Source organism: Salvelinus sp. IW2-2015, linkage group LG4q.2 (genome assembly GCF_002910315.2).
Source record: "Salvelinus sp. IW2-2015 linkage group LG4q.2, ASM291031v2, whole genome shotgun sequence".
Classification (NCBI taxonomy): Eukaryota; Metazoa; Chordata; class Actinopteri; order Salmoniformes; family Salmonidae; genus Salvelinus; species Salvelinus sp. IW2-2015.
The window spans coordinates 10,780,369-10,851,480 of record NC_036843.1 but is presented as its reverse complement, the minus strand read 5'-3'; the positions used below and the strand labels follow the sequence as shown (position 1 = coordinate 10,851,480).

At 42.6% G+C, this 71,112-nt stretch overlaps 5 protein-coding genes across 5 annotated transcripts in view; 2 read left to right on the top strand and 3 right to left on the bottom strand.

The window, feature by feature from the left end:
* Positions 1–9,673, top strand: part of tmem63c (transmembrane protein 63C) — a 50,563-nt gene extending 40,890 nt beyond the window's left edge. The window contains exons 8-23 of the mRNA XM_023986639.1: positions 1–16; positions 144–217; positions 326–406; positions 497–617; positions 832–965; positions 1,169–1,291; positions 5,303–5,456; positions 5,594–5,700; positions 6,381–6,467; positions 6,617–6,682; positions 6,792–6,954; positions 7,051–7,156; positions 7,973–8,140; positions 8,287–8,399; positions 9,187–9,264; positions 9,384–9,673. The exon at positions 1–16 is cut by the window's left edge and continues 93 nt beyond it. Of these exons, the coding sequence (XP_023842407.1) occupies positions 1–16; positions 144–217; positions 326–406; positions 497–617; positions 832–965; positions 1,169–1,291; positions 5,303–5,456; positions 5,594–5,700; positions 6,381–6,467; positions 6,617–6,682; positions 6,792–6,954; positions 7,051–7,156; positions 7,973–8,140; positions 8,287–8,399; positions 9,187–9,264; positions 9,384–9,599 (1,807 nt within the window). The 3' untranslated portion in view covers positions 9,600–9,673. The remainder of the gene's footprint in view (positions 17–143; positions 218–325; positions 407–496; positions 618–831; positions 966–1,168; positions 1,292–5,302; positions 5,457–5,593; positions 5,701–6,380; positions 6,468–6,616; positions 6,683–6,791; positions 6,955–7,050; positions 7,157–7,972; positions 8,141–8,286; positions 8,400–9,186; positions 9,265–9,383) is intronic.
* Positions 9,674–23,553: 13,880 nt separating this feature from the next.
* Positions 23,554–30,891, bottom strand: ngb (neuroglobin). The gene is made up of 5 exons (XM_023986251.2): positions 30,661–30,891; positions 30,334–30,557; positions 29,083–29,191; positions 28,778–28,897; positions 23,554–27,898 (listed from the first exon to the last, which is right to left on the bottom strand). Exons 2-5 carry the CDS (start codon positions 30,429–30,431, stop codon positions 27,746–27,748), a joined length of 480 nt encoding a protein of 159 aa, XP_023842019.1. The 5' UTR covers positions 30,432–30,557; positions 30,661–30,891; the 3' UTR covers positions 23,554–27,745.
* Positions 30,892–36,639: 5,748 nt separating this feature from the next.
* fam161b (FAM161 centrosomal protein B) lies at positions 36,640–39,633 on the bottom strand. The gene is given in 18 exon segments (XM_023986250.3): positions 36,640–37,079; positions 37,347–37,519; positions 37,662–37,761; positions 37,861–37,946; positions 37,949–37,992; positions 37,995–38,038; positions 38,140–38,239; positions 38,343–38,387; positions 38,390–38,430; positions 38,432–38,492; positions 38,495–38,638; positions 38,641–38,670; positions 38,792–39,016; positions 39,019–39,069; positions 39,072–39,219; positions 39,221–39,296; positions 39,394–39,533; positions 39,535–39,633. Coding segments are annotated over 18 exon segments (1,680 nt in total). The 3' UTR covers positions 36,640–37,006.
* Positions 39,634–40,530: 897 nt separating this feature from the next.
* coq6 (coenzyme Q6 monooxygenase) lies at positions 40,531–50,816 on the top strand. The gene is made up of 12 exons (XM_023986638.2): positions 40,531–40,901; positions 41,281–41,415; positions 44,322–44,380; positions 46,034–46,160; positions 47,396–47,526; positions 47,637–47,744; positions 47,825–47,887; positions 47,984–48,091; positions 48,863–49,065; positions 49,375–49,490; positions 49,825–49,991; positions 50,678–50,816. The coding sequence occupies exons 1-12, from the start codon at positions 40,703–40,705 to the stop codon at positions 50,705–50,707; spliced, it is 1,446 nt and encodes a 481-aa protein (XP_023842406.1). The 5' UTR covers positions 40,531–40,702; the 3' UTR covers positions 50,708–50,816.
* Positions 50,817–51,615: 799 nt separating this feature from the next.
* LOC111963027 (ectonucleoside triphosphate diphosphohydrolase 5-like) lies at positions 51,616–63,228 on the bottom strand. The gene is made up of 13 exons (XM_023986248.2): positions 62,675–63,228; positions 62,121–62,200; positions 61,668–61,811; positions 61,211–61,286; positions 60,573–60,608; positions 57,099–57,187; positions 56,921–57,000; positions 56,066–56,127; positions 55,776–55,877; positions 54,846–54,989; positions 54,587–54,643; positions 53,384–53,499; positions 51,616–53,282 (listed from the first exon to the last, which is right to left on the bottom strand). Exons 1-13 carry the CDS (start codon positions 62,967–62,969, stop codon positions 53,199–53,201), a joined length of 1,365 nt encoding a protein of 454 aa, XP_023842016.1. The 5' UTR covers positions 62,970–63,228; the 3' UTR covers positions 51,616–53,198.
* Between the last annotated feature and the right edge of the window lie 7,884 nt (positions 63,229–71,112).

Sequence of the window (71,112 nt, the reverse complement as noted above, 5' to 3'; positions counted from 1 at the left end):
CAGAGAGGACGAGAAGGTGTGTGTGTGACAGCTCCTCAAACCTAGCCAAATGTATAATGATTACAGCATGGTCAGGTTACTGTCTCTGAAAACTGAAAGAGACACCCTTTGGTGTCTGTAATTTATTGTTACCATCTTGTCAGGTGGCCAGGACTCTCATGATCACCAGCATCCCCAGAGAGATCTCAGACCCAGGCCTCATCACCAAACACTTCCAGTAATCTTAAATGTTCCCACTTTCCTTACTCTTTCAAGATACAGCTGATACTAATACACCTGATGTGGATAGGTGGTTTAACTCTGTTCCCTCTTCCCTCCACTCTAGTGAGGCCTACCCCAGCTGTACTGTCACTGACCTCCGCTTCTGCTTCAACGTACACAAACTGATGAGGCTTGACTCTGAGAGGTACAGTAACGATGACAATATGGAGAAATTAGTTACATTATTATTTAGTATTTTTTTGGCCTTGTGCAGATTTGAGTTGTTGTGTTTCAGACGAAAGGCGATGAAAGGAAGGCTGTATTTTGCTACTAAGGCCCAGAAGGAGGGGAAGATCATGATTAAGACCCACCCCTGTGCTACCATCTTCTGCTGTGATGTGTGCGGCTTTGAGCAGGTGCATTTGTAACAGAAATGTTACAGTGAATCTTGGTCATAGTAATTATGTTGCGTTGATTGCATTTTGCCACTGGATGGCACTAAAAAACTACATTAGATTTGAGCAGCAACGGGATTCCTCGTCTGTCTGAATTGAAATACAATAAGGGATACAACAAGACTTGATTAATAGTACCGGTATGTAGCTAATCTATATTTTCAACTCTTTGCAGGTGGATGCAGAGCAGTACTATAGTGAGTTAGAGGAGAAACTGACTGATGAGTTTAATGCAGAGAAGCATCGCATCTCGCTCATGAGGCTGGGCATCGCCTTTGTGACCTTTCGGGACGAAAGGATGACTGCTGTGTGAGTAAACTATGACCCCTGACCTCTGACTGGCCATGGTAATGCACTGTACTGCAGTTTCCCGCAGTGCATGCCTGGAGTGCCAAATTATATGTTTTACTTTCCCCCAAATTCCTGTTACAGGGTTTGATTGAATATGTTCATGAGTGTGTGTCTGCCTGTTTTGTGTGATGACTTTGTGTGTGTGTTGTTTCTCTCCACAGTATTGTCAAGGACTATAGCAGGGTCCGTTGCCGTCAGAAACCCCAGCAGTCAAGCATCACCACGGTAGTTCAGTCTCACAGGTGGGGTGTAGACTACGCCCCGGCACCAAGCGACATCATCTGGTGAGTGAGGTTATCTAAAGCAGATAATGACTAGAAATTCCCTCCCATTGGTTAAGTTATCTAACTATTTAGTAGCGTTATCTTACCTGATAGGTGAGTTAAAATATACCATACGGGATTTGAAACTGACGCATATTAACGAGCGGTACCCTGCATTTTTACATTTAGATTTGTCATTTAGAAGACGCTATTATCCAGAGCGACTTAGTTAGTGCATTAGCAATTAGTTTTACAGTTAGTAGCAAAGAGAGACAACGGCGTATCCCAGTCATAGTAAGCAATTTTTTTCCTCAATAAGTAGCTATCGGTAAGGTCAGCGCTAGTAACAGGCTTCCAAAGACGTTTGCACAGATTGAGTTCACCGTTTGACGGCTCAAGCATACTGTAAATCACCTTTGAAAATCAATTGCAGTGTGCAGGTCGTTAATCTGTGTTACTTTACTTACTCTTACAAGAGGGCCATTCAACAATTTAACCAATTAAATTAGATGGATTTTAGAATGATAGTTGTGTGGGATGTCTTAGAACGTGTTTTAAAGTCCATTTGAGATATAAAATGAAGTGATAACCATCAGCCCCTATGAGGTTACATACAGTTGAAGTTGGAAGTTTACATACACTTAGGTTGGAGTCGTTAATACTCATTTTTCAACTACTCCACAAATTTCTTGTTAACAAACTATAGTTTTGGCAAGTCGGTTAGGACATCTACTTTGTGCATGACACAAGTGATTTTTTCCCAACAACTGTTTACAGACAGATTATTGGTGACCTCCACAAGCGTGGTTCATCCTTGGGAGCAATTTCCAAACGCCTGAAGGTACCACATTTATCTGTACAAACAATAGTACGCAAGTATAAATACCATGGGACCACGCAGCCGTCATACCGCTCAGGAAGGAGACGCGTTCTGTCTCCTAGAGATGAACATACTTTGGTGCAAAAAGTGCAAATCAATCCCAGAACAACATCAAAGGACCTTGTGAAGATGCTGGAGGAAACAGGTACAAAAGTATCTATATCCACAGTAAAACGAGTCCTATATCGACATAACCTTCTAAGGTCTTCGAAAGCCAAGTTAACAAACTGATTACCGACCATTTATAATCCCACCGTACCTTCTCCGCGATGCAATCTGGTTTCAGAGCTGGTGGGTGCACCTCAGCCACGCTCAAGGTCCTAAATGATATCATAACTGCCATCGATAAGAGCCATTACTGTGCAGCCGTATTCATCGACCTGGCCAAGGCTTTCGACTCTGTCAATCACCACATTCTTATTGGCAGACTCAACAGCCTTGGTTTCTCAAATGATTGCCTGGCCTGGTTTACCAACAACTTCTCTGATAGAGTTCAGTGTGTCAAATCGGAGGGCCTGTTCTCCGGACCTCTGGCAGTCTCTATGGGGGTGCCATAGGGTTTGATTCTTGGGCTGACTCTCTTCTCTGTATACATCAATGATGTCGCTCTTGCTGCTGGTGATTCTCTGATCCACCTCTACGCAGATGACACCATTCTGTATACTTCTGTCCCTTCGTTGGACACTGTGTTAACTAACCTCCAGATGAGCTTCAATGCCATACAACTCTTCTTCCGTGGCCTCCAACTGCTCTTAAATGCAAGTTAAACTAAATGCATGCTCTTCAACCGATCACTGCCCTGCCCGCACCTGCCCGCCCGTCCAGCATCACTACTCTGGACGGCTCTTACTTAGAATATGTGGATAACTACAAATACCTAGGTGTCTGGTTAGACTGTAAACTCTGCTTCCAGACTCATATTAAGCATCTCCAATCCAAAATTAAATCTAGAATCGGCTTCCTATTTCGCAACAAAGCATCCTTCACTCATGCTGCCAAACATACCCTCGTAAAACTGACCATCCTACCGATCCTCGACTTCGGCAATGTTATTTACAAAATAGCCTCCAACACTCTACTCAACAAATTGGATGCAGTCTATCACAGTATCATCCGTTTTGTCACCAAAGCCCCATATACTACCCACCACTGCAACCTGTACGCTCTTTTGTTGGCTGGCCCTCGCTTCACTCTTGTCGCTAAACCCACTGGCGCGGGATCATCTACAAGTCTTTGCTAGGTAAAGCCCCACCTTATCTCAGCTCACTGGTCACCATAGCAGCACCCACTCGTAGCACGCGCTCCAGCAGGTATATCTCACTGGTCACCCCCAAAGCCAATTCATCCTTTGGCCGCCTTTCCTTACAGTTCTCTGCTGCCAATGACTGGAACAAACTGCAAAAATCATTGAAGCTGGAGACTCATATCTCCCTCACTAGCTTTAAGCACCAGCTGTCAGAGCAGCTCACAGATCACTGCACCTGTACATTGCCAATCTGTAAAAAGCCCATCCAACTACCTCATCCCCATACTGTATTTATTTATTTATCTTGCTCTTTTGCACTCCAGTATCTCTACTTGCACATTCCTCTTCTGCACATCTACCATTCTAGTGTTTAATTGCTATATGGTAATTACTTCGCCACCATGGCCTATTTACTGCCTTAACTCCCTAATCTTATCTCATTTGCATTCACTGTATATAGACTTTCTTTTTTTCCCTACTGTATTATTGACTATGTTTTGTTTATTCCATGTGTAACTCTGTGTTGTTGTATATGTCGAACTGCTATGCTTTATCTTGGACAGGTCGCAGTTGCAAATGAGAACCTGTTCTCAACTAGCCTACCTGGTTAAATAAAGGTGACATAAAAAAACCTGAAAGGCCGCTCGGCAAGGAAYAAGCCACTGCTCCAAAACCGCCATAAAAAAGCCAGACTACGGTTTGCAACTGCACATGGGGACAAAGATRGTACTTTTTGGAGAAATGTCCTCTGGTCTGATGAAACAAAAATACAACTGTTTGGCCATAATGATCATCGTTATGTTTGGAGGAAAAAGGGGGAGGCTTGCAAGCCGAAGAACACCATTCCAACCGTGAAGCATGGGGGTGGCAGCATCATGTTGTGGGGTGCTTTGTTGCAGGAGGGACTGATGCACTTCACAAAATAGATGGCATCATGAGGAAGGGAAATTATATGGCTATATTGAAGCAACATCTCAAGACATCAGTCAGGAAGTTAAAGCTTGGTCGCAAATGGGTCTTCTAAATGGACGATGACTCCAAGCATACTTCCAAAGTTGTGGCAAAATGGCTTAAGGACAACAAAGTCGAGGTGTTGGAGTGGCCATCACAAAGCCCTGACCTCAGTCCTATAGAACATTTGTGGGCAGAACTGAAAAAGCGTGTGCGAGCAAGGAGGCTTACAAACCTGATTCAGTTACACCAGCTCTGTCAGGAGGAATGGGCTAAAATTCACCCAACTTATTGTGGGACGTTTGACCAAATTTAAACAATTTAAAGGCAATGCTATCAAATACTAATTGAGTGCATGTGAACTTCTGACCCACTGGGAATGTGATGAAAGAAATTAAAGCTGAAATATATCATTCTCTCTACTATTTTTCTGACATTTCACATTCTTAAAATAAAGTGGTGTTCCTAACTGATCTAAGACAGGGAATTTGTACTAAGATTAAATGTCAAGAATTGTGAAAATCTGAGTTTAAATGTATTTCTGCTAAGGTGTATGTAAACTTCCGACTTCAACTGTATCCCCCATTAGCCAATGAGACAGCCCCGCCAAGCGGTGCTCACTGTTTTCCATGCCGCATTGGCTGTGTGTGTTTGTGCGGAGGGAGTGCTCCCTGGTGGTGCCACAGGCTCTGGGGTCGACCAGTGATTGACTGACTAACTAACACATCATTAAAACGGAACACTCGAGTGTGCTGTATCCAACTTGTTATCCACTCCAGTGTGGACGGAGGTTTGTTATTCCCTCCCACGTTAACGGTTGTTTTTGTTGTATTCATACTTTGTGGATATAAACAGTAGTACCGATTAGCAGAGACATGATGTGGAGAGGTCTGTCATGTCAGCCGTCCAACAGGATAGATCAGTGACCTCCATGTTTTTACCTTTGTGTCTCCAGGGAGAACCTCTCAGTGTGTGGCTCCCGCTGGTGGCTCCGCTGCGTCCTGCTCAACATCCTCCTCTTCCTCATCCTCTTCTTCCTCACCACTCCCGCCATCATCGTCAACACCATGGACAAGTTCAACGTCACCCGGCCTGTGGACAGCCTGAGGGTCAGAGTTAATTACTGAATTACAGTGCTTGAATGGTCCTAATGGGGTGGTGGTGCTGTACAAAAGCAAATAAACTCAGTATTTCCAGAATGAACTATAGCATGATGAACTCATGAGGTTTTGGTTTCTCCCCATAGAGCCCGATCATCACTCAGTTCTTCCCTACTCTATTGCTCTGGGCGTTCTCTGTCCTGCTGCCCTTCATAGTCTATTACTCTGCCTTCTTCGAGTCTCACTGGACCAGGTAGAGTATTGCACTGTTGCAGGCCCCAGCAGATACTGCTCAACCCAAGGCCCACTTCTGTCCCTGAAAAGACAAAACACTGTATTCATCTTCCTCAGACCCTCTTCACGTGTTTTTGTCTGTGTCTTCTCGACACAATTACACACCTCTCACTGTTCTCTCTCTGTCTCTGTCACTCTCACTGTCGCTCTCTCTGTCTCACTGTGTGTGCTCTGTTTGCCTGCATTACTTCTCTAGTCAGGTTGTCATAATGATTTTCTGTGGAGATAATGACATGCAAAGTGGTCACGATGCACTGAGGAGCAGAATAGCTCTGCATCCGGAGGAGACAACCTCACACTGCACCTATGAGCACCGTCTCTTTACATAACCACCACACACCCATATATTGTGAAGGACTTAATGCAAATCAAATGTTTACTGTTATTGTGAAAGGCGCTGCTTGCTGTAATGAGCCCACTAAGTTGTTTGCATTTGAAACGGAATCATTAAATATGTGAGATGATGCTTTTTGAATGTCGCGTGTGAGTGAGTGCGATTGTGTTTGTGTGAGCTTCTGTCATTAGTGTTCTGTCTCCTGAAATGATTTCATATTCTAACATGTACTACATGTCCAAAACATGTGCTTTGTAACTGCATGTCCTCTGTTGTGATGTGGTCCATGTTGTGGTGTCCTTTAGATCCAGTGAGAACCAGATCACGATGCACAAGTGCTTTGTACTGTTGGTGTTCATGGTGATCATCCTGCCCTCGCTGGGTCTCTCCAGGTATGAATATAGGAACACGCATGCTGACGTGTAACAGACCACTTATCGCTCACTGCTATGATCATTACAGAGATTGCGTATGATCCAGGATCCTGTGCTTCTGCTCTAAAGTACCTGTGCTTCTTTCCTCTCTTTTTGCCCTACTCTAGTCTGGATCTGTTCTTCAGGTGGCTGTTTGATGTCAACTTCCTGGAAGACAAGGATGTTAAATTGGAGTAAGTGTTATTGTCCAGCCCTCTCCTGTTATGGTACCATCTGCTTCGCTAACTCTGACAGAACTGCCATGGCAATCACACTTCTAAGATATGTCTCCTCTGTGTACAGGTGTGTGTTCCTGCCTGATAACGGCGCGTTCTTTGTAAACTACGTGATCACGTCCAGCCTGATCGGCACGGCCATGGAGCTGCTGCGCATCCCAGCTCTGATGGTGTATGCTCTGCGTCTCTGTTTGGCCAAGCCCGGGGCCGAGCGCATCCACGTCAAACGGGTGACAGGAGCAGTATTTGACTGTGTTATTTGTGTGCATCTTTGATTTATCAAATAACATTTTTTTTTTTATATATATATATTTTTATAACTCCAGAGCCAGGCCTATGAGTTCCAGTTTGGTCTGGAGTACGCCTGGACCATGTGCATCTATGCTGTTAGCATGACTTACAGTATCACCTGTCCCATCATCATGCCCTTTGGTGAGTGCGTGTGTGGAGGCTAAAGAAGCATGCTTGTCTTTGCTTCTCACCTCCTTCCTATGTGTGTGTCTCCTTCCTTCCTATGTGTGTGTGTGTGTCCTCTCTCCTGCTACTGTAACCTTGGTCACCTCTGCTGCCAGCCTGGTGCAGACTGTGAAGTGTATGTGCTGTAGTTCGAGATGCTCAGGCACAGCGAGTTGTGAGCCAGACGCCCACTCCACTTCTGTCTCTGCCCTGAGCCGCTACTCGCCTTTATTTATTTAGTGTCTGTACAGAACTTTGAGATATCAGCTGATGTAAGAAGGGCTATATAAATAAATTTGATTTGATTTACTGCTGCTACTCTCCTTTGTTTACTGCTACTACTCTCCTTTGTTTACTGCTGCTACTCTCCTTTGTTTACTGCTGCTACTCTCCTTTGTTTACTGCTGCTACTCTCCTTTGTTTACTTGCTGCTACTCCCTTTTTTTTTTTGGGTTACTGCCTGCTACTCTCCTTTGTTTACTGCTGCTACTCTCCTTTGTTTACTGCTGCTACTCTCCTTTGTTTACTGCTGCTACTCTCCAGGCCTTGACACCTGCCTTCCACATTGTACCAGGCCTGGGCTCCGCTGCATGCTGTCTTTAACCTGTTATTCACTCTGTAGCCCAGAGTTGGGGTCAATTCCATCTAAATTCTAGTAAATTCCGAAGTCAGCCGACAGGAATGGGAGTTTAATTGACCTCAACTATGCTTTAGACTGAAGTTAGCACTTTACAATAGATGATAGGCTGCATATGTCCTCATCAGTCAGCTCTGTGTATGTCTGTCTCTCAGGGCTGCTCTACCTGATCCTGAAACACATGGTGGACCGTTACAACATCTACTATGCCTACGTGCCCACCAAGCTCAACCAGCGCATCCACACTGCAGCCATCAGCCAGGTCATCGTGGCGCCCATCCTCTGCATGTTCTGGCTCCTGTTCTTCTCTGTGCTCAGGCTGGGTACTTCCTGGTTCCTGTTACCATAGCCTATCAAACAGACCGATATATGTGGGTTACCCACTGTTAGTCAGACATAGCTTAGTGGCTGCTAGAGTCGTCATATATGGTGATATGGTCTTGATTGTGGTTCTTCTCTTGTGCTCCAGGCCCAATGTGTCCCATCACCCTCTTCACCTTTGTGTCGCTGCTCTCCTGCCTTGTCTTTTCCCTCTTCGGCCTATGCCTTAGGAAACAGCCTGACAAGTCATCAAGCTACCAGGTCAGCGATAGTATGAACAATGGGACATAGTGCTGTACTTGTGTTAGGGCTAGCACAGCCTTAGTTTTTGACAAACTGTTAAAGGAATTTTAATTCCTGTTTATCAACCAATTCAATTAAAACACTCTGCCCATAAATAAGAATTTGTAAGATAATTATCAGCATAAAATGGACAGATACCAGTCTTAAAATCAATCAATCAATAGCGTTTATTCTCGAGAGTACTGAATCATAGTACAATTTACATCAGGTTATATAATAAAGATGATGTCATAGGTTTTAATGTCCATCCTCCTCTAGAATACAATGGCAATACAGTTCACAGCCTCATTACTGTCTGCCACCTGTTAAACTATCTGCAACCAACCCAAGGTCTTTCCCCTCCCTGGGTAGAGACATCATTCTAGCCTGTCTGAAGATAAACCCATTCTTTCTAACAAGGAACACATAACATTCAACATTATGATTATAATAAGATTCATTCTTACAGTAATATAGTAGTATTCTGTTTAGTATAATTCTAAGTCAAATGTATACATATTTTAGTCATTAAACACAAAAATCCCGTAACACAAACTCTATGTAATTTATTAAGCCTAAGTACCTCGACCATGGGCTATGTCATTATGAGATGTGGTATTTAAGCATCTGCTGTCGCAGTGCAGCTATGCTCTTGAGATAAATCCCTATCATTTCACAGTGCGAGATTATTATTGACCCCTCCCCCTGGTGGGTGTAGAGCACCTGCCCTCAATGGCTTAATTATCACTGTCCCAATGTGTTTCAGATGTTTGACCAGATGTCTGCTGACCAGCCAGCAGAAGGGGCCTTCACTGATGCAGAGAGAAGCTCCACCCCCTCCAATGTACCTGCCTTTCTTTATTCACACCACTCTCAATCCCTGTACAATAAGCTCATAACTAGTAGATATGTAGGAGTCATTTTAGTAATTAGTAACTCCTTTCTCTGTGTCTCTCCCCTCAGCTGTTTGTGGCATCTGTGTTGCTGGAGCCAGAGCTAGGCCTGACCCCCATGCCCTCTCCAGCTCACCAGAGCTACGGGACCATGGCCAGCTCCCAGGACAGAGAGGAGCAAGAGGAGGAAGACGACCAGGTTGAGACTGTCGAGACCAAGCTCCAGGACCCTCCAAACCCCTATTACTCCAGCCCCCTCATGGATAGCCCAGTGGGCTACCAGTGACTCAGACCCCTATTACTCCAGCCCCCTCATGGACAGCCCAGTGGGCTACCAGTGACTCAGACCCCTATTACTCCAGCCCCTCATGCGAACCCACCAAACCCAGATGGCTCCAGTGACTCAGACCCCTATTACTCCAGCCCCCTCATGGACAGCCCAGTGGGCTACCAGTGACTCAGACCCCTATTACTCCAGCCCCCTCATGAACAGCCCAGTGAGCTACCAGTGACTCAGACCCCTATTACTCCAGCCCCCTCATGGACAGCCCAGTGGGCTGCCAGTGACTCACCCCCCTCCCTAACCTCCATACCTTCTCTTATTTACAAGAGAGAAATAAGTAGTTTTTTTTAAACCCTTGTTTTACCCTCTTCCACATCCAAGCCCCTCTGACTGTACAATGTTTGTGAGGGGCCCTTTTGGATTTTGTCTTTGGAGGTTCTTTGGAACCAAAGGCTGAAATAGGTTCTTCCCCAGCCCAGTGGGGGCTTCATCTTAAAGCTGTCAGCATAAATAAACAATACGGAGGATACTTCAAACAAATGTGCATCTGTAGTTTTCTGACTACTTCATGTCTCCCTTTTTTCCCCTCTATAAGTGAATGAACTTTACCATACTGTATGTGACCTGACTGGGAATGACTGTGTAGTGAAGAAGGACACTATCTTTGTGTACCACTGGGAAAGGAGTAGGGATGAATTCCACCAGTTCAGTGGGTTTTAACCCAATGACCCTACTAGACAGAGTGGTCTTGGCTCTGGGGGATCTGGCTCTGGTGTGGTAGAGCTCTGCGAGGCAGGGTTGCGGGTCGGGATCAAGCCATCTGCAGTGGGAGAACAGGACAGACGGAGGGAAGGCAGAGTGGAACTCCAAGCTCTAAAACCCTATGGAGGAGAAGGGACAACGGGTCTGATACTATTGCATTTATTGTCAAGGTTCTTGTTTTTGCTCTTCTGTACTGTCAGTTGTATGTGATATTATTGAGCTGAGGGGCGGGTTGTGTGTATTGTTTAATAATTTATGTATAATGCCATCCCTTTTATTAATGTTTATCAATGACTGTTATTATGAGAACATCATAGTTGTGTTCAGTAGGAGGAAATGGGAGAAAAGATTTCAAAACAGAAAACAAAAAGGAGTACTCTTATTGGACAAGTTCAGGTAGCACCTGAAGTCCTCCATTTTAGAACATTATCTCCAATTTACTTGGGTTTTAAAACATTGTGCGTAAGGGTCCGGCCGCAGAAATAGTCTTGAAAAGATACTAGTAGTACCCTATTGCATCATGGTTTCAGTAGTCCAAACCAGTCGTCCGCTCCACTGCATGTTGCGAACGTATACCTTGTTATACTCCATGTCCACCCATCAAACTAAAGACTCGGCTGATCTCACTGTTTGACTCAATCATACAGTAACCTTTGCTAGTTTTGTATTGCGAGTGTTTTGCTGCTCGAGGGAGAGCAGGTTTCCATGCCAAACTGAATGGAAACTGATATTGGTTTGTAATTGTGCTCTCTTGCTGTGCCTTGAAGAAAAACTCACTATGTTGCATGGACTGAACTGAAGAGCAGGGAAAAGCGGGAGACCGATTCAAACAAACACGCATATGTACACATTCTGGCCATAGTTCTATCCAATGCATAGCTATTATCCTTGATAGCTATTATCCTACTCCCTACTTTGTGTGAGCAGCCATCTTCCTATGTATTGTGTGTCATACAGTTCCTTCAACCAATAGACAAGCAGCAGACCTGGGTTCAATACAGTACATGCATATAAGTATTTAGTAAAAGTTTTATTTTCTGTGTATTTGAGTATTTTCTAATGTAGCAGAATTTAACTACTTATATTTGAAGTATTAGAAAGTATATTCTAATAGTTTCCTATAAATAGCCTACTATTTTGAAATGCTTATTTCCAAATACATTTATTTCTAATATTTTTTTAAACCTACAGGACAAGGTTCGAATGCATGGAGTATTTAAATGCACTTGTCTGTGTATTTGAGGATTTTCAAGTACATGCCAATACTTCCAAATACATTCCAATATTGAACTACTTATTTTCAAGGAAAACACATCGACATACTTGCTTCAAAATGTCTTTGAAAGTAGTTGAAATAGTATTTGAACCCAGGTCTGACGAGCAGTGTGCTCCACAGACCACTGAGCTAATGATGTTGACTCATTATGTGCAGACTGTATTTGCTAGTCTGATGGGGTTTTTCAATGGAAGCATTTGGATTGTGGCTTAAGGTGCCTTGTTGTCGGTGTCTTTGCAGTTTCTAACTGCTGTATTCTGTGGTCATATATTCAAGCTCTTTGTCGATGATATAATGGGATTTGAAAGTTGATTCTCTGGTGTCTTTTCCCTTCCTATGATTTGATTATAAGCTGTAGTTACAGTACCAGTCAAAAGTTTGGACACACCTACTCATTCAAGGGTTTTTCTTTGTTTTTACTATTTTCTACATTGTAGATTAATAGTGAAGACAAAAACTATGGAATCATGTAGTAACCATAAAAGTGTTAAACAAATTCTTCAAAGTAGCCACCCTTTGCCTTGATGACAGCTTTGCACACTCTTGGCATTCTCTCAACCAGCTTCATGAGGAATGCTTTTCCAACAGTCTTGAAGGAGTTCCCATATATGCTGAGCACTTATTGTGTGCTTTTCCTTCACTCTGTGGTCCAACTCATCCCAAACCATCTCACTTGGGTTGAGGTCTGGTGATTGTGGAAGCCAGGTCATCTGATGCAGCACTCCATCACTCTCCTTCTTGGTCAAATAGCCCTTACACAAACTGGAGGTGTGTTAGGTCATTGTCCTGTTAAAAAACAAATGATAGTCCCACTAAGTGCAAACCAGATGGGATGGCGTATCGCTGCAGAATGCTGTGGTAGCCATGCTGGTATAAGTGTGCCTTAAATTCTAAATAAATCAGTGTGACCAGCAAAGCACCCCCACACCATCACACCACCACCTCCATGCGTCACGGTGGGAACCACATGACATCAAGGCAAAGGGTGGCTACTTTGAAGAATCTCAAATATAAAATATATTTGGATTTGTTTAACACTTTTTTTGGTTACTACATGATTCCATTTGTGTTATTTCACAGTCTTGATGTCTTCACTATTATTCTACAATTAATAACCCTTGAATGAGTAGGTGTGTCCAACCTTTTGACTGGTACTGTATGTTTGTCATTTTGTCATCATTCATATATTGTGGTTTTTGGTTTTTCCTGAGCCCAAAGGAAGCTACAGAATGTATATAATAGTACTCCAAAATTCAAACGGTATAATTGTCAACCTAAGAAATGTCACCCAAAGTTACATGACTTTAGTGCAGCCCTGTGAAGGTTGTCATTTTATAGTCCTTGAAGTATATTCTTGATATACCCTGTCTTTTTGAAATAGTGTTTGTCAGAAGTGATTTTGAGAAACGGAGGGAATATTATAGGATAAATGTACTGTGTCTCATAAAATCAAAGTTATTTGTTTGATTTGAGGGGGGAATAGAATTGTGTTTTATGAACAAATGTTCAGCATAACAAGAAACCAACCTTTTGGCCACACACAAACTGTGTAGGCCTAGGTTACCATCTGAGATGTTCATAGTGGAGAGCACCACAGTAAAATCAGTTTGAAAAGAGAAACCCCAACCCAGAAATCCCCTAAGCTCACCAAACGTGTGCTCTGGATTTCAGCTTCAGCATGTTTCACAGGTCATACAGTTCTTTAACATGTACTTATAGGAAAATAATCATCTTTTTTTTAATGATGGTCACAACGGTTGATTCCATTTCATTTCAGGTAATCATGTGCAAACATCAAAAAGTTAAAGAACCAAACTTTCTTCATGTCCCAATAACCATGCGAGGAGGAAATGTACTTGTAAAACCCACAGATTTGATGCTAAATGAGCTCTATTGTTCCTCTGTCATTTGTGCTCATACATCAGATGCTCTTCACATGGTCGCTCCGGCTCTGTTTTGGGAATACAGTGGTTTTCCAGACTTTGCTCAAGCTCTTATTTTCATCCTTTACAGGAAACTGGTGTGTCCTTTCTGAAATACTACTTATAGATTTCTCTGAAGCATTTACTTTCGGGGGGAAATAAAGTAAAACTAACATTATGTCATCTTGATGTAAATGTGTGGCTTGTTTTTTTTATTGAGACCTGAGGTTGAGGAACAGCGGGAGAGTGTGTGTGTGTGTGTAGTAGTGACCTCCAACCGACCGACAGGCCTGAGCTGTTCTCTGTGTCAAAAGTCTTTTGAAGTGCTGTGAGTTCAATTAAAACTGAATCTGTTGCTGCCACGCATCTTGTGCTACAGGCTCCTTATTCCCTCTCAGTCTGCTGTGGTCTGTAGGGAAGGGCACGGAGTCACAAGTTCAGCAGAAGGCACAGAGGTTCTGGTCAAAGAAAAATCAAAGGGGTGACTGCAGAGAGCTAACCAAGCTTTTATAGTGGATTTTTACAGTCTGGTTTCTCTTGTTGTCCGTGAGAAAATGTAGCCTACAAGTGACCAAGGCTCATTGTCCAAGCACATTTGGATATTCAGCAATGCGTGCAAGTTTCTCACACATGGTCCAAGAGAAGAAAAAATATCTCACACTGAGCATACAAAACATTAAGAACACCTGTTCTTTCCATGACAGACTGATCAGGTGAACGTTAGGATCCCTTATCGATTAAGTGGTTTTAACAAGTGACAATCAGTATTCGGGTATTTGAACCACCTTGTCGGCTCAGGTATTGTTCTCAATCTGTTGTCCTCAAAGGTACTGATTTGTAAGATTTTGATGTATGTGCCATACTTAACATTTTGGCATCTTTTCTAAATCACCAGTTTTGTCAAAATGCATTTGTCAGCCTGTCGCTGCTGAATCAAGGCCGTGTGGGGAATGAATTCCACTATGGCTCTCTGCTGATCAGATTTGCTCCCCAATGGCCATGAATTTGCCTGGCCAGAGAGTTTAATATGGCAGACAGAGCTACAGAGACTGGGTTAATGCATGCAGGTGCTCACCTCCATGATGGCCCATTTTCTGGAGCAGTACCGCATACAAACTAGCCCGGGGACAAGCATGTGTGTATACTGGAGACCTCACTGGTCCCTTAAACTTCATGTGGGGATTGTAGTTCGAATGGGGGCAATTAGTTGCATGAGGCTCCCTGTCGCCAGATCAGGGTAGAGGAGGAGGATGCCAGTGAAAAACATCGATCTTAGTGCTGTGTAGAACTTGCCTCAGCCTCCCTAAGATCTACGCTATCAATTATAATTAATTTACAGAGACTTTAAAGATAAAAACCTATTATTCTGATTTATATATTTCAGCTTTTATGTGGGATAAATGTAGTGTTTTATTAGAATCCCCATTAGGTAATGCTAAAGCAGCAGCTGCTCTTCCTGGGGTCCACACAAAACATAAAACATGACAATACAGAACATTAATAGACAAAAACAGCTCAAGGACAGAACTACATACATTTAAAATAAAAATATACACTTTCATACATTCATACCTTGGCATTCCATGCATCATGTACTCATTATAATGGTAATACTGCAGCCATTCATTTTCCCATACATTGCGATCATTTGCTCTACTGTTACAATTGCTTTGTCTAAGCAGGTCCTGATATCCTAATCTCACAGCTTCCTTGAATCTTGATATCCTCACAGCATCAGTTGTTCGTAAACACCAGAGAGAATCTCACAGCAGGAGCCATCCTTGTCCTCGGTTCTTCCGTTTGACGTCAATACTATGCATAATCATGTGGTTCATAGATGCTGCACACCACGTCTTTTCAACGTGGATAATTGGGTCATATTAGGTAGATATGTTCCAACCTATGTTCACCCATTTAAAAAAGACAGCCAAAAGTTTGCTGAATTCCCAATGCTATGCTTTCAACCATCTAAAAGCACAACTAAATTCCAATGTAAAATCAATGTCAGATTTTTGGGTTAGTTGTCTCCTAAATGTGTTACCACTGCACTTTCAGCCATTTAAAAGCACAACAAAGTTCAAATAGGAATACAATGTCAGATATTTTGTTTATTTATACAACAACTTAATGTGTCACTGTGCTTCATCTAATAGCACAACCAAATTACCTGGGTTGCAGTTGTCATTACATTAAAGTAGGCCTACATGGCACGTGATCAATGCCGTTTGAGATTCTGTGCAGATTATTATAGCAATTGTAAAAATTTCCACAGACCTTGTGACCTGCAATGCTTTCTACGATTGCAAAGAACATTTATTGTTACAGTAACCTCAAAATGTGGCAATGGATGTCTTTGTAAGATGGCCTTAACAACAGGGTATTTACCATAGAGATCCTATTAAATTACTTTAATTTCTATTTCTATGCTATTTACTGTCTTAAAGTAATATTGAATTGTGTTTTTTTGACACATCTCCTTTAAATGTTGACATTTTGTTGTATCTACTGGTTGGATAGTTCCATCTTAGCCACTGGTGAAGAAGGCACAACAGTGACTCTTTAACCTCAGGAGGCTGAAGAAATGTGGCCTGTCCCCGAGGGACCTCACAGTGTTCTACAGGAGCACCATCGAGAGCATACAGCCTGGTATGGCAACTCCACCGCCGCTGACCGCAAGGCACTACAGAGGGTGTAACGCTCAGCCGAAAGACCCATTTGGGAGCACACTGTCCCTTCAGGACACCTACAAGACCAGGTGTCGTAGGAAAGCCAAGAAGATCATCAGGGACCCCAGCCACCCGAGCCATGGCCTGTTCTACCTGCTTCCATCACTCAGACGCGGGCAGTACAAGAGCATCGTGGCTAAAACTGACAGACTGGCCAATAGCTTCTACCCCCAGACCATCAGACTGCTGAATAGCCACCACCATTCAGCTACCTGCTCCCCTTGTCCCCCTCCTGCCCTCCCGGACATTCATTTTTGGGGGGGATGAGAGGGAGATGTGAATCCAACATATCACTTGTAAAGTTGTAGACAATGTAATAGGCTATTTACCATATTGCAAAAGGGATATTGAATGTTGCTTGGATAGATCCATCAGTGCCACCTGAGTCTGGCTTTAATTCCAGTTTGTCTACAAATTCATAATTTTATATGTTGAATTCACATCTCCATTTCAACCAAAAACCTAAGTTAAAGAATAGGACTAAATCAAATCAAATCAAACTTTAAATGCACTTAATATAGAGTTTGATTTCATCCTATTCTTTAACTGTTGGTTGAGATGGAGATGTGAATCCAACATACAGTACATATTATTAACTTGTATATTCCATTTGTTTCAAAGGTACAAATTCAAGATTTTTAGTCAAATTTTGTCTATGTTGAAAATTAGTTACCATGATGACATAATCCTGAGCGAGAGAGAGAAAAAAAAATATGCCTGACATTTTCCCCTGTCACCACAGGCAACTGCTTGGAGCACGCTTCTTAGTGAAAGGTGAATTCCTTTAGGTGTGTGGCACAGAACCTTTTCCCTCTTATCTCCAGATGCTCAGAATAGATTATTATTATTCCCCCACAGCTTATGCAGCCTCCTTATTTTCACATGCAAATTCAGCTTAATCAGTTGCTGTTGTTTTATATTTACATATCTTTAGTTCAAAAATGTCATGTAATGAAAATATAAGTTACAGTTGTCATTTCACTCTCACTTTTTATTCCACCCCAGATTGCATAAGTTTACACAAGACTTGTAGAAGCAGGCTATAGTTGAGTGGCTATAGTTGATCATTGTGTTCCAGGTCAGCCAGGGCTTTGAAGGCCAGACAGGGGGGACAGTGTCTTGCCCTCAGATCTTGGAGGAGATCGATGTGAGGTCCAGCGTGGCGCTGTAAAGGTCTTGGCAGGCAGCGTGTCACAAAAGGTTGAGCTCATTAGAGGAACGTTGTCGGCATGAAATGCCACTGTCTCCATCTCCCAGAAAAGGTGTCAAGATCTGTTATCTAATGCAGGAGAACAGGGCCATTAGAAGGTGGCTTCTTCTGTTACCATGGCTTCATACTTCAATTAGAATGTAACCTTTCTGGGCCTCCCGAGTGGTGCAGCAGTCTAAGGCACTGCATCACAATGCTAGATGTGTCACTACAGACCCGGGTTCAATCCCGGGCTGTATCACAACCGGCTGTGATCGGGAGTCCTATAGGGCAGTGCACAAATGGCCCAGCGTCGTTTGGGCCCAGCATCGTCTGTATCCTCTGACACACTGGTGCGGCTGATGGGCGGGTGTTAAGATGCATGGTTTGGCGGGTCATTTTTGACCTTTGCCTCCCAAGCCCGTTGGGGAGTTGCAGCAATGAGACAAGATCAAAATTGGGGAGAAAAAGGGGGTAAAGAAATAAAGAATGTAACTTTCTAATGTTTAGACTGCAAGCCAGTCAAGAGAGAGAGAAAGAGAGAGGGACTACGTTACTTGAATGATGTTCTGTATCACTGCCTGTACTTTTTAGTGGCACAGTCTGTACCAACATAGAGGAAAATATAACAAACACTCTTTGCCAATTGAGACACCTCAAGTTAACTGGGAAGTCAGTTGTAAACTCTGTAAGATTTCAACTAAAAATCTTCACCTGTTTATGACATTTTAACACTGTCATCAAACTGTCATGAAAGAGCACAAAAAGATAAGTGCTTCTCCTCTTGTTGCTAAGGCAATGGTGGTTGCCATGCTGCAGTGGTTGAGCTGAGGCGAAGCGAGATGGCAGACTCACTCATTAGTATTCAGCTGCCTCCAGGCTGGATGATCTTAGAGTGTTAACCTGATCAGCCCCAGTCTGCTAGCCCCCTCCACCTCCCTACAGCCCCCCTCTCCTCTATATCATACATCAGTCACCCTACCCTGCCCGTCAGCCAGCTCCACTGAAGAGTGTCTGTATGCCTCCAAAAACAAATACCTCTCTGGGCCCTTGCTTAGCAGTTTCCATGACAACATCCAATCCCCCTTCATTCCAAAGCACATTGCAGACTTTCTAAAAAATAATGTGTCTGTTGTCTTTTCTAACAGGCTTGTCTCCCCCAGAAAGCCCCAGGTTTGATCCCCCAGCAGCCATCAGGTATGGCACAATATCTCCAGTTGGCGTCAAGGGACAACATTTGATTACTCTGCAGTACAGATAGTTTCAAGTTTCAAGTGTTATTATTCATATGTGCGGGATGCACAAGGTGAACACCGTCCAACGAAATGCATACTTGCAGGTTCCTTCTCAACAATGCAACAATAATAAGAAATCATAAAAGAAAACCCAGTGGGTACAGACGTCAGTTCAATGTGCAATTTTAATTTACATTTGGTTGAATTGTCAACTAACGTGAATTCAACAAAACATTTCACCATGTCATTGGATTTAGGTAAAAAGTTGGGTGAAAAAAAGAATAAATTCCCTTATGTTGATGACTTTTTGCGATACCAATCAGTTTGCATGTTGATTCAACATCACCACATTGATTTTTGGGGTTGAAGTGACATGGAAACAACGATGGCTGAACCAGTTTTTGCCCATTGGGAAGGATACGAGCATGAAGTAAATGGCTCAGTAGAATAGAATATACATTTTAGCAAAAGTATAATACAAGAAGGCACAATTTACAATCCGATATTTACATGTGTTTTTGGGAAGAGGGGATTGAGGGCAAGTGTTTAAATTGTTCCGTATTTAGCAATTATAATAAGAGTCTGGTAGCTGCAGTTGCACAGTGTGTGTGTGTTGTGTTGTGTGTGTTGTGTGTGTGTGTGTGTGGTGTGTGTGGTGTGTGTGTGTGTGTGTTTGTGTGTGTTGTGTGTGTGTGTGTGTGTGTGTGTGTGTGTGTGTGTGTGTGTGTGTGTGTGTGTGTGTGTGTGTGTGTGTGTGTGTGTGTGTGTGTGTGTGTGTGTGCGTGCGTGGCAGCCAGGTCACCGGTGATACAAGTCAGTATTTAACGTCCATCCATGTCTGAGGACGTTGGGAGATGACGTGTAAACCAGCCACTAGGGGCAACAGTGAGCATTCAAGTAGGTTTCCGTTTTGCTACAGCATTGTGGACGGGATGTTTGATGAGCGTAAGCATCTGCCTCAGGTTGCATGTTTGAATCCAGCGATAGATAGTTGTTTTAATTTTTTTTGTTTTAAGCCTATCACAAACCTTAACCCTTACCTTAACCATTCAGAGTAATGCTTAACCTTAACCTTAACCCTTACCTTAACCATTCAGATTAATGCTTAACCTTAAGATTTTGGAGTTAATGCCTGAACTTAACCTTAAACACGATGAAATTGTACAATTGGAACAACTTTGAAATGTGATGTTTGAGAAACATGGATGAACATCTAATTCTGACATGAGACTGTGAGAGCTGGTAGGCGTGCGTGAGTACATTATGTGCTAAGTTGCGGAGAGTCTGGTAGCAGCAGGTGAGTACATTATGTGCTAAGTTGCGGAGAGTCTGGTAGCAGCAGGTGAGTACATTATGTGCTAAGTTGCGGAGAGTCTGGTAGCAGCAGGTGAGTACATTATGTGCTAAGTTGCGGAGATCTGGTAGCAGCAGGTGAGTACATTAGTGCTAAGTTGCGAGAGTCTGGTAGCAGCAGGTGAGTACATTATTGCTAATTTGCGAGAGTCTGGTAGCAGCAGGTGAGTACATTATGTGCTAAGTTGTGGAGAGTCTGGTAGCAGCAGGTGAGTACATTATGTGTAAGTGTGGAGAGTCTGTACAGGCAGTGAGTACAGTTATGTGTTAAGTTGTGGAGAGTCTGGTAGCAGCAGGTGAGTACATTATGTGTTAAGTTGTGGAGAGTCTGGTAGCAGCAGGTGAGTACATTATGTGTTAAAAACTTCTTGCCGCACGGATCCCTTTTACGGGATCATTTTCGTAAACAACCGCTGAATTGGCAGTGCGCCAAACTCAAAAATAATACTAAAAATATTTATAATCATGGAATCACAAGTGAAATATACCAAAACACAGCTTAGCTTGTTGTTAATCCACCTATCATGTCAGATTTAGAAAATATGCTTTACAGCAAAAGCAATCCAAGCGTTTGAGAGTGTATCAATCACTGCTAGAAAAGCTAGCCTTAAATTAGCTTGGTCACGAAAGTCAGAAAAGCAATAAAATGAATCGCTTACCTTTGATAATCTTCGGATGTTTGTACTCAAGAGACTCCCAGTTACACAATAAATGTTATTTTTGTTCGATAAAGATTAGTTTTATAACCAAAATCCGCCATTTCGTTTGCGCGTTATGTTCAGAAAACCACAAGCTCGTTCCGGCCCTGAAAGGCAGACACAAATTCCAAAAAGTAGCAAATTCAAAAATATTACTAAAAATATTTATAATCATGAAATCACAAGTGAAATATACCAAAACACAGCTTAGCTTGTTGTTAATCCACCTATGGTGTCAGATTTTGAAAATATGCTTTACAGCMAAAGCAATCCAAGCYTTTGTGAGTTTATCAWTCACTAGACAAAGAACAAAAGAATAGCTAGAACAGRTAGCCTTAAATTAGCTTGGTCACGAAAGTCAGAAAAGCAATAKAATTAATRGCTTACCTTTGATAATCTTCGGATGTTTGTACTCACGAGACTCCCAGTTACACAATAAATGTTATTTTTGTTCGATAAAGATTAGTTTTATAACCAAAAATCGCCATTTGGTTTGCGCGTTATGTTCAGAAAACCACAAGCTCGTTCCGGTACTGAAGGGCAGACGAAAATTCCAAAAAGTATCCGTAATGTTCGTAGAAYCYTGTCAAKGMTTTTTTATAATCAATCCTCYGGTTGTTTTTAACATACATAATKGATCATATTTCAACCAGACGGTAAACTGTTCAATTCTACAGAGCTAGAAAATGTCGAGCCAAATCTCTCCATCGCAGGAACCAATCAAAGGACACCTGGTCATCCACTGACGCGTTTTGATAAATCTCGCTAATTTTTCAAAATAAAAGCCTGAAACTATGTCTAAAGCCTGGTCACAGCCTGAGGAAGCCATTGGAAAATAAATCTGGTTGATACGCCTTTAAATGGAGGAGGGGCAAGCAATGGAACAAGTTTTTTAAATTTTTTAAAAGCACTTCTGGGTTGGAGTTCCTCAGGTTTTCGCCAGCAAAATGAGTTCTGTTATACTCACAGACAATATTTTGACAGTTTTGGAAACTTTAGAGTGTTTTCTATCCTAATCTGTCAATTATATGCATATTGTAATATCTGAGCCTGAGAAATAGTCCGTTTACCTTGGGAACGTTTTTTTTCCAAATATAAAAATTCTGCCCCCTAGCTTCAAGAGGTGTTAAGTTGTGGAGAGTCTGGTAGCAGCAGATGAGTACATTATGTGTTAAGTTGTGGAGAGTATGGTAGCAGCAGGTGAGTACATTATGTGTTAAGTTGTGGAGAGTATGGTAGCAGCAGGTGAGTACATTATGTGCTAAGTTGTGGAGAGTCTGTGCAGGTGATCAGTCCAGTTAGTGTTCATCAGTCTGATGGCTTGTAGACAGAAACTGTCTCTGAGACTTTCTGATGGTAAGGGAGTGAACGGCTTGTGGCTGGGGTGTGTGGGGTCCTTAATGATGCTGCGGGCCTTCCTCAGGCACCGTTCTGAGTAGATGTCCTGGATGGGTGGGAGCACGGTACCAGTGATGTACTGGGCCATCTTCACCTCCGGTTGGAGGGTCTTGTGGTCGTGGATGGAGCAATTCCCGTAGCAGGCTGTGATGCACCCGGTCAGGACGCTCTCGATGGTGCAGTGGGTAGATTTTGGCGAGGACTCGGGGTGGCTTGCTGAATTTGTGCAGACGCCTTAGGTAGTAGAAACCCTGTTGCACCCTCTTGACAAGAGTGGTGGTGTTCTTGGTCCATGTCAAGTCCTTGGTGATGTGAACACTGAGGAATTTAAAAGTGCTGACTCTGCTGCAGTTCTGTTGATGTGCATCACCTCAGTGCTGCTGTATCCACCTTTCTCATCTCTATATCCCCTACATATGCCAATGACCGGGTTATACAGCTGCGGCTTCACTAGACCTTTATACCTGACCTGTAGTGGTGGTATAGTGGAGGTGACCGCGCTATAGCAATCCTCAGGACAGCAGATAATCTCCATGTTATGGGATGAATCATGTGTTCAACTAATGGAGGCCACACCACACCACTGCTTTTCTCAACCTAATCCCCTGAACTCACACCCCAGCCTCAGTGTTACTCTGTGGGTCACAGTAGGACAGCCAGCGACTTACTAGCATCAATAAACCAACATTTCAGATAGAGGGGAAGATGAAGAGCACCGCAGACAGACAGATTTGGGACACGTCAGTTACTGCTTTCTCACCAGGGCAGACAGCCAGCCCATGGATGTGACTTTTACAATGACGCAAGCAAATGTAATATGTGAATGCTTTGTAGGATAGATTAACCCAATGTGTTGAATGGAGTTCAGGCAATCTGGGACATAACAACTTAGCCGCCATCTCTCTGTCTTTCTCTGTTTCTTTCTCTCTTATTTCTCCCACACACACGCACGCACGCATGCACGCACGCACACACACAGCTTTAGAGCTTATCTTAATACTTACAAAATAGAGCTGTCTGCATTTTAAGGTCAAGAAAGCACATTAGCTGTGTAGTGGCTAAGAGTTCTTGGTATCCTGGAGATGCGATGAATGTGGCATTTGCATGATTAAGTAGGATGATATTCACTCAGCTCTCTGGTTTTCAGATGAAGTCTCTATACCCCCAGGGAAGGAGCCAGCCAGTACACTGATGTTACATAATCCCAAGGAATAAACAAGCGGAGCGAGAACAATCGGGCACACTGTAACTGATTACAAACCCTGAACTCAACATTAGTACCATCACACAAACAAACAAACCATCAAAGTGGAAGAAAAACAATAAACATTGTCCTCTTTTTTCAGTTGTATGTCCACAGAAGATCACCTTTATTTAGTCTTAATTGAGTAAGCACACAACACATTACATAGGTGAAATCATTGCTGTTCAATAGCAGCTGAGTTTCATGAGGTAGACATGGAGACACTCATAATCAAAATATCATGTTATTTACATGTACCAATGCAATCCACACATACACATTAAACAGACTTACTCTCAGATAATTGAAAATAAAGACATTACCCACAACAATCTGCATAGTGCATTATATAGATATTACAAAATGTGTTTAATTCATAGGGCTGGTTTCCTAGACTCAGATGAAGCTTATTCCTGGAATAAAAAGCACTTTTGATGTGTATTCTCTATTTATAATGCTTTTTGGTCCAGGAGAAGGATTCATCTGGTAAGGGAAACCCACTATGCTAGTTGGAAAGTGGGAGAGACGAACCCCCTGAAGTAGAAAAGTGCTGTGATGGCCCGAAAAGAAAGCTCACAGGTAATTGAACAATAAAGTGAGCTCTCATATTGAAATAGTAATGAAATGGTTCTGTATCCAATGCCAACGGTAACATTCCTTTTAGGGTTGACAAATTGATAATATGGCAAATATGTTTACTGATTGAGGAGAAATTGCGCTCTTGTTTGTAGCACAAGGCTCTCGGGCAATTTAACCACATTGAGTGGTTGTTATATCTTAAGTCATGATACATGTTCAAGGGAACATCATGTATTTTACATATATGTTTTGGGTAATTTAACATGTTAGGAAAAATTGTGTTCACAATGGTATATAGTCATTTACACATATAAAACACTTAAAACACAAAAATAAACTTTATAAAAGTAATCTCGGACTATAGCAATATTCACCACATATCAGCAGCTTGGATATACAGTAGTGTAGTGTTGTTATCAAATAATTTACGTATTATAGCTAACTTGGAATTTTGTCTTTCATGCCACTGATACACACTGTATAGAACATATAGGTAAATATGTTCATAGCGGCAAAAAGGATGTACACATCTCTAACTATCATCTCTAATTACTATCTGAGCAGGCTCAGGTAGGATGTAATGAAACTTGTTTATTATTAAATGTTTTAGGGTTGTCCACAGAAAGACACTCAGAGCTCTAAAAGTACTTAACTTTGCAGTATTATGAAAACACTAGGGAAGTAAAAAATAAAGAATAAATCCTGGCTTTGTCAATGACTATGATTGTCTAATGGGTCCAAAAAGTCAAAGTACTTCTGTAATTGTGGCTTGTTCATAACGTATCATCACAATATTGATACATTATGTGGTTCAACACCACTTCACATTTACAGTTAGTGAAAACTAATTGCCCAAAGACACTCAAGCCAATAATCTACTGTTGGGTTCCATCATTTAGCTAGAACTCAAGAGAGGAGAATAACAGTCTATTTAGAGTAACAGTCAGTTGAAGTCTATTGAAATATGATAATACTCATTTGGCAACGTGATCTTTACAACCTCTACTGTCAGAGGAGAGTGCCACTTACACTCTAAGAAAAAAAGGTGCTCTCTAGAACCTACAAGGGATGTTCGGCTGTCCCCATTAAATAACCCTTTGAAGAACTCCTTTTGGTTACAGGTAGAACCCTTTTTGGTTCCATGTAGAACCCTTTCCCCAGAGGGAACATGGAACTAGAAAGAGTTCTACCTCGAACCCAAAAGGGTTCTACCTGGAACTACAAATGGTTCTCCTATGGGGACAGCCACATAACTCTTTTGGAACCCTTTTTTTCTAAGAGTGTACACCTTTCAGACAAAGGTGCCATTACAGTCATAGAGATCCCATAGAAAAACCTTTGAACTTTCTATTGAGCATTGTCCAAAAAATCGGTTTACTTAATAATATCAATGTCTTTAAGAATCATGTTCACCCCTAAGGGTTGTTACACCCCAGGTCATGAACACACACAGAAAGGAAAGCATTAGRATGTGCCATTATCAGATCCCTAGCCTAACTCAAAGACATAGAAATAGATTTGTGATAATCACTCGAAACAATAATCTTGTATATACTTTTGTGATCAATGTTTCTTTATCATTGGTTTGATTTGGCAAAGGGCCCATCTCATAGCTGCCCATTCCAGCTACAGTAATGATCACAGTAGAGGTAGTGATGCCAAGTAATACAGCCAATGTTTTGGCAATTGTGTGATTCTTTAAGATACATCACGAAGAACCCCACAATCATTGCTATTAGAGTAGATACAGTGCCTTGCAAAAGTATTCATCCCCCTTGCAGTTTTTCCTATTTTGTTGCATTACAACCTGTAATTGATTTTGGGGGGATTTCATGTAATGGGCATACACAAAATAGTCCAAATTGGTGAAGTGAAAAAAATTACTTATTTATTATTTAAAAAATAAAAAATAAAACGGAAAAGTGGTGCGTGCATATGTATTCACCCCCTTTGCTATGAAGCCCCTAAATAAGATCTGGTGCAACCAATTACCTTCATAAGTCACATAATTAGTTAAATAAAGTCCACCTGTGTGCAAACTAAGTGTCACATGATTTGTCACATGATCTCAGTATATATACACCTGTTCTGAAAGGCCCCAGAGTCTGCAACACCACTAAGCAAGCGGCACCACCAAGCAAGCGGCACCATGAAGACCAAGGTGCTCGCCAAACAGGTCAGGGACAAAGTTGTGGAGAAGTACAGATCAGGGTCGGGTTATAAAAATATATCAGAAACTTTGAATATCCCACAAAGCACCATTAAATCCATTATTAAAAAATGGAAAGAATATGGCACCACAACAAACCTGCCAAGAGAGGGCCGCCCACCAAAACTCACGGACCAGGCAAGGAGGGCATTAATCAGAGAGGCAACAAAGACACCAAAGATAACCCTGAAGGAGCTGCAAAGCTCCACAGCGGAAATTGGAGTATCTGTCCATAGAACCACTTTAAGCCATACACTCCACGGAGCTGGGCTTTACGGAAGAGTGGCCAGAAAAACGCCATTGCTTAAAGGAAAAAAATAAGCAAACACGTTTGGGGTTTGCCAAAAGGTATGTGGGAGACTCCCCAAACATATGGAAGAAGGTACTCTGGTTAGATGAGACTAAAATTTAGCTTTTTGGCCATCAAGGAAAACGCTATGTCTGGCACAAACCCAACCCCTCTCATCACCCCGAGAACACCATCCCCACATTGAAGCATGGTGGTGGCAGCATCATGCTGTGGGGATGTTTTTCATCAGCAGGGACTGGGAAACTGGTCAGAATTGAAGGAATGATGGATGACAATAAATACAGGGAAATTCTTGAGGGAAACCTGTTTCAGTCTTCCAGAGATTTGAGACTGGGACAGAGGTTCACCTTCCAGCAGGAAAATGACCCTAAGCATACTGCTAAAACAACACTCGAGTGGTTTAAGGGGAAACAGTTAAATGTCTTGGAATGACCTAGTCAAAGCCCAGACCTCAATCCAATTGAGAATCTGTGGTATGACTTAAAGATTGCTGTACACCAGCAGCACCCATCCAACTTGAAGGAGCTGGAGCAATTTTGCCTTGAAGAACGGGCAAAAATCCCAGTGGCTCGATGTGCCAAGCGTATAGAGATACACCCCAAGAGACTTGCAGCTGTAATTGCTGCAAAAGGTGGCTCTACAAAGTATTGAATTTGGGGGGGGGGGGTTATGCAAGCTCAAGTTTTCAGTTTTTTAGCCTTATTTCTTGTTTGTTTCATAATAAAAAATATTTTGCATCTTCAAAGTGGTAGGCATGTTGTGTAAATCAAATGATACAACCCCCCCGAAAAAGTTTTTTTAATTCCAGGTTGTAAGGCAACAAAATAGGAAAAATGCCAAGGGTGGTGAGTACTTTCACAAGCCACTGTATATCAACAACAAAAAAATTACAAAGCAAATTCAGTCATTACATTAATTTAACCAATTCTCTAATTTGAGGAACTCAAACTGAAGACTTAGAGCACGTGCAAAGCTGGTTGACACATAACATCCCCACAACGTTATAGCAGCATTTTCTACAGCTACAACATCCCCAGCAAAAACAGTTAACTCTGTGAACATCAGGTGATTCAACCATCGTTTGTGGTGTCAAGTGTCATAACATTATTCGTTCCCTCTACTGTAACCCTTGACCCACTGAGGAAAAATACAGCAATCAAAACCTTCAGGCTGTGAGCTATACAACCTTACTCCGTAGCAACCATGAAGGTGATTAGACAGAGACTGGTAGCAGACCCCAGCAAATGTTTCAGTCAGTCTTGTGTTCCCCGTTCTTGGCCCATCCTCTGCTCATGGCCGCCACTACAATGGTGTACATGTTGAGCCAGGCCTGACGCAGTGGGCCAGTGTACCCATGACCCAGACTACACTGCAACATGTAGAGAAGGGACTCCCCCACCACCTGCAACATACACATGCACACACGGATGCACGCAAGCAAATATTATGAATATTGGCCTACAATTATAAATTGTTGCAAGTTTTGTTCCTTAAAAGTACACTGTAAAATAATGTGTTGATTTCAATGTACAATTGTAAGGCAAATGCCTTCAATAGGATTGTGAGTTTGCTCAACAACATTTTTGTTGAGCAAACTCACAATCTTATTGCAGCTGGTTGTCTTACAATTAGGGTTGGGGTTAATTCCACTTCCTCTAATTCAATTTCCTCTCCCTGTATATTCAATTTAATTCAAATCAAATTCCAGGTCAGTCTTTGAATTCAGAGAGAACTTAATTCCTCTCAATTCCAATCTTAAGTCAATTCCAATAATTAAATTCCTAATTCAATATTATCCCCAACATTTCCACAAATTCCAATTGAATTCAATTCTCTCAGACTTTCAGGCTGATCATATCACTGTCCTGACAGCCTGGTTATACTGGAAATATAGAGATAGAACTTGATATGATTTAGAACAAATCCTGCAGCACATTTTTATACTAAGTGCAATAATTCCAATAACTGGGAAATTTACAAATATTGATTTCCAATTCAATACCAAATATTAAATGTTTTTTACAATTCAGTCCAAATTCCAATTAAATTCCAAAACTTGAAGATTATTGAAATTTGAATTGAATTCAACATGAATTCTCCACTTCATGAGTTAATTCAATATTTTAATTGGAATTTCAAATTAAATTGGAATTGACTTGCAATTGTACGTAAAATCAACTTTTCTTTTTTTTGTTTTACAGTGTAGTATAGTATAGTGTACAGTACACTCAGTATGACAGCAGTGTATTACAGTGAGTGATCAGAGTGACAATATTCTTACAGCAAAAGACTGGGTGTTAACCCCAACTGTCTGGTGCTTCTTCCCCAGATTGAGCAGAAAATCCTCCAAGGTATGGAGGTCGTCCAGGTGACTGACTGCTGCATCGATCACCAGCATTACCTGGACACATACGAACACACACACATACACAAACACGCACAATCATTTACGCACATACACACACACATACACAAAGGAATGTGCACATACACCAACACACAGCAAGAGGTTATTGCCGTGGATTTGTTTCCAAGAATCAACCATTTAGATGTCCGTTTTAATGGTGATGGGCTACGCAGGATTACCTTTGTGACATGGTCCAGGAACTCAGGGCTGGAGAGGCAGTCTTGTGTGGGGCTACAGTTTGTGTTGTAGTGGAAGAGGTTGAGGAGCGCAGGCTCTAGTTCAAACAGTCTGCACAGACACAAAACACAATGCAGGTGTAGACAGATACATGTAGTCGTAAGTCCCTCGAATGCCACAATAGCTACGATTTTAATGTCTGGTTAAAGAAAATAGGACAGTCAGCAACAGTTCTTCTCGAGAGTCTGTTTTAGCAGAAGCTGTTTCAAAATAAAGACTATTGCAGCCTGTCGCCAAGCAACAAGTCAAGCCTCCAGTCCCAGTATAGGGAGTGTGTGATGCAGTATCTATGTAGGTGAAGTGTATTTTTCTCTCTCAGTACACAAGTACTGTTTACTATGACAACTACATTATTTACAGTATCTTTGCACTATACTGACATATTTGTATTGTATACAACTGCAAATTGTAGTCAATGGTTAGGTTTCAGTAAACTTTCTTACAAAAAAATGCTGCAGATATCAACCAACACTGTGTTTTGGTACACAAACAGTAAAGGCTGATATACTAATCACCATGAAATCTTCATGGAGGAACACATGCATGGTATAGTTCTCAGTGTTTCCCATTGAATTTTTTTCAGCAGCGGTAGCAGAGTCGAATATAGGGCAAACACTGGTTATGAAGTATAGTGTTGTATACCGGTACCCCCTGTATATAGTCTCGTTATTGTTATGTACATTTATTGTGCTACTTTTTGATTGATTAGATTTGTTATACTTGAGTTTATTTAGTAAATATTTCATCAACTCTATTTCTTGAACTGCATTGTTGGTTAAGGGCTTGTAAGTAAGCATTTCACGGCAAAGGCTAATATTGTTGTATTCGGCGAGTGTGACAAATACATTTTGATTTGATCTGAATAGATAATACAGTATGACAAGCAATATCACAACTTCTCCTAACTCCTTAATTTCCTCCATACCCAACTCCTTAATTTCCTCCATACCCAACTCCTTCATTTCCTCCATACCCAACTCCTTCATTTCCTCCATACCCAACTCCTTCATTTCCTCCATACCCAACTCCTTATTCCTCATACCACTCTTCATTTCTCATACCACTCTTCATTTCCTCCATACCCAACTCCTTCATTTCCTCCATACCCAACTCCTTCATTTCCTCCATACCCAACTCCTTCATTTCCTCCATACCCAACTCTTCAAATAAAAAGCTTTAGATCATGACTGTACCTGGAGAACATGACGACTCCGTGTGAAACTTTGTTCTTGCCAAGACTCTCCCAGCTGCCTCGGATCAGCTCCTTGTCTTTCTCCGTCAGCTTCTCCATGAGCGGGGGTCGCTCAGTGTGAGGACTAGCTCTCTTTGCAGGATCAGAGGAAAAGTCTCTGATCTGGGCAACCCATTACACTTTGATAGACTCCGCTTGGGAAACCTTTGATGACCCACCTGGAAACTAAGTGTAAGTGCAAGAGCTAAAACATAACATATTAAAACCAAAACAATAGAAAGAGGAATTCATGATAGTTGTACATGTGAAAATCTATATCCCAGCCTACCTTAGTTGTGACACTCTTCTCTCTTCACACGCTCCCTGTCTGTACCAGGCTGTGGAATCTGTGTGTGTGTTTGTGCATCTGGAGAACTGCCTTGGCTGGTACTCTTGGTACTTACTTGCTCTCCTGCTCACGGTACATTCAGAGAGAGACAAGTCATCCGCCGTGCTTATCTGTCAAACTGACTACTGTTTCTCTCTCTCTCCCACTATACTCTCTCTCCAGCGCTGTGGATCTGTTCACACCACTGAAGAAGGAAAAGAGGGATCGCTCTCTTTCTCTCCTTTGAGGATGTGACGAGCTATAGCTCCTCCTACAGGTGAACCAAGGGCTGTCAAAAACATCAACCTCCCTCCAGATACACTGAACAAAAATACAAACAACATGTAAAGTGTTGGTCCCATGTTTCATGAGCTGAAATAAAAGACCCCAGAAATGTTCCACACACACAAGAAATGTGTTTACATCCCTGTTAGTGAGCATTTCACCTTTGCCAAGATAAACATCTACCTTACAGGTGTGGCATATCAAGAGGCTGATTAAAAAGCATGATCATTACCCAGGTGCACCATGTGCTGGGGACAATAAAAGGCCACTCTAAAATGTGCAATTTTGCCACACAACACAATGTCACAAGTTTTGAGGGAGCGTGCAATTGGCATGCTGACTGCAGGGTCACGTGTATTGCGTTGTGTGGGTGAGCGGTTTGCTGATGTCAACGTTGTGAACAGAGTGCCCCTAGGTGGCAGTAGGGTTATGGTATGGGCAGGCATAAGCTACGGACAACGAAAACAATTGCATTTTATTAATGGCAATTTGAATGCACAGAAATAACGTGACGAGATCCTGAGGCCCACCTCATGTTTCAGCATGATAATGCAAAGCCTCATGTCGCAAGGATCTGTACACAATTCCTGGAAGCTGAAAATGTCCAGGATCTACATGGATTGCATACTTACCATACATGTCACCCATTGAGCATGTTTGGGATGTTCTGGATCGACCTGTATGACAGCATGTTCCAGTTCCCACCAATATCCAGCAACTTCGCAAAGCCATTGAAGAGGAGTGGGACAACATTCCACAGGCCACAATCAACAGCCTGATCAACTCTATGAGAAGATGTGTCGCCATGCATGAGGCCAGAGACACTTGATTTGGAGCACTTGAAGCAATTTCATAATGCAATGTGTGGGAATGTTAATATTGTAGCTGAAGTAATAACAGACCTGAGGGCTCCACTTTTGTAAAATGGTACATGGTAATTGTTTAACTGCTTGGAGAGGCGTATTCTCAGACACCAGATAACCAAGTCTGATGGCCAAATTTAGAGGATGTCATTACCCCACATAAGAGATGTTTTTCTCAACCATGTTATTACTTGCATCATTTAAATGCTTGATCAAATTTTTCATTACATACAGTACCAGTCAAAAGTTTGGACACCTACTCATTCAAGGGATTTTCTTTATTTTTACTATTTTCTACATTGTAAAAAAATGGTGAAGACATCAACACTATGAAATAACACATATGGAATCATGTAGTAACCAAAAAAGTGTTATATTTAAGAAATAAGGCACAAGGGGATGTGGTATATGGCCAATTTACCATGGCTAAGGGCTGTTCTTAGGCACACGCATCACGGAGTACCTGGACACAGCCACTAGCCGTGGAATATTGGCCATATACCAACAACCCCCGAGGTGCCTTATTGCTATTATAAACTGGTTACCAACGTAATTAGAGCAGTAATAATAACTGTTTTGTCATACAGTCTGATATACCATGGCTATCAGGCAATCGGCATTCAGGGCTCGAACCACCCAGTTTATCATTTATATTTGAGATTGTTCAAAGTCGCCACCCTTTGCCTTGATGACAGCTTTGCACACTCTTGGCATTCTCTCAACCAGCTTCATGAGGTAGTCACTTGGAATGCATTTCAATTAACAGGTATGCCTTGTTAATTTGTGGAATGTCTTTCCTTAATGCGTTTGAGCCAATCAGTTGTGTTGTGACAAGGTTGGGGTGGTATACAGAAGCCCTATTTGCCCTATTTGGTAAAAGACCAAGTCCATATTATGGCAAGAATAGCTCAAATAAGAGAAATGACAGTCCATCATTACTTTAAGACATGAAGGTCAGTCAATCCAGAAAATGTAAAGAACTTTGAATATGCAGTCGCAAAAACCATCAAGCGTTAGGATGAAACTGGCTCTCACGAGGACCTCCACAGGAAGGAAAACTCAGAGGTACCTCTGCTGCAGAGCATAAGTTCATTAGAGTTACCAGCCTCAGAAATTGCAGCCCAAATAAATGCTTCACAGAGTTCAAGTAACAGACACATTTCAACATCAACTGTTCAGAGGAGACTGAGTGAATCAGGCCTTCGTGGTCGAATTGCTGCAAAGAAATCACTATTATAGGACACCAATAAGAAGAGACTTGCTTGGGCCAAGAAACACGAGCAATGGACATTATACCGGTGGAAATCTGTCCTTTGGTCTGATGAGTCCAAATTTGAGATTTTTGATTCCAACCGCCGTGTCTTTGTGAGACGCAGAGTAGGCGAACGGATGATCTCCGCATGTGTGGCTCCTACCATGAAGCATGGAGGAGAAGGTGTGATGGTGCTTTGCTGGTGACACTGTCGTGATTTATTCGAATTTAACACTTAACCAGCATGGCTACCACAGTATTCTGCAGCGATACGCCATCCCATCTGGTTTGCGCTTAGTGGAACTATCATTTGTTTTTCAACAGAACAATGACCCAACACACCTCCAGGCTGTGTAAGGGGTATTTGACCAAGGAGAGTGATGGAGTGCTGCATCAGATGACCTGACCTCCACAATCACCATACCTCAACCCAATTGAGATGGTTTGGGATGAGTTGGACCGCAAAGTGAAGGAAAAGCAGCCAACAAGTGCTCAGCATATGTGGGAACTCCTTCAAGACTGTTGAAAAAGCATTCCTCATGAAGTTGGTTGAGAGAATGCCAAGAGTGTGCAAAGCTGTCATCAAGGCGAAGGTTGGGTACTTTGATATGTTTAATACTTTTTTGGTTACTACATGATTCCATATGTGTTATTTCATAGTTTTGATGTCTTCACTGTTATTCTACCATGTAGAAAATAGTAAACATATAGAAAAACCCTTGAATGAGTAGGTGTGTCCAAACTTTTGACTGATACTGTAGGTTTTTGCCACCACATTTAAAGTAAGCATGCTATTGAACAGCATTTCTCTACTATTCTCTGGGTCAGAGGGGTGATAGTGTTGCATTTCTTATGATCTTATGCTGTTAGCCATGGCATTCTTTGTATGTATAGTAACTGCTGTGTGGAATGCCATAGATGGTGCACAGCAGTCTCCTGCTGGACCACTGGATGGTGTAAGGAGGGAAAACATGGTTTCCATGACAACCTCACTGGAGCCCTTGAACCTCTGACATGTGATTTTTGAGCTCTCATGGAGGTGACTGCATCTATCATTCAAGAGTCTCCTACCGATGTGAACCCCACAGCTGGTTTGATTGTTTGGCTTTTATTGTTGGTCCACTGTAGAGTGAGCTCAGTTAGGGGAAAGACCATAAGCTGTCAATGACTCCCATACTCCCGTCTTCATCTGAACTCATCCAAACATTTTGAGCGGGGACTTAAACACATCATGTGTCTCTGATGGTACCCCCCAAATGACCATCTGAGCTGGTCTCCATGGAGACAGCAAGGTATGGCTCTGGAATGATGTTCTGCTGCCAGCTACAGTGTGCAGGGATCCGCTATAATAATGGCTGCTGTCAGCTTCTTTGAGTGTTTTTCAGCAGCCAACTCCAAAATGATATCCAGTTATGTACATATTCAGATGTTTCCATCTGGTTAGCAAAATCCCATCAATTCTTTGCAGTAAGCTGCTTCAGCTCACAGTGGAGACCAGTACAAAACCCCATTTGATGTGGGACTGGGCAGAGAGCAGTGCACTGACATGCCCTTTGTGATGGCAGATGACTGGCTAGGCCTATTTACTTAACTGGCACTGTAGTTTCTGAAATAGCCAGATACTTTAACCAAAGCATCCGAGAAAGTACAATTTCAGATGATTCCTGTCCTTATACAGTGCCTTGCAAAAGTATTCATCCCCCTTGCCGTTTTTCCTATTTTGTTGCATTACAACCTGTAATTTAAATCGATTTTTGGGGGATTTCATGTAATGGACATACACAAAATAGTCCAAATTGGTGAAGTGAAATGAAAAAAATTACTTGTTTCAAAAAATGAGTTAAAAATAATTCCTGAAAAGTTGTTTGTGCATATGTATTCACCCCCTTTGCTATGAAGCCCCTAAATAAGATCTGGTGCAACCAATTACCTTCATAAGTCACATAATTAGTTAAATAAAGTCCACCTGTGTGCAATCTATGTGTCACATGATCAGTCACATGATCTCAGTATATATACACCTGTTCTGAAAGGCCCCAGAGTCTGCAACACCACCAAGCAAGCGGCACCATGAAGACCAAGGTGCTCTCCAAACAGGTCAAGGACAAAGTTGTGGAGAAGTACAGATCAGGGTTGGGTTATAAAAATATATCAGAAACTTTGAATATCCCACAAAGCACCATTAAATCCATTATTAAAAACTGGAAAGAATATGGCACCACAACAAACCTGCCAAGAGAGGGCCGCCCACCAAAACTCACGGACCAGGCAAGGAGGGCATTAATCAGAGCGGCAACAAAGAGACCAAAGATAACCCTGAAGGAGCTGCAAAGCTCCACAGCAGAGATTGGAGTATCTGTCCATAGGACCACTTTAAGCTGTACGCTCCACGGAGTTGGGCTTTACGGAAGAGTGGCCAGAAAAACGCCATTGCTTTTGGTGTTTGCCAAAAGGCATGTGGGAGACTCCCCAAACATATGGAAGAAGGTACTCTGGTCAGATGAGACTAAAAAATGTTTTGGGGCCATCAAGGGAAACGCTATGTCTGGCTCAAACCCAACCCCTCTCATCACCCCGAGAACACCATCCAGCATCATGCTGTGGGGATGTTTTTCATCAGCATGGACTGGGAAACTGGTCAGAATTGAAGGAATGATGGATGGTGCTAAATACAGGGAAATTCTTGAGGGAAACCTCTTTCAGTCTTCCAGAGATTTGAGACTGGGATGGAGGTTCACCTTCCAGCAGGACAATGACCCTAAGCATACTGCTAAAGCAACACTCGAGTGGATTAAGGGGAAATTTAAATGTCTTGGAATGGCCTAGTCAAAGCCCAGACCTCAATCCATTTGAGAATCTGTGGTATGACTTAAAGATTGCTGTACACCAGCGGAACCCATCCAACTTGAAGGAGCTGGAGCAGTTTTGCCTTGAAGAACGGGCAAAAATCCCAGTGGCTAGATATGCCAAGCGTATAGAGACATACCCCAAGAGACTTGCAGCTGTAATTTCTGCAAAAGGTGGCTCACAAAGTATTGACTTTTTGGGGGGGGGGGTGAATAGTTATGCACGCTCAAGTTTTCAGTTTGTCTTATTTCTTGTTTGTTTCACAATAAAAAATATTTTGCATCTTCAAAGTGGTAGGCATGTTGTGTAATTCAAATGATACAACCCCCCCAAAATCTATTTTAATTCCAGGTTGAAAGGCAACAAAATAGGAAAAATGCCAAGGGCGGGTGAATACTTTAGCAAGCCACTGTAGGACCTGTCCATTGCCAAAATATTTATGGGCTTGCTCAAACAGAATTTGACGAATACAACTAGACAGCATGACAGATTGAATATGTACTACTGTACTGCAATGTCACTGAGACCACTGTCAGCACTCTGATTTCAAAGTGAGGGATGATATATTAACTACACCAGGACCAGTCAGAATCCATAGCATTGTAGGCCTATTTTTGTTTTCAAACACTTTTTTTCTGGTTACCAAGTAGTTCTCTATAATGCCATGTTAAATTAATTTCATAAAACCAAATAAGCCTTTGATATTCAGTTTTAATAAGGTTTAAATATTATGCCGCCAAACATTTAATATGCCATAATCCCCTACCATTGTAAAATGTCAACATATAACATTCTAAATTACTTATAAACATATACAGTTCCATAAACCTTTATTCATTTTCTCACATTTGCTCCATTTAATATAAATTTAACAGCTCCAGAGGCCAGATGTCCCCATTTTAGAAATAGCATAAATCATAAGAAAACATGTCAGACAGTCCAAGACTGGGTCAACATAGTTAAACTACACTACAATTATTTTAGAACATAGTGCTCTTTGAAGCAGAATAGCTATATGAAGTTCCATTACATGCCGGGTCTACCTTTTTGATCAATGCATTTATTCCACTCTGGTTTTCATGCTCTCTTCCTCTACCTCTTCAATTTTCTCCCCGACGTCTACGTTTCCATCCCTAAATCAGACATGTCGGTTAGAAAATGTCTATATTGTAACTGCATCAAAGTTTTGCTTGACTGCAGTATTTTGTCTTCTCTTCACTAAAGACTTTACAACAGTCTCACAGTATTATGTAATGCAACATTGTATATAGAACTATACCACATGGCGTCCGTGGATTTCCAGCTGCAGTGGTATTCCTATTGGCATTAGATATTGTATGACTAAAACTAATTGTTAGTTGGAAGACACTGCGACACACACTTGTTGTCATTGTAGGTACCTTTTCTCCATGTCACTCTCAACACTTTGGTCATCAACATCGTCATTGTCATCCAATATGAAGACTGGTGCCGTTCCAAACTCTTCTCCCTTTGTTTTGACAAACTGCTCATTCAAACCAGCTTCCCTCAGCTTGTCTCTGTATATACGCTCCGCGTCAACCTTGGCGTTTTTCTAGAGCAATTCCATCAAAGGCCAGGGAATAGACAAGGTGCACAACAGTAAATAATACAACAATTGACCGCTTAAAGGCTCTTCTCAAGTGTTTGCAATTCCAGAAAATGAGTTTCCAGGTCAATGCAAGCCCATAGTTTACCTGGGACACCTGTTCAAACAGGTAAGGACGGACAGTTACTCTGGCCTTCATATCCTGTAGCTCCTTCTTATACTCTCTCGTCCTTTGTTGGTCGGCCTCCCTACATGTACAGAGCCACATAAACATTAAGTACAGATTAACAACTCTTTAATCAGTCTGTTCTTTTCTGTTTTCATCTGAGGAATTTCCCAGTACTCACCGGTGCTGTTTCAGCTTCTCATGATACACCTCTTTCAGGCTGCTATGAGGGTCCATGACCTTGGCGCGGACAGCCAACGTGCTTCTTCCATGGCACTGAGACCTCTCCTATGTCTCCGCATCCACTCTACACCTCCTGCTCCTTGCTCTCTTTCTGCTCCACAGACTTTCTGATGGACCAGGGAGAGGACAGGACAGAGATGAGTATGACTATGTCCTGTATCTACTATTGAGACAGACACACCAGAATGAAGTTCACAGTTCCCTTTTACCTAATGGCATACAGCGTTTCCTTGCTGCATCTGTGATGTAGGTGGGAAGCGTATCTGTGGACAGTGATGTTAAGCTCCAAAGGAATTGCTTCTTCAAAACGGCACTGACTATGGGTTCTGAGGACAAAAATAATACAAGGAAACAAAACGTTTCCAAAGATACAAAGAGACATTTAATTTCAAGTTCTATTTGCAGAGTTCTACAGTAAGCTCACCTGTTCTTTTTCAGAGCTCTTTCTGCTTGGTCTTGAAGCAGAGTTGACGTCCGCAGGTGGAAGGGCTGACACTTGGTAACATTTCCTCTCTGCCCTCTTCAGTGATCCTCTGAAAGGCCTTGTGCAGCTGTCAAAATCAGGGACCTGGAGTTGGTCTTTGGCTGGAAGGTAGGCTTCTGATCCAGAAGGCCAGAACCTCCTTCTTAGTCCGTTGGGGGTGCAGGCTCCGGTTCTCAGTATGATTTGGTCTCTATAGGTGCTGTGGACTTCCTCAAAGTCTCCTGGGCCTCAGCTGGATGCGTACCGTCCTGCGCAGCTCCTCCTCTACAGAGCATACAGAATTTAGTGAGAAAACTTAAGATTTAGGGAAGATTATAATACTTTTATAATAACAATTTACTGCACCTAACAAGATCTCTGGAGATATATTATTTAGGCAACACACCTTTTAAATGCTCAGAGACAGCATGGTCTTTGATTGCTTCTCGGTATTGGTTTCCTGACATTGGTGCTTTTTGAGACTGTGCCACCGTGCTTATCATTTGCATCAGCTTCTCTCTCTTCTTCTCATCTCTCTCCAGGAAGCTGAAGGGTTTCTGCATGGAGAGCAGGAAGTCCCTCCTCTGTTCATGGCCTTCCTTCCTCTCTCTCTGCCGCACCTGCGTCATCCATCATAGAGGGGCAAAAACACATGGCCAGGCACAGGAACAGCACGAAACTTCTCTGACATTCCGCCTCCTTCTTCTCCTCTTTGCTTAGTGTTGAGCTGCTCGTTTCTGTTGGTCCTTGGTCTGAAAGTGCTGTGTCCTCTGTGTGAAACAGTTGTGTCAGAAGCCCAGGCTGCAAGGATGTGACAAACCTCCCTGACTGTCTGAAGCTGTGTGGATTTCCTGCAGTAGACCTACCTACCTGACACCAGTTCAGACAGGGAACTGGATTTCCTCGGTCCCCTACATTTGAGATTGTTTTATTAACATAGAACAATAGGATATTGAGACTCTATAAAACAAATATATTGTATAATATTTGCATCATTGGTGACTTGACATACCTGCCTGAGAGCTGAAAAACAGGTCCAGTTGTCTGTCAGCACTAGACTTCCTGTCGAAGCCTGCTGACAGCATAGAGTTCTGCTGGATCCTTTTCTCAGCCCTCTCTGTTCCTTCTGTCTCCTGCAGCTGCTGCTTTGTAGGCCTCCTTCATCTCTGTAGTTGGTGCAGGCAGCAGCCCTGAACTCAGGCATCCTCCAGAAAGCCTGCAGGTCAGCCATGTTCTCTGCTCTTGCATCCTAGCAGCAGTGTGTCCTCCTGAACCCAAATTCACCAAACAGCTATGGAAAGAAGGAAAAAGGGGAAGATATTTTGAATTATATCAAAAACACCTAATCAAAAACACCTCCCACAGTGAATAAACCCTTGTTTAGATCAGACATTTATTTCCATAGAACTGTGTCCCACATTTGATCAATTAATGATCATTAATAAATGTGAAAAGTATGCAAAACTCAGCAGCACATGATGTGACCTCCGCAAGGTTGCCCTAGCAACCAAATTGCCTCCAAAACATTGCCAGAGAAGTCTATTTATATGTCTATGTTAACATAGTAGGCTACATGCTAAACTGTTTTAGGGGCAAAAATGTGTATTGTTACACAATGCATAACTACAATACATATTGAGATGACAATTTGGAATATTGCAAAATAGAAAATATAACCTGATGCTCGTGCACTTTAAAACTACAGCATACTTATTCAGGATTATTATTATTGCCATTGTTGTCCATCCTCTTGCTTCTCTGCTTCACAACAAAGACGTCATGTATCGACATCATATATTGATTGTTACAAAGTAATAACTTCGAATCAATGGATGATGTTCGCTACTTGTTGTCAAAGCTAAGATATTTGACTCCACCCCCTGGAACTCTCTAATGTTTCTGATGGCTGACAAGTAAAACGCTTGCGGTATCTCGATCTATACCTCAGTGATCTCGATTGGGCACTATCATGTTGACACATTTGTAACACATTTTTTTATTCAAGAAGCGCCTTAACTATCCCTTCTACATTGTCCTCCTGAATAAAACGGAATTATGTTTAAATATCAATAGCACCAAAGTGCGGACAACTTGTGAAGTGAAACTAGTGCGGTTCCTTTTTCTGATTGGTTGAGCACTACAGGAAGTACTTGCCTCTTACGTATGTCAAAATATACAACATGGCTGCATTATAGAATGGACACAGCTGCGATTAGTAGGACATATTCAAGGGGAAACATTTAGTTCTGATTCTAAACAATACAGTTTGAGTTGTTTAAGGGTTAGACGAGTACCACGTCGTTACGTTGTTTTAAAGATGCATAGTCTCACTAAAACGGCACTATCTTTCAAAGGAATCGGGCGGCGGTGTGTTGCTCTGAACCGTTTTTCAGAAACAAGAATCATTTGCAGAGGACTCACGTGCGCAGCAGAACATGGGGAACATGAAAATGAGCTCTATGATGTCATTATATCTGGAGGAGGGATGGTTGGGACCGCTATGGCTTGTTCTTTAGGTGAGTCAAGGTGATCTCCTGATGCTGCCCAGTCAAACAACCCCTCTGCCCCTATTTGCCCCCATCTAAAGGAGGAGGAGCCGTAATTCCGCTCCTGGATGCAAATTCTCAGACTTCATTCTCACAACTAAATTGCAGTTGTGGCTTTGCTGCTGATTTACACCATACAGCATTTGCCTTAGTTCTGTGTTGCTAAACAAGTAAGGTATAATTAAGACAAACATGCAGAGGAACTTTCATTTCTTGTTCTCATGGCACCACTAGTGATGCCAAAATGTAGGCTATATCAATGCTACTCCCACCACAACTTTTAATCTGTCTGTTTATCATTTTGGACGGAGCATCAATCAATTTCATGCATCCTCATTATTGTTGACAGGCTTGGATCCAAACTTGGAGGGGAAGAAGATTCTTTTGCTTGAGGCAGGCAACAAGAAAGTGATGGACAAGGTCCCAGACGCCTACAGTACAAGAGTCAGCTCCATCAGCCCGGGCTCTGCCACCCTCCTCAGTGGTACACAACCATATTACGAAACACTATTATCACGTTCCCTGAGAAAGTAATCTCTCTAATGGCATTAGAAGCTCTGTTTTCCATTGGCAGCCAATGGCATCAGAAAAATGTAGGGAACCTCTCTGCATACAGATAGACATGGCTGCAATAGTATGAGCTTCATAAAGTACAGTAGGGGTGAAGAGTTGTGTGTAGATAGTTTGGTAGTTGTCTATTATTTGTCAGGGTTGGTTTATTGGTTTATCCATTTAAAAAGAACAAACAGTACATCTTGTCCAATGACAAAATAGCTCATGTTTAAGTGGCCAGCTTCCTGTCTGATTAAGCCTATTTGTGGTGTGGCTCAGCATTAAAAGGTTGTCAGGAAGTAGGTTAGTGATCAGGCCCAGCTTGTCTAGTCACACATGCTTAGCAGGGATCATATCTGGACTCTAGTCTACATCAATCATTGATGGGATCCTCTCAACTATTATTCATGTCTCCTTGGGTTTTAATTGACACCCTGATGATGTACTGCATGTCAGTAAGGAAGTGAAGGAAGTGATTTGGATACCCATGGCCATGTCAAGCCCAGTTAAATTGACTTGGATGTATACTGAACAAAAATGTAAACGCAACATGCAACCATTTCCAAGATTTTACTGAGTTACAGTTCATATAAGGAAATCAGTCAATTTAAATAAATTCATTAGGCCCTAATCTATGGATTTCACATAACTGGGAATACATACACTACATGGTCAAAAGTATGTGGTCAGCTGCTGGTCAAACATCTCATTCCAAAATCATGGGCATTAATATGGAGTTGGTCCCCCCTTTGCTGCTATAACATCCCCCACTCTTCTGGGAAGGCTTTCCACTAGATGTTGAAACGTTGCTGCGGGGACTTGCTTCCATTCAGCAACACTGATGTTGGGCGATTAGGCCTAGCTCGCAGTCTGCGTTCCAATTCATCCCAAAGGTGTTCGATGGGGTGGGGGTCAGGGCACTGCAGGCCAGTCAAGTTCTTCCATACCAATCTTGACAAACCATTTATGTATGGACCTCGCTTTGTGCACGGGGGCATTGTCATGCTGAAACAGGAAAGGGCCTTCCACAAAGTTGGTAGAACAGAATTGTCTAGAATGTAATTGTATGCTGTTGCATTAGATTTCCCTTCACTGGAACTAAAGAGACTAGTCCGAACCATGAAAAACAGCCCCAGACAATTATTCCTCCACCACCAAACTTTACAGTTGGCACTATGCATTGGGGCTGGTAGCGTTCTCCTGGCATCCGCCAATCCCAGATTTGTCCGTCGGACTCCTAGATGAAGCGTGATTCATCACTCCAGAGAACACGTTTTCACTGCTCCGTAGTCCAATGGTGGCGAGCTTTACACCACTCCAACAATGCTTGGCATTGCACATGGTGATCTTAGACTTGTGTGCGGCTGCTCTGCCATGGAAACCCATTTCATGAAGCTCCCGAGGAACAGTTCTTGTGCTGTTTGGAACTCGGTAGTGAGTTTGGCAACCGAGGACAGATTCTTTTTACACGCTTCAGCACTCGGTGGGTCCCGTTCTGTGAGCTTGTGTGGCCTACCACTTCTCGGCTGAGCCATTGTTGATCCTAGACGTTTCCACTTCACAATAACAGCACTAACAGTTGACCGGGGAAGCTCAATTTATATATCTGTCAGCAACAGGTGTGGCTAAAATAGCAGAATCCACTAATTTGAAGGGGTGTGCACATACTTTTGGCCATGTAATGTATATGCATTTGTTGGTCACAGATACTTTTTATTTTTAAAGGTAGGGGCGTGGATCAGAACCAGTCAGTATCTGGTGTGACCACCATTTGCTTCGTGCAGCGTGACACATCTCCCTTGCATAGTGTTGATCAGGCTGTTGATTGTGGCCTGTGGAATGTTGTCCCACTCCTCTTCAATGGCTGTGCGTAGCTGCTGGATATTGGCGGGAACTGGAACACGCTGTTGTATACGTCGATCCAGAGCATCCAAAACAATGGGTGATATGTCTGGTGAGTTTGCAGGCCATGGAAGAACCTGGACATTTACAGCTTCCAGGAATTGTATACAGGTCTTTGCGACATGGGGCCGTGCATTATCATGCTGAAACATGAGGTGATGGCGGCGGATGAATGGCACGACAATGGGCTTCAGGATCTTGTCACGGTATCTCTGTGCATTCAAATTGCCATCGATAAAATACAATTCTGTTCGTTGCCCGTAGCTTATGCCTGCCTATACCCCACCGCCGTTGACATCAGCAAACAGCTTGCCCACACGACGCCATACATGTGATCTGCAGTTGTGAGGCCGGTTGGATGTACTGCCAAATATTCTAAAATGACATTGGAGGTGGCTTATGGTAGAGAAATGAACATTAAATTATCTGGCAACAGCACTGGTGGACATTCCTGCAGTCAGCATGCCAATCGCAAGCTGCCTCAAAACTTGAGATGTCTGTGGCATTGTGTTCAGTGACAAAACGGCACTTTTTATAGTGGCCTTTTATTGTCCCCAGCACAAGATGCACCTGTGTAATGATCATGCTGTTTAATCAGCTTCTTGATATGCCACACCTGTCAGGTGGATGGATTATCTTGGCAAAGGAGAAATACTCATGAACAGGGATGTAGACAAATTTGTGCTCAACTTTTGAGAGAAATAAGCTTTTCTGCATATGGAACATTTCAGGGATCTTTTACTTCAGCTGATGAAACATGGGACCAACACTTCACATGTTGCATTTATATTTTTGTTGACATCGCCCACTTGAGTTCTTGTCTCATTTAATCATACTCCTCTAACAAGTAATTATGGGGCTTGTATGCCTCATACATAACATCCCTAGATTTTATAGATCTTGTATTCTATTAAAATGTTGTGTGTGCCTTTTCAGGTGTTGGCGCATGGGATCACATTATGAACATGAGATGTAAGCCCTATCAGAAGATGCAGGTCAGTTCTTGGAAACACCAAGCCCTAAAGTAATTTTTTATTGAGAAGCCCATTTAAGTCGTTAGAGTTATACTGCTATATACTTACTCTCATTCTCCATGCATCAGTAACTTGTTTGGCTATAAAGTTTTAGGAAAATTGTATCTCCCCTGCCATTTAACCTCTACTCAATCATGTACTTTACAATGCCATTTCTCTCGAGCATGTAATTGTTCACAAAGAAAACGCAAACCCAATGGCGGTTTAAAACACGCATTTTGTTCATTCCTCTGCCCAATTTATACATCCTCAGAGGCCATGCAAATGCCAGGGTGCCTCAACCCCCAAAGGACAGGAGGTCAATTTAAAACGATGATCAAAACTCCCTGGCTTAGTGAAATGTTTGTTTTTTCCCCTCTGGCCACAATCAGAGTAATTATTTAATTAGGATTATATTTAATCGGAAAAATATCTATTTGGCATCTTCAACTAGGCGTTCATCCCCTGTGTGTACTAATTATAAAGATGAATGTGACAAGCAGGAGGCAGAAGATGGAAGATGACAGGATGTGTGGATGTCAGTAGCAAAGTGACCGTGTTTTACAGCTGTGGGCGCAGGCTGAGTCCCTTCTGTAAGATGTGGTCAGTTTATACCAAAGAAAAAAACACAGGGTTTCTCTCATGGCCAAGGATGTCATCATAAAATATAATATGGTGATTATAGTGATATACCTCTTCCATTTTACCTTAACTGCTCTGCTCCTTTTTTTGCTTGTTTGTTTGCAGATGCATATTACAAGGATAGAGTAGTGCGTTGAGGTTAACCCCAAAAAATCTTCATTCACTATCCTAAATAGTTAACTACTGGCTGAAGAAGGAAAAAGAACCTGAATATTAGTAGGCCATTTCCAATGGTCTCTCTCCTGTCTGGGTGTTAAGATGGAAAGATAAGCAGGTTTTAAAGCTCCCATTTGGGGATTTCTCCTAGCAAAGAGGACAATAAGTACATAGCAACACATTCCTTATCAACAGAAGTATATCTTTCTTCAACATAAAAACTCCTTGGAATTTGCGGTTTGGTTTCATTAAATCTTTCAAGCAGCCAACCACTTGTCACAAGTTGCAAACCCACCACCATTAGTGGTTTTCTGTAGGGTAAAACCCACTACTTTATGGCATGTTGGGGGGGAAAGTAGTTTAGCTGTGTTACTTCTGAATGATAAGGTCTGAGAGAGAGTCCTACATAAGCATAACCACTTCCCTGCGTCACATGAAAAGTCTTGTCATTTACCATCTCAGAAATGATGTGCCTCAATTATGTGTTCTATTTTGACACTCAACTTTTTTGGGATACATTAACCAATATTTACCCGCTCGTTAATGTTAACAAATGTGTTCTGTCGGGCCACAAATATTGCCATAAATCCACATCACAAATGGCATTTCATCGTGCATCAGTAAGCTCCCTAAGTCAACCATAGAAGGGTGTTGTTGACCTTTCTAGATCTTAGTTTGGTCATTTAAGTAGTGCCTGCCAAGCTCTGGCTGCAGCTGAACAAATTTGATGTGTTCAGTTCAATTAGGCTGTGGCTCTTTGGCCGGCTAAATATAGGGAATGGGGATGCATTTAAGGATAGAGTTGTTGACCACAGGGATAATTGATTTCTGATTTAGGTTTGGGATGCCTGCTCAGATGCCCTGATTACATTTGATAAGGAGAACCTGCAGGACGAGATGGCATACATTGTGGAGAACGACATCATTGTGGCAGCCCTGACGAAACAGCTGGAGAATCTCTCTGGTAAGAAAGCAGCGCCACACACAGTCCAGTTGCATTGCTGATTTTCCCATGAAACCCTCACTATGCACGAGTAGTGATGTGACTCTCCTTAGAAGACATATTGAGTTCATTGACATCCTGTTAATGAACACTGGGTCTGGCAGCTCATGTAATGTCACCACATTTGTTCCATCCTGTCCCTGTGTTTTGTTTATTTGTATTTTCCCCAGTGTCTGTTTTTAAAGACCAGTGCAGCTCTTGGACGCATCCATGTTTTTCCTGCTATTTCAATCAAGCTCCATATTTCCTGTGTGCCAGTTAGTGCACTCATAGACCGGGTGCCATGTAAAGGCACGTGCAGTTGTCCAATTACCTATTTCACATTGACATGTGCTCCCACGCCATTAAGGATGCTAAAGTGCTGACGGTGTGTTGTGCTGTATTGTTGTTGAAATTAGGACGACTTTTTGGAGGTTCAGAAATGAAACCTTAGCACTGCCTTGCGTCCGACTGTAAAACAGCATATTTATAAACGGGCTTTTCTACATTTTGCACTAAACAGATGTGTGGTTGCAGGCAGCAGGTTTTCCTTAAAGGCATCATGTTGGTCCTCTACTTAATTTTTTCTTCCTTTGGCCATGATGTTTCTCTGCTTCTGAGGCAGTACATGAAAAGCGTGCACTAAGCTAACTAGTTTGGTAGTAACTCTGCTCTCCAATCACTGCAGGCCAATATTTGTCGCTCGTGTTCAGGAACCAGTAGTCAATCTGCGGACGGGAACCTCTCCAAGTGGGCAACGCCAAGTGTAATTCCAGATACTTTCATGTTCGGGATGACCGACTACCGATAATTCAAAGAAAGTGGGAGTTTTGGTGCAATCCCAGCATGCGGAAAGTGTGGCATGGTCTGCTTGTAGATAAACACTATTAATCAATGCTATGCGGCAAGCCAAGACCATTAAGAAGATTGTCAATGTGAGCTTCGGCAGCTGGTCCCTGCCAGAGAGGGAAACCAGTGGTGTTTTACAAGGTGGTTTGTAGATCCTCCACTGCCTTAGTCACTTACAGCCAAACCTTACTCTCTTTTTTTCCTTTTTGGAGGAAACAAGTAGCAAAGTCTTGATTAGTGTGACCAATTGTGATGAAAAATACTTACTGGCCCCTTCCTTGTTTAGAGAAAATGATTCTCTGTGGTGAACCCAAAATCCCCTTGGCTCTGCTTTTGACCATTTCTTTTCTCTGTGTTCGGTCTCTCAGATCAGGTGAGGGTCCAGTACAAATCCAAGGTGGTGAAATACACCTGGCCCAAGTCCCACCAGGTAGCTGACGCCATCCCCTGGGTTCAGGTCATCCTGGCCAACGGACAGACTCTTCAAACCAAACTACTGGTCAGTCCATCCTGAGTAGTAACTCTTTTATTTTATGAATGTTTTTTTTGTTTTTTTGTCTTTGACCATAATGCTCTAGGATGTAACCGCTGTGATTGGCTGGTTTGCAGATTGGAGCAGATGGGCCAAATTCGATGGTAAGGCGGGAGGCGGGGATACCCACGGTCAAGTGGAATTACGACCAATCAGCTGTTGTGGCTGTCCTGCATCTGTCTGAGGTGAGATATACATCTTACAACCTGTCTATTTCATCAAGACACATGGAGGCCATACTAATTGTTATCATGTGTTTCTATAGCCAACAGAGAACAATGTTGCCTGGCAGAGGTTCCTTCCAACAGGCCCCATAGCAATGTTACCAGTAAGTTTGTATCATAGGTTCAAAGTGCAGCTGAGCTCTTTGCTTTTTTCTGTCCCTTAATTTTAACCAACTCCCCCTTCTCTCTTGTGGCTGTAGTTGTCGGACACAGAGAGCTCTCTGGTGTGGTCGACCAGCCACCGCCATGCTGAGGAGCTACTGCAGCTGGATGAGGAAAGCTTCGTGGACTCCATCAACACTGCCTTTGTGAGTCCCGGCCTGACCCCACCGAATCAAATAATGATGAGGAACAGGTGCCTTTATACAGCAGAGAAAGAAATGGATTTCTGATACATTTGTATGCGTTATGAATAGTACATTTATGAATGGAAATCCTCTTGTTACCAACATGCTGCAAGTGCACCAATGAACCGGTTAGTCAATGCCAATGGGTGCACTTGTCACTGTTTTCTGTCTACTCTACATCATACATGTAGACAATACCAACGTTTTGCCAGCCTAAAGTCGCTTTCCCAAGCCTACTATTTTTACTGGTCCTGCCGATGGGGTCACCACGGTTGTCATGCTTGGTTTCAGGCCTGGTTTGCTAATTAAACCTGTGGTCTGCCAGTTGGTCATTACTGCATGGAATGTTTTTTAAACTAAGCTAATTCAACAGCAGGCCTGACCAGCCTCTTCTTTTAATTAGCAAGGGTCCTGTAACGCTGCCAAACCATTTTGTTAGTGAGGAAAAGTACACTCACTCTGCATTTCTGCTCTAGTTTGTTTCTTTAACATCTCTCTTCTCTCTGTCTACCACACCCCTCTATCTCCCCTGTACCTCTCTGTCTCTACCTCTACCTGCTGTTTCTACCTCTCTCTTCTCTCTGTCTACCACGCCCCTCTATCTCTCCTGTACCTCTCTGTCTCTTCCTCTATTTGCTGTTTCTACCTCTCGCTATCTCTCTTCCTCTTTCCCTCCGTCTCTTCCTCTCTGTCTCTCTCTCTCTCTCTCTCTGTGTCGTCTCTTTCTGCCAGTGGAGTAATGAGAACCACAGTGAGCTGGTGGAGACTGCTGGCTCTCTGTTCCGCACTGCCCTGTCAGTCCTCATGCCTTCTGCAGGCTCGGCACGCCAGCTACCCCCCAGCGTGGCCGGGATTGGCCCAAAGAGTCGGGTCATGTTCCCCCTGGGCATGGGCCATGCGTCAGAGTACATCAGGCACCGGGTGGCACTCATTGGGTAAATCCCCACTCACCCCTGGGGACACGCCGTTATTGAACTTCACATCGGTTTGCTTTAGAAAATTGTGACTAATATTTGACCTGGCATTTTGTAAATGTAAGGATCATATGCCCTTATTCTATGAAGGTATAACAGGATCATATAAATAAAATAAAAAAGATACTTATCAACTGCATCAAAAAAAAGTAAGGGTTAATGCCTCTATCCAATTATTTCTGTCTATTTGAAGGGAATGCTTGCTTTGATCCTACCCTGTAGATGTGGTGACTAGATTTACACGGCGGAGGTCTTTATTTTTCTTTGCAGCGATGCAGCACACCGCGTCCACCCTCTAGCTGGCCAYGGAGCCAACCTGGGCTTTGGGGATGTGGCCTGCCTCACTCAGCTCCTGAGCCAGGCGGCCTTTAACGGGAAGGATCTGGGTTAGTGACTACCCTGAACAGACACCAAACACAGTAGCCGTAGCCAGTGGTTTCTCAGAAGCTCTTTTCCACAGCCCAGGCTGGGACTCTTGCTGTTGATCTTGATTATAAAAAGAACAGTATTTCTTCCAAAGTTTATTTGATGTTTTTTTCATACAGTTCTTGGCAGAAAGGACAGTTCACAGAAATGGAAATCCTGTTATGTGAATATTTTATTTGTTCTGAATAGTTCCAATGCAGAAAACACATTAACAATGTACACAGGTCCAGAAACTCTTTTCTCCATGATTTGTTAACCCCTGGTGTTTTGCTCTGCCTGTGTTGTGTTGAGCAGGGGCCATGCAGCACCTGTTGGGATATGAGACAGAGCGCCAGCGACACAACCTGCCCATGATGGCTGCCATCGACCTGATGAAACGACTGTACTCCACTAACGCTGCCCCCATGGTTGTCTTACGCACCTTCGGTCTGCAGGCCACCAATACACTGCCAGCCATGAAAGTTAGTATGCTGTCTCCTCTTTAACCCCACCTTTCTCGAATGTCATGTCCCTTGTCAAAGTGAACCCACAACACTTGTTCAAGTAGAAGCCATCTCTTCTTCCATTCCCAAGGTTTGGCCACATGTCAGAAGTAAGCTCCACTTTGGCTTCGTTCATGACCCCACCCGATCCTGACCTTTTTTCTGATTACATGTCTTTTTACTTCAGCTCTGCCTATAATTTCCATGGTTGTCAACTTACTACTACGGCAGCTTAGTTTAGCCCCAAATGTAGTGTTACAGAAAGTGTGTGGGTGGGATGCAGTGCTGGCCCCGGGGCTGCGTTACGGCGGTATTGACTTGTGTTTTCACACCCCTTTTATTACAGACCGCTGATGTGAAATGGCTTTATTCCCTACTAAGTGATTCAGACCAAAGCAACCGTAAATGGTTGTAGAGGCATTTCTCTCTGGAGACCCAAAGTTATGCTTGACATTTTTCCATATTAAATGTTCAGAGTTTACAGATCTTGTATACAGAGGTTTGTAGTGCCACTTTTTACACAGATGGGAAAGATGCTAGTCATCGTTTTTTGTAGAACTTGCTAGTGCTATACGTGGCTGTTGGATTCATGTATTTGTGGATAGGTATGGATGGATTGACAAAATGGATGTTTAGATTTGTGAGTTAATGTTCTTTCTCTCCAGGCTCAGATCATGGCGTTTGCAAGCAAGTGACACACACTGGTCCTGCCGTTGCAGTTTGATGGTACGCCAATGACTCTGTGAATGGAATGTAAAAGTGTAAATGAATAAAGTTATATTTTATGCTCTGTTATAACTTGAACACAGTTATTCCTGCACGTCTTTCTTTCTGTGTGAAGATGATTTTGGGGTTTTCCAAGCATTTCCGGGGCAGCAGGTAGCCTAGTGGTTACTAGGCCAACGCTCTAACCACTAGGCTACCGAAAGGTTGCTGGATCGAATCCCCGAGCTGACAAGGTAAAAATCTGTCATTCTGCCCCTGAACAAGGCAGTTAACCCACTGTTCCCAGGTAGGCCGTCATTGTAAATAAGAATTTGTTCTTAACTGACTTGCCTAGTTAAGGTTAAAAAAAAAAATCCTGTATCCGTTTCACAAAACATTATGAACACCTGCTCTTTCTTTGACAGACTAACCAGGTGAAAGCTTTCATCCCTTATTGATGTCACTTGTTAAATTCGCTTCAATCAGTGTAGATGAAGGGGAGGAGACGGGATAAAGAAGGATTTTTAAGCTTTGAGACAAGCGAGACGGAATGTGAATGTGTGCCATTCAGAGGGTGAACTATCAAGACAAAATATTTTAATTGCCTTTGAACGGGATATGGTTGTAGGTGCCGGACGCACTGGTTTGTGTCAAGAACTGCAACACTGCTGGGTGTTTCCTGTGTTTATTAAGAACGGTCCACCACCCAAAGGACATCCAGTCAACTTGACACAACTGTGGGACGCATTGGAGTCAACATGGGCCAGCATCCCTGTTGAACAATTTCAACACAAAGTCCTGATGAATTGAGGCTGTTCTAGGGGCAAAAGGGGTGTTCAACTCAATATTAGGAAGGTGTTCTTAATGTTTTGTACACTGTATATTGGGCTGTTTAAAGACTGAACATGTTAGGGAAAACAAATACATCAAATACACTTTTAGTATTTTATTGAAACATACATGTATAATGTATACACACATTTTACTTGCACCAGGTTTTCATAAAATATTGACATGATCTGTCAAACAGTTCACCTTAAAACATAGTGAACATTATGCAGCAGAAAGAAAGTTTTCATCTGCAAAGTCAAAGCAGTTAGACTGGTAAGTATTTTACTAATACAGGTTTACTTTGTAGTGTTATATACAGCAGTAGTTATTGGACATGTTTGCTACTGGACAGATAGCGGCTATGATTGCACGAGGAGCAGTAATACAGCAAAGTTAAATTTTGTACAGATTGCAACAGCATTTTAAATATTTGTACAGTTCACAAGAAAATTACAAACAGTATTAAGCATTATGTGTGTCTTGCACCAAGAGCTATATCCCTACAAATGAAAGATTAATGGGTTGAAGGTCTTTGATATACCTGACATGCTTAGACGCTCTAATAATAACATTATGACTGGTTGCTGAATACAGCAACAAGCTAAACCTCTGACGGTCCTGTACACGGTTGATCGAACAATGATAATTTAGTGCGCCACCGTAGACAACACAAATAACACAGAGTTCACCAACAGTCAGAAACACAAGTCACTCACTCTGATTCAACACAACTGGCCATCCTACGCAAGGCCGCACATCTACCAAGGCAGCACTTTTAAACATTAACACCATATATACAATAGTATTCATGTATCAAATGCAAGACTTACTCAGTGAGAACACTATCGTCTCCCCCCTCTGAGCTTTACTTGCCTCCTGAGTTGTTTCAAATTGGACACCTCCCTTTAACATGGATGGATATGTACAACTCTGTAGACAACATCCAAGCAACAGATCTCCAATACAGTATCTGCAGTTAAAGTGTTCTGTGCAAAGTATGAGGGGGAAAGCTTTGGCTAAGTCATTTCAACCATCTATTGTTATAAGCCTTGTGAGGGAAAATGTCTTATTCACTTGTCCTACAGTAGAATGTACTGGAAACACATTTCCAGATAGAATGAGTTGCAGTTTAACATTTACCTTTTGGATCTCCACCCAAGTCCAGGATCCCCACTGTCATTCCTGCAACCAATTTTTTCAAATATTCCACTGTACTTTACAGTGCACTCCATGACCAAAGTTCTCTAAATACCTTACTAGTCGCATTGCTTTTAAATACTCTACACACTCAAAGGTAGCCAAATAAGACTGCATTTCAGGTCAGACACCCCGAAGAAAGCGTATATATAAACGCTTGCTTTACAAAAATAAAGTCAACTCACTAATTATGGATGAAACATACAGTAGAAATAGCTGTCCTTATAAAAAATATAGTGATTTCTTTGTCAACAGTTCTTGGATTATTTGCAGGAGATTGCTGAGGGAGGGAGGGAGGGAGGGAGGGGAGGGGTAGGCTGGAGGAGCGTGGCAGTGCTGNTGGCAGTGCTGCTGAGCAGGAGGGAGGGGCTAGTCAGGGGTCGGTGGCAGAGGAGATGCCCCAAGTAACAGGCTGTCCCTCTCAGTGCCTGCAGACAGTTAGGATAGCTGCCCTTAGTGGATGTTGAGGTTGTTGAAGTGATCGAATGTAGCTCCCAAGGCCCAACTTGTCTCAACGTTGTTCACCTTCTTGGCGAGCTGTGGAGCAGAACAAAAAACGATGTTTGTTAAGTTTTGACTTATTAACGTCTTGGTGCCTGTCCCCTACCTTTGTGCCCAGTGACCTGTTCCTGTCTCACCTGCAGCATTGTGTTGTCCTTGAAGCCAAAGCCCTCCTTCAACAGGCAGGTGATATATGTCATATCCATGCAGAGGAAGGGACTGATGGGACGGTACTTGGTCATCTTGTTGCACACTGAAAACAAATCAGGTAGGCACTACATTAACAACAAATCACAAAGGGCAGAGAGCACTGTGATATAAATATTATGTATTCACCTTATTTGGTGGATATTTAACAAGTATTTACTTAACAGTAACATAGTTCTGTCCTGCTAATGCTGAGTTTTATGACGACAGCACGCGTGGGCATATTTTGAGACATCTTGTATCATGTCTCATGTGGGGTCAAGCAGCAGACAACCTCTAACCTGTACACCACATAATAGAAAGCTGGTCATCTTGTTTGGTTTATTTTGTTTGTTTAGCTGACTGAGAAAGGGGGTGTGAGAAGAGTCAAGTGCTGAGGGTCTGCACATGTTGGTGATTCTGGGGATGGGTGGCAGAGCCAACAGACTAGCTGTACACAGTGTCTCTCTCTCAGGCTCAGCCTCCAGGTCAGGTTGGTGTTGTGTGGCTGTCAGGTACGAGAGAGAGAGCTCACAGCTGCCCAGGTCAACTGCCTGCCAACCTGCCCAACACCTGACGACCTGCCCAACGCCTGACGTGTTCATCAAGGCCATATGACTGTTTTCGCAATGCAAACAGACTTTACATAACACACCAACTTGTTCCTGCTAGCTGTAAATCTAGCACAGGCATTTATTGTGCCACGCGCTCTAACAGATTTACCCAGGCTATATGTCAATCTAACGTGCCAGAGCACTTTCCACATCAGATTACTGTAAATGTGTTAAGTAGCTAAATGTCAATGTGTATGTCAAATATCAACATATTTGTTAATGCTCTGAGAATAGTTATGAATCAGACATTTCATCTGATGGTCCTTGGTTATATTGGAAATGGCAGACGAAAGTGCCAATGTTCCAGGTTCGGTTACAGTAGTGCCAAGATGTTTGGGCACAAACAAGGTTGAGTGTTTGTGTGAGGTAGAACAGCGTGTATTTTTACAGCAGGATTTTGTGGTGAGGAACTGATGTTTTGTAAGGCCCGTGAGATTGTTGAGTCTAACATGCAAATAAGCACCAACATTTCTTGTTTGTACACTGTGTACTGCATCAATATAGTCAACATGTTTCTGAGGGGAAAAGCCTAGCACTCACCTTCTTTGGCTCTCTTCTTGAAATCCCTGACTTCTACCATACCACCGCGACTGCCATCTGGAAAACAAAACATTTATACTTATTCTCATCTGTCATTTCAGTTTTCCAAGCAAATCCTAAAAACTACAGTTAAATGTATATGAGGAGAAAATAACTAAACATTTTATTCATTTTTTTACTTTATTCCTTTCATATCATTATGAGGTTTAACTGGATGCTTTCTGAATGGTGGTTTTGTATCTGGTCTGTGTCTACTCACCGATGAGGCCTGACTCCACAGCTCTGTCAAAGTAGTAGGAGAAGGCATAGAAGATGCTGCTGCCCTTCACCTCAAACGGCTGGTGCACGATGCCTTTCACCACCCTCATCACCTCATAGTAACACAGCTTGTAACCTGCATAGCCTGGAGACACACACAGATAACATCAAAATAATCATTAGTATCTATCACAAACTCTACTGAATCTTCAAGGCAAGTATCATAAAAGTATAGAGTTACGTCAGCTTCATGACAACATAACACTCAAGTCAATTGTTAACAAGTCCGAATAATTTTAAATTGGCACCAACGATAAAAGGTTTATTTTTAAATGAGAGTAAAATAACTGAGTTTGCTGCATGCTTGTGGTGCAATGCACTGGGAGAACCCGGAGCCTCTTTATGAGATCAAAATGGGGTTGAGGCTATGGGCTCTCCAGGGCTCTACACTAGAAAAACCCCAAAAGGATACTTTCACAGCACCCTGGGATTGGTTTGTTGGTTACAACCGGGGAAACCAAGTGCTGACAAGACTAGCACACGCCTGTTGGGTTATCTATTTTTACCACATAATTGTAAGCGGTCAACATCAAGCCTCTCCTTACACAGAAAAAATTACAGCTCGGGGACTAACCCAGTATCTTTTGTCTACATGACCGTGGTATGGGAGTGTTGCATTATTTGCGGAGTTAACTCACAATTTTCCTCTCATTTAAACACAAGGTTTGCTCTATTATAACTGTTTAAAGTCTGCATGCAGAGAGAAAGAATGACAAAACATGCATTCTGCACTGTCCAGTGGGAAAATGTTCTCAACTCAGACTGAACTAAACTCTAACATTGCGCTCTGAGACTGAACAATTTATTTCTAGTTTCGAGGATTATAAAAAATTTAATATTATCGAAAGTGTATGTTTTATCTTGTGCTTACCGTCAGGAATTCCACTAACTTTGTAGGTGATTCCACCAAAAGTCCAGTCCTCTCTGAATTTCTTGGGTAGACAGGAACTTGTGAAAACTTTCCAATCCAGACCTGAAAGAGTAAACCAGATTGGTTATTGCATTGTCCCCAACGAGGATGACAGTTAAATAGTGTGTCTGATTTATAGAAATCTAGTGTGTCTTGCAGCATTATACAAATGTATTTATCCAGCCTGAACAGATGACTGCAGTTGCCTAGCTTGAATATCTAAGCAAATACTGTATGACAATTCAAATTACCATCAGCCCCCAAAGCCCCAAGAGTTGCCAATCGAGCCGCTACAAGTCCATTTCCAAGGTAGCTGAATGAGGACAGATATTCAGAATACATTCATGACAATGCCAAGGTATTGTGAGTATGCTATTTTCATTGCATGCCATGATATACAATGAGTATACAAAACATTAAGAACACGTGCTCTTTCCATGACGTAGGTGATTCCAGGTGAAAGCTATGATCCCTTATTGATGTCACTTGTTAAGTCCACTTCAATCAGTGTAGATGAAGGGGAGGAGACAGGTTAAAGAAGGATTTTTAAGCTTTGAGACATTTGAGGCACGGATTGTGTATGTGTGCCATTAAGAGGGTGAATGGTCAAGAAAAAATATTTAAGTGCCTTTGAACGGGGTGTGGTAGTAGGTGCCAAGCGCAACGGTGTGTCAAGAACCGCAACGTTGCTGGGTTTTTCACGCTCAACAGTTTCCTGTGTGTATCAAGAATGGTCCACCCAAATGGCATCCCGCCAACTTGACACAACAGTGTCAACATGTTGGAGTCAACATGGGCCAGCATCCCTGTGGAACGCTTGACACCTTGTAGAGTCCATGCTCCAACAAATTGAGGCTGTTCTGGGGGCAAAAGGAAAATGTACAACTTGTAGTGTGTTTGAGTTTTAAAAAGGCTTCTGAAGTTTGTAATTTCCACTTTGAAATTTCCGACTTGATTTTCCTTTTTCGAAAAATGTATCAACCCCTACAAATATTTCCATGAATTATAATCCACATAATAATTCACATTTCCTGTTACAGCATGATTAATTTCCTACAAAATGAAGATCTGTACTATAAATGCTGCACCAATGCTTGTTTACTCACCTGTGAGTATAGAGTTGTAGAGTGTGGTTGAACATGTTGATGTTGGCAATGTAACTGGCTGGGGCAGTGAAAACTGTTTTCTATGGGTACAGAGAGAGGGGTTGAGTAATGTCTAATTAAATAGCAATGGTTATCTAAATCTTCATAAAACATCAGTGGAGTTCAGTTGAACATTTACCTTTGATTTTGGAAGGAAAGTGATCTGGGTAGATCCTCCACCCAAGTCCAGGATCCCCACTGTCTTCCTGGTTTTGGCATACAAGTGACCTAAAGCAAACAGATGGAAAGTCAAACACATAGAATTGGAAATAGAAAACTATAGACAGGATGCTATTCATCATCAACATTATAAACAGAAAGTAGAACATACAGGTACTGTACATTGACCACATACTGCATTTAGAATTCATTCATTTTCCAACCACCCGCTTGAGACAAAGACAGGCATTCTAATAGATACAGTTGAAGTCGGAGGTTTACATACACCATAGCCAAATACATTTAAACTCAGTTTTCCACAATTCCTGACATTTAATCCTAGTAAAAATTCCCTGTCTTAGGTCAGTTAGGATCACCCCTTTATTTTAAGAATGTGAATAATAGCATAGAGAATGATTTATTTCAGCTTTAATTTCTTTCATCACATTCCCAGTGGATCAGAAGTTTACATACACTCAATTACTATTTGGTAGCATTGCCTTTAAATTGTTTAACTTGGGTCAAACGTTTCGGGTAGCCTTCCACGAGCTTCCCACAATAAGTTGGGTGAATTTTGGCCCATTCCTCCTGACAGAGCTGGTGTAACTGAGTCAGGTTTGTAGGCATCCTTGCTCGCACACGCTTTTTCAGTTCTGCCCACAAATTTTCTATGGGATTGAGGCAGGGCTTTGTGATGGCCACTCCAATACCTTGACTTTGTTGTCCTTAAGCCATTTTGCCTTAAGCCATTGTCCATTTGGAAGACCCATTTGCGACCAAGCTTTAACTTCCGGACTAATGTCTTGAGATGTTGCTTCAATATATCCACATAATTTTCCTCCTCATGATGCCATCTATTTGGTGAAGTGCACCAGACCCTCCTGCAGCAAAGCACCCCCACAACATGATGCTGCCACCCCCGTGCTTCACGGTTGGGATGGTGTTCTTCAGCTTGCAAGCCTCCCCATTATTCCTCTAAACATAACGATGATCATTATGGCCAAACAGTTGTATTTTTGTTTCATCAGACCAGAGGACAGTTCTCCAAAAAGTACCATCTTTGTCCCCATGTGTAGTTGCAAACCGTAGTCTGGCTTCTTCCTTGCTGAGCGGGCTTTCAGGTTATGTCGATATAGGACTCGTCTTACTGTGGATATAGATACTTTTGTACCTTGTACAAGGTCCTTTGCTGTTGTTCTGGGATTGATTTGCACTTTTCGCACCAAATACGCTAATCTCTAGGGGACAGAACGCGTCTCCTTCCTGAGCGGTATGACGGTTGTGTGGTCCCATGGTGTTTATACTTGCGTCCTATTGTTTGTACAGATGAACATGGTACCTTCAGGCATTTAGAAATTGCTCCCAAGGATGAACCATACTTGTGGAGGTCTACAATGTTTTTTCTGAGGTCTTGGCTGATTTCTTTTTATTTTCCCATGATGTCAAGCAAAGAGGCACTGAGTTTGAAGGTAGGCCTTGAAATACATCCACAGGTACACCTCCAATTGACTCAAATGATGTCAATTAGCCTAACAGAAGCTTCTAAAGCCATTACATAATTTTCTGGAATTTTCCAAGCTGTTTAAAAAGACACAGTCAACTTAGTGTATGTAAACTTCTGACCCACTGGAATTGTGATACAGTGAATTATAAGTGAAATAATCTGTCTGTAAAAAATTGTTGGAAACATTACTTGTGTCATGCACAAAGTAGATGTCCTAACCGACCTGCAAAAACTATAGTTTGTTAACAAGAAATGTGTGGAGTGGTTGAAAACTAGTTTTAATGACTCCAACCTAAGTGTATGTCAACTTCCGACTTCAACTGTATACAGTACCAGTCAAAAGTTTGGACACACCTACTCATTCAAGGGTTTTTCTTTATTTTTATGATTTTCTACATTGTAGAAAAATAGTGAACACATGAAAACTATGAAATAACACATATGGAATCATGTAGTAACCAAAAAAGTGTTCTTTTTTTTATATTTGTAGCCACCTTTTGCCTTGACAGCTTTGCGCACTCTTGGCATTCTCTCAACCAGCATCACCTGGAATGCTTTTCCAACAGTCTTGTAGGAGTTCCCACATATGCTGAGCACTTGTTGGCTGCTTTTCCTTCCCTCTGCAGTCCAACTCATCACAAACCATCTCAATTGGGTTAAAGTCGGGTGATTGTGGAGGCCAGGTCATCTGATGCAGCACTCCATCACTCTCCTTCTTGATCAAATAGCCCTTACACAGCCTGTGTGTTGGGTCATTGTCCTGTTGAAAAACAAATTATAGTCCCACTAAGCGCAAACCAGATGGGATGGCGTGTCGCTGCAGAATGCTGTGGTAGCCATGATGGTTAAGTGTGCCTTGAATTCTAAATAAATAAAGACAGTGTCACCAGCAACGAACCATCACACCTCCTCCACCATGCTTCATGGTGGGAACCACACATGCGGAGATCATCCGTTCACCTACTCTGTGTCTCACAAAGACACGACGGTTGGAACCAAAAATCTCAAATTTGGACTCATCAGACCAAAAGACAGATTTACACTGGTCTAATGTCCATTGCTCGTGTTTCTTGGCCCCAGCAAGTCTGTTCTTCTTGTTGGTGTCCTTTAGTAGTGGTTTCTTTGCAGCAATTCAACCATGAAGGCCTGATTCACGCAGTCACCTCTGAACAGTTGATGTTGAGATGTATCTGTTACTTGAACTCTGTGAAAGATGTATTTGGGCTGCAATTTCTGACGCTGGAAACTCTAATGAACTTATCCTCTGCAGCAGAGGTAACTCTGAGTCTTCCTTTCCTGTGGCGGTCCTCATAAGCGCAAGTTTCATTATAGCGCTTGATGGTTTTTGTGACTGCAAACTTTCAAAGTTCTTGAAATTTTCCGCATTGACTGACCATGTCTTAAAGTAATGATGTACTGTCGTTTCTCTTTGCTTATTTGAGCTGGTCTTGCCATAATATGGACTTGGTCTTTTACCAAATAGTGCTATCTTCTGTATACCATCCCTACTTTGTCACAACACAACTGATTGGCTCAAACGCATTAAGAAGGAAAGAAATTCCACAAATTTACTTTTAACAAGGCACACCTGTTAATTAAAATGCATTCCAGGTGACTACCTCATGAAGCTGGTTGAGAGAATGCCAAGAGTGTGCAAAGCTGTCATCAAGACAAAGGCTGGCTACCTTGAAGAATCTAAAATATATTTAGATTTGTTTAACACGGCGGCTATCATTTTGGGCATAGGATAGGTTTTAAAATAAATGTTACACTAACTCTGTGTAAAAAGTGAGGGAATTTTGCATCCCATCGTGACCAGATGGTGGCCAACATTCAAGACAGTCAGACAGGAGACTTTCACTGCTCTGCAACTGTGTACAGTGTTTAAACCTCAGAAATGACCCCCCTGACCATTAACACCACCTTAACAAAACATGAGCAATGTCTTACCTGTCAAAAAGTTCACTGTTACCCAGGCCAGGACTCCTACAAGAGAGAGTAGATGGAGAGTGTATGAGTAAAACATTCACTCGAGCCAAATCATATGCAATTGTTGCCTTTGTAATCGTGTTGTTGGAAGTTACTGATACATATTGCCATTTGAACACATGCAGTTCAGAGACTGTCAGTTAAGATATTGGAGGTTATACTAGTTTTCATTCATTTAGCAGCTGTTACATTAGCAATATTTGTCTGACATGGATAGACCAACCCAGGTCATTACTACTGTCTCAGAGCTCATGTTATGGCTCTCATAAAGTGAGGCTAATGAATTGCACATCTGATGAAACAGGAGTTGGTGCGGGTGTCTTAATGAGTGATGTGGAGGATCACTTAATATTGAGTGTGGGAAGGACAACCCAGACAAGGTTATTTAATTGCTCTATGAGGTAGCGATAGAGCTCTTATAAACACATGTTACGAGGACAGTGTTGGGAGATACCAACCACCTGGTTTGACAATACTGCAGCGTTTAGCTAATCTAAGCAATTTCTACAGTTTTCCTCTTTACCAACATACCCACAATACCACAGTACCATAAAAGAAAATGTAAGACAAATGTTTGTGGCACCAACAAAGTGACATACCTTCATTTGTTCCATTCATTATGGAGACACTGTTGTTCGGTACAAAGAAGGGGGACTCGTCAAAGACTTCCCGAACCTACGGAGACAATTTATGATGACAGTGCATATTAATAAAGATCATGCTGAATAAAGACAATAAGAAAATAAAAATAGATACTTATCTCAAGACTCAGGAATTGTTATGAGGCACATTTGTCTGAGAATGACGGAATGCAAAACCACAAGCATGGCTAGAGTAGCCGCACTAATTTAATAATTCAAATGACATATTCCACTACTCCAGACAACCCCAAAACAGCAGTTTTTTGCACAGTGATTGCCACCTCGAAGTGGGTAGACTTTCCCCCACAGTTTTTCAAGAACACTTGTAAGCACTTAGCAGTTTCATGTCCCGATCCTTGGCAGGACGGGTCATCCCTGTGCCAAACTAACTGAGGGGAGAGAAAACGTGCCTCACCTCATCCAGCAGAGCATTAGCCTTCTCCTCGGGCAGGAGGCGGAGCCCGGCTGTGGCTTTCAGGACCACCGGGGTCTGCTTCCACTCATCCTCTGGCACCGTCTTCTTGGCCACCTTCAGCAGTGCTCTGATCGTGTTCCCACCCTGAATGGGATAAAAGGCATTAACAGATGAGCAGGGTCTCCACTGGAACACTCAAATCACAGCCGTGACCAAAAGGGCTGATATAGATATTTCAACAGTGAATGAAGTATATACCGGCATTAACGTATTCAGTTGATTAAAGGGTTGATATGTTTGTCCACATAGGACTTCACATCGTCTGGTTTTTAAGATGTAGATCCCAAGACAGTAAAGATCAGACTTAGTGACAGCTTCAGCAGAATCAGTTCATGTAATTACATGGTCTACATCGCAAAGCCTAAATGAGAAAATGATAGACATGATACATACCTCTTCAGGCTTATCTTTATAGGCAGACAGACCAGGCTTCACCGCATGATACATCTCATTGTCCAGAACTGGCAGCTCAACTAAAAAGACAAAAAGTAGATGGGGAGAATGCATTCAATTTTCAAACAAGATATAAATATATGAAATGTGTGAAATAACAGAACTCTTCTGCATTAATGTGTGCTTTGAAATTTGCTTTGTTGCCTCAATCACTCCATTGCTAGGCTTTACAATCACTGATGTTTAAAGTAAAGTAAATACAAAAACAGCATATCAAAGTCCATTATTAGAGGTTCGTTTTTAGGGATTTCGGCCACACTAACAGATGATTAAAACTACAACTCAGCTGCCTCTTGGTTCGGTCTTGCCCATGATTGCTCTCTCCCCATGCTGACGGCACATGTTCGTCTTTACACCACAGAGCGAATGACCCAACAGCAAACATATACTCTCTGGGAGACAGCTGAATGTAAACCCCTATTGGCTCCTGGGACTAAGCTAAGGCTGAGAGATACTGAATGAGATACACAGAAAAAGAGAGAGAAAACACTCACCTGGGTCTTTCTGGATAAATGTGTAGATGTGGATCCGGGTGCCTGTGCTCCCAGCATCGAACATGATCCCATAGAAAGTGCGGCTGAGGTTGACAGGATGGGAGACCTCAAGCAAGACCTCAGGCAAGACTTTGGGCACGACTTCGAGCAGGAGGTTTTCGGGCAGGAGGTTTTCCATGTTAGCAGAGTGTTCGTGGTGGACTGTCTGGCGGGGATGGTAGGTTGCCTCCGCTTGGAAGTTCCAAGCCAGAACCGACATGGACATTACTGTCAGGAGAAGCATCTGAAGAGCCATCTTTTTTTTTTACAAGAGTCAAACTGTGCTTTATTCAAGATAGTCTTCTTCAGAGGAGCAGCACAAAATGCAGTGGCAGCAGCTTGCAGAGGTGATGAGAGACAACCGGAGAGGCAGAGACAGTGTGGGTAGCAATGCACATTCAGGACTGTCTGGTCATCTGTTAACAGTATATAAAGACATAAGGTCTTGGCGCTGGGCCACACCATGACAGGTCATCCACCAATCCTGTTGCGTTCCATCTAGGTTCCTTCAAGAGTCCCCCTTCTGAAAGAGTTGGATACTGACTATCTGCTTACCAGCAGCAATTATTTTTCTCTCTCTTCATCTTTCGTGGGCAAACTGGAGCCAAAAATCCCCCTAAGTGAAGAAAGAGGATATATCAAGACATCAAAATGACTGGCTTGTAGAAATTTGAAGCAATTGTCTTAAAATACATTTTAAAATACATTTTACATTTTATTGGTGTATTCAATTAAGACTTACAGGCAAGCTTGTCGATTACTACAGTTCCTTCCCTGCACAAGTAGCCTATTACTCATATTCGTCTTAATTTCTTGTATTGCCCGTCTTGACTTGGGCTGTCAGGTAGTAGGTAGTAACCTGACAGCCCAAGGCAAGACAGGCAATACACCTTTCTCTGGATATGTACAAGTCATTTTTTGTGTGTATCACATTCCGAACCAATAATGACATGTGTGAAAATTACCACATAAAAACATATGCTGCAGACCTTTAAACCCAACCAACCTTTCACAAGAGATGTGCTGATGCAACTTGCACTCCAACTGGCATAAATGCTGAAAGAAGGACAGCAATAATCTCACTCCCACTCATCCCTGTGCTAACCACAAGCTTTCCTAGGAAAGAATATTTAAAGGCACGTTTCACAGGCGAAACCATGAAAAGCATGAGTAGCTGTTTTCAGTTTTAGCTGGGTGGTTGGCAAGGTGTCTTTAACCAGTCTATCAGCAAAAATATTCTAATGTACTGTAATGTTCAGAGTTTCTGGTTTTTAGGAGGGAGGGAGGCAATAACAATGTACTTCTGCAGCTCAGCAAAGAGGCCCTGCTAACTCAGAGACCTCATATGAACTTAGCTTTGCACCAGAGTGGGATTTCCTTCACTCAGTCCCCATGAGAAGCTGCAGCAACAGTAAACAAAGACAGGGCTGAAACAGGTAGAATTTGTATATTTCTAGAGACTGCAGACTTGCTGAACTGGTATCACCCAACTCTGCTCCTGCTAACAGGTTCACCACACAGTCACACACAGGGTGAGTGAAGCACAAACTGTGGTGGCATGTGTCACCCAGCTCAGCTGAGGGGGTGTGATTAAGCCGGAATGGGGGCGGCCAGCGGTCCTGCAGCAGGACTTGAGAAGGGCAGAGAGAAGGTCCACAGAGAGGGCATGAGGAAAGGATGGGGCTTGGCACTAGCATGCCATTCCAATCCCAGGACACTCCGCTGCGCAGCGCACTGTTCTAACACTGTAATTTGGACTAAAAATATTGCACTTTCTTTCCTCCTTCCTTTTTGTCTAAATACTGTGGCTACTTTTTTCCAATCCTGTGGTTCACCATTATGGTCCATTTCCCCTATCAAAGCATGCATGTGCAGGACCTCTCATTGACTTTGTGTCAATTTAAAGGTCCAATGCAGCTGTTTTATCTCAATATTAAATAATTTCTGTGTAACAATTAAGTACCTTACTGTGATTATTTTTGACAATTTTAACTGAAAACAAACAAAATAGCTTCTTAGCAAAGAAAAAAAATTCAGTGGGGGAGGGAAAAACGGAACATTTGCTGTTATTGGCAGAGGTTTGTAACTCTTTATTGGTTTATTAACTCATTCACCGCATGGTGATGTCACTATGGAAGGCCAAAACTCCATCCCACTAAAACAGGCTGAAATTTCAGGCAGTCTTTTCAAAACAGCTACACTAAAAGGGCATCATAATTTTCACAATTTCACAGTATTATTCCAGTGTGTGGAAATATATACATTACCAGTCAAAAGTTTGGACAAAACCTACTCATTCAAGGGTTTTTCTATTTAGACAATTTTTTACATTGTAGAATATTAGTGATGATATCAAAACTATGAAATAGCACATATGGAATCATGTAGTAACCAAAAAAGTGTTAAACAAATCAAAACAGATTTTAGATTCTTCAAAGTAGCCACCCTTTGCCTTGATGACAGCTTTGCACACTCTTGGCATTCTCTCAACCAGCTTCATGATGTAGTCACCTGGAATGCATTTCAATTAACAGGAGTGCCTTGTTAAAAGTGAATTTGTGGAATTTCTTTCCTTCTTAATGGGTTTGAGACAAATCAGTTATGTTGTGACAACTTGCAGACATGTTTACGTGCTGCTGTGCGTTTTGTTGCCAACCTTACTTTGCTACCTGACAACTTTACGGTTTTTACTTTTTAATTACCGTTTATGTTTTTCGTTTTTCCCTCACTCAACTTTTTTTCATTCAACTTTTTCACTCCGGACGTTTTATCTGGACATGGTTCATCAGGACTTCCAACAGCCGAAGCTAAGTAGTAACATTAACATGATGCCTTCTAATTGCAGTCGCTGTACTCATAATATACAGGAGAACGATCGCCTTACGGCGAGGATAGCTGTGCTGCANGCTAAGTAGTAACATTAACATGATGCCTTCTAATTGCAGTCGCTGTACTCATAATATACAGGAGAACGATCGCCTTACGGCGAGGATAGCTGTGCTGCATGCCCAGCTTCAGACGCAATCGTTAGGCAAGGGTAAATTCAGTGTAGGAAAGGATGAAACCGCGTCTGTGCCACCAGTAAGTACAGATAGTAACATTAGTATAAATCCCCTCGCACGGTCCCCGCAGCCGGACAACTTTCTCATGGCTTCTGGAGGGAAATGCTGTAGGATTGCTCAACCGGTGTCGCTCATTCAGCCGACAGAAACTTTCAACCGGTTCTCCCCATTGAGCAGCGAGTCGGAGTCAGAGGCCGAGCCTTCTCTGGTCTCTACTCCTCCCGTTACGGGGTCTGAGACGCCGAAGGCTCCCACCATTAGCTCTCACAAATTGAAAACCCTAGTCATTGGCGACTCCATTACCCGCAGTATTAGACTTAAAACGAATCATCCAGCGATCATACACGGTTTACCAGGGGGCAGGGCTACCAACGTTAAGGCTAATCTGAAGATGGTGCTGGCTAAAAAGCTAAAACTGCCGAGTGTAGAGAGTATAGGGATATTGTTATCCACGTCGGCACCAACGATGTTAGGATGAAACAGTCAGAGGTCACCAAGCGCAACATAGCTTCAGCGTGTAAATCAGCTAGAAACATGTGTCGGCATCGAGTAATTGTCTCTGGCCCCCTCCCAGTTAGGGGGAGTGATGASCTCTACAGCAGAGTCTCACAACTCAATCGCTGGTTGAAAACTGTTTTCTGCCCCTACCAAAAGATAGAATTTGTAGATAATTGGCCCTCTTTCTGGGACTCACCCACAAACAGGACCAAGCCTGGCCTGTTGAGGAGTGATGGACTCCATCCTAGCTGGAGGGGTGATCTCATCTTATCTAGGAACATAGACAGGGCTCTAAGTCCCCTAGCTCCACAATGAAATAGGGTGCAGGCCAGGGGTCTGCCACTAGCACAGTCAGTGTAGTCAGCTCAGCTATCCCCATTGAGACCGTGCCTGTGCCTCGACCTAGGTTGGGCAAAACTAAACATGGCGGTGTTAGCCTTAGCAATCTCACTAGAATAAAGACCTCCTCCATTCCTGCCATTATTGAAAGAGATCGTGATACCTCACATCTCAAAATAGGGCTACTTAATGTTAGATCCCTCACTTCAAAGGCAGTTATAGTCAATGAACTAATCACTGATCATAATCTTGATGTGATTGGCCTGACTGAAACATGGCTTAAGCCTGATGAATTTACTGTGTTAAATGAGGCCTCACCTCCTGGTTACACTAGTGACCATATCCCCCGTGCATCCCGCAAAGGCGGAGGTGTTGCTAACATTTACGATAGCAAATTTCAATTTACAAAAAAAAAAAGACGTTTTTATCTTTTGAGCTTCTAGTCATGAAATCTATGCAGRCTACTCAATCACTTTTTATAGCTACTGTTTACAGGCCTCCTGGGCCATATACAGCGTTCCTCACTGAGTTCCCTGAATTCGTATTGGACCTTGTAGTCATAGCAGATAATATTCAAATTTTTGGTGACTTTAATATTCACATGGAAAAGTCCACAGACCCACTGCAAAAGGCTTTCGGAGCCATCATCGACTCAGTGGATTTTGTCCAACATGTCTCTGGACCTACTCACTGCCACAGTCATACTCTGGACCTAGTTTTGTCCCATGGAATAAATGTTGTGGATCTTAATGTTTTTCCTCATAACCCTGGACTATCGGACCACCATTTTATTACGTTTGCAATCGCAACAAATAATTTGCTCAGACCTCAACCAAGGAGCATCAAAAGTCGTGCTATAAATTCTCAGACAACCCAAAGATTCCTTGATAACCTTCCAGACTCCCTCTGCCTACCCAAGGACGTCAGAGGACAAAAATCAGTTAACCACCTAACTGAGGAACTCAATTTAACCTTGCGCAATACCCTAGATGCAGTTGCACCCCTAAAAACTAAAAACATTTGTCATAAGAAACTAGCTCCCTGGTATACAGAAAATACCCGAGCTCTGAAGCAAGCGTCCAGAAAATTGGATCGGAAATGGCACCACACTAAACTGGAAGTCTTCCGACTAGCTTGGAAAGACAGTACCGTGCAGTATCGAAGAGCCCTCACTGCTGCTCGATCATCCTATTTTCCAACTTAATTGAGGAAAATAAGAACAATACTACATTTATTTTTGATACTGTCGCAAAGCTAACTAAAAAGCAGCATTCCCCAACAGAGGATGGCTTTCACTTCAGCAGTAATAAATTCTTTCAGGAAAAGATCATGATCATTAGAAAGCAAATTATGTACTCCTCTTTAAATCTGCATATTCCTGAGTCTGCACAACTCTGCCAGGACCTAGGATCAAGGGAGACACTCAAGTGTTTTAGTACTATATCTCTTAACACAGTGATGAAAATAATCATGGCCTCTAAACCTTCAAGCTGCATACTGGACCCTATTCCAACTAAACTACTGAAAGAGCTGCTTCCTGTGTTTGGCCCTCCTATGTTGAACATAATAAACGGCTCTCTATTCACCGGATGTGTACCAAACTCACTAAAAGTGGCAGTAATAAAGCCTCTCTTGAAAAAGCCAAACCTTGACCCGGAAAATATAAAAAACTATCGGCCTATATCAATCTTCCGTTCCTCTTTAAATTGTTTGAAAGCTGTTGCGCAGCATCTCACTGCCTTCCTGAAGACAAACAATGTATACGAAATGCTTCCGTCTGGTTTTAGACCCCATCATAGCACTGAGACTGCACTTGTGAAGGTGGTAAATGACCTTTTAATGGCGTCAGACCAGGCTCTGCATCTGTCCTCGTGCTCCTAGACCTTAGTGCTGCTTTTGATACCATCGATCACCCACATTCTTTTGGAGAGATTGGAAACCCAAATGTCTACATGGACAAGTTCTGGCCTGGTTTAGATCTTATCTGTCCGGAAAGATATCAATTTGTCTCTGTGAATGGTTTGTCCTCTGACAAATCAACTGTAAATGTTGGTGTTCCTCAAGGTTCCGTTTTAGGACCACTTATGTTTTCACTATATATTTACCTCTTGGGGATGTCATTCGAAAAACAATGTTAACTTTCACTGCTACGCGGATGACACACAGCTGTACATTTCAATGAAACATGGTGAAGCCCCAAAATTGCCCTCGCTAGAAGCCTGTGTTTCAGACATAAGGAAGTGGATGGCTGCAAACTTTCTACTTTTAAACTCGGACAAAACAGAGATGTTTGTTCTAGGTTCCAAGAACAAAGAGATCTTCTGTTGAATCTGACAATTAATCTTGATGGTTGTACAGTCGTCTCAAATAAAACTGTGAAGGACCTCGGCGTTACTCTGGACCCTGGCATTGAAGCTCGTTTGTAGGTTAGATAGCACAGTGTCCAAGGAAGGCCAGAAGTATACAGAATGGTGTCGTCTGCGTAGAGGGGATCAGGGAATCGCCCGCAGCAAGAGCAACAATCATTGATGTATACAGAGAAAAGAGTCGGCCCGAGAATTGAACCTGTGGTACCCCCATAGACTGCCAGAGGACCGGACAAACATGCCTCCGATTTGACACACTGAACTCTGTCTGCAAGTAGTTTGGTGAACCAGGCAAGGCAAGTCATCAGAAAAACCGAGGCTACTGAGTCTGCCGATAAGAATATGGTGATTGACAGAGGCGAAAGCCTTGGCCAGGTCGATGAAGACGGCTGCACAGTACTGTCTTTTATCGATGGCGGTTATATCGTTTAGTACCTTGAGCGTGGCTGAGGTGCACCCCTGTGACCGGCTCGGAAACCGGAGTGCACAGCAGAGAAGGTACGGTGGGATTCGAGATGGTCAGTGATCTGTTTATTAACTTGGCTTTCGAAGACCTTAGATAGGCAGGGCAGGATGGATATAGGTCTGTAACAGTTTGGGTCCAGGTTGTCTCCCCCCTTTGAAGAGGGATGATCGCGGCAGCTTTCCAATCCTTGGGGATCTCAGACGATATGAAAGAGAGGTTGAACAGGCTGGTAATAGGGGTGGGGGGGGGGGGGGGGCGAAGCTGTTGGCCGAGGTTGGAGTAGCCAGGTGGAAGGGCATGGCCAGCCGTTGAGAAATGCTTGTTGAAGTTTTAGATTATCATGGATTTATCGGTGGTGACCGTGTTACCTAGCCTAGTCCAGTGGGCAGCTGGGAGGAGGTGCTCTTGTTCTCCATGGACTTTACAGTGTCCCAGAACTTTTGGAGTTAGAGCTACAGGATGCAAATTTCCTGACTGACTGTGTGTATTGGTTCCTGACTTCCCTGAACAGTTGCATATCGCGGGGACTATTCGATTCTATTGCAGTCCGCCACAGGATGTTTTTGTGCTGGTCGAGGGAAGTCAGGTCTGGAGTGAACCAAGGGCTATATCTGTTCTTAGTTCTGCATTTTTTGAACGGGGCATGCTTACTAAGATGGTGAGGAAGTTACTTTTAAAGAAGGACCAGGCATCCTCAACTGACGGGATGAGGTCAATATCCTTCCAGGATACCCGGGCCAGGTCAATTAGAAAGGCCTGCTCGCAGAAGTGTTTTAGGGAGCGTTTGACAGTGATGAGGGGTGGTCGTTTGACCGCGGACCCGTAGCGGATACAGGCAATGAGGCAGTGATCGCTGAGATCCTGATTGAAGACAGCAGAGGTGTATTTGGAGGGCAAGTTGGTCAGGATAATGTCTATGAGGGTGCCCATGTTTACGGATTTAGGGTTGTACCTAGAGGGTTCCTTGATGATTTGTGTGAGATTGAGGGCATCTAGCTTAGATTGTAGGACTGCCGGGGTGTTAAGCATATCCCAGTTTAGGTCACCTAACAGAACAAACTCTGAAGCTAGATGGGGAGCGATCAATTCACAGATGGTGTCCAGGGCACAGCTGGGAGATGAGGGGGGTCGGTAGCAGGCGGCAACAGTGAGAGACTTATTTCTGGAGAGATTCATTTTTAAAATTAGAAGTTCGAACTGTTTGGAAATGGACCTGGAAAGTATGACATTACTTTGCAGGCTATCTCTGCAGTAGATTGCAACTCCTCCCCCTTTGGCAGTTCTATCTTGGCGGAAAATGTTATAGTTGGGTATGGAATCTCAGAATTTTTGGTGGCCTTCCTAAGCCAGGATTCAGACACGGCAAGGACATCAGGGTTGGCAGAGTGTGCTAAAGCAGTGAGTAAAACAAACTTAGGGAAGAGGCTTCTGATGTTAACATGCATGAAACCAAGGCTTTTTCGATCACAGAAGTCAACAAATGAGGGTGCCTGGGGACATGCAGGGCCTGGGTTTACCTTCACATCACCCGAGGAACAGAGGAGGAGTAGGATGAGGGTGCGGCTAAAAACTATCAAAACTGGTCGCCTTGAGCGTTGGGGACAAAGGATAAAAGGAGCAGATTTCTGGGCGTGGTAGAATAGATTCWGGGCATAATGTGCAGACAGG

Bases quoted from the DNA above. Each gene is read 5' to 3' on its own strand.
- LOC111963027 (XM_023986248.2), bottom strand. From the start codon at position 62,969: ATGGCTCTTCAGATGCTTCTCCTGACAGTAATGTCCATGTCGGTTCTG. The intron at 57,188-60,572 runs GTAAGACATTGC...TGTTTGCTTTAG, and splicing joins AACAGTGAACTTTTTGACAG to GTCACTTGTATGCCAAAACC. The intron at 56,128-56,920 runs GTGAGTAAACAA...GTCCTCATTCAG, and splicing joins CTACAACTCTATACTCACAG to CTACCTTGGAAATGGACTTG.
- ngb (XM_023986251.2), bottom strand. From the start codon at position 30,431: ATGGAGAAGCTGACGGAGAAAGACAAGGAGCTGATCCGAGGCAGCTGG. The intron at 28,898-29,082 runs GTAATCCTGCGT...GTATGTGTCCAG, and splicing joins TCCTGGACCATGTCACAAAG to GTAATGCTGGTGATCGATGC. The intron at 27,899-28,777 runs GTAAGAATATTG...TGTATGTTGCAG, and splicing joins TTAACACCCAGTCTTTTGCT to GTGGTGGGGGAGTCCCTTCT.